The 72,089-nt window shown below is 36.5% G+C and overlaps 3 protein-coding genes across 3 annotated transcripts in view; all 3 read right to left on the reverse strand.

Annotated features, from left to right (window-relative positions):
- The window catches only part of LOC135079557 (uncharacterized), an 8,301-nt gene extending 4,610 nt beyond the window's left edge, over nucleotides 1-3,691 (reverse strand). The window contains exons 1-3 of the mRNA XM_063974209.1: nucleotides 3,680-3,691; nucleotides 3,155-3,344; nucleotides 1-439 (exon numbers count right to left, since the gene is read on the reverse strand). The exon at nucleotides 1-439 is cut by the window's left edge and continues 1,579 nt beyond it. Of these exons, the coding sequence (XP_063830279.1) occupies nucleotides 1-439; nucleotides 3,155-3,344; nucleotides 3,680-3,691 (641 nt within the window). The remainder of the gene's footprint in view (nucleotides 440-3,154; nucleotides 3,345-3,679) is intronic.
- Nucleotides 3,692-10,414: 6,723 nt separating this feature from the next.
- On the reverse strand, nucleotides 10,415-16,212 carry LOC135079418 (uncharacterized). The gene has a single exon (XM_063974077.1). It carries the CDS (start codon nucleotides 16,073-16,075, stop codon nucleotides 14,825-14,827), a length of 1,251 nt encoding a protein of 416 aa, XP_063830147.1. The 5' UTR covers nucleotides 16,076-16,212; the 3' UTR covers nucleotides 10,415-14,824.
- Nucleotides 16,213-23,247: 7,035 nt separating this feature from the next.
- LOC135079419 (uncharacterized) lies at nucleotides 23,248-25,875 on the reverse strand. The gene has a single exon (XM_063974078.1). It carries the CDS (start codon nucleotides 25,785-25,787, stop codon nucleotides 24,537-24,539), a length of 1,251 nt encoding a protein of 416 aa, XP_063830148.1. The 5' UTR covers nucleotides 25,788-25,875; the 3' UTR covers nucleotides 23,248-24,536.
- Nucleotides 25,876-72,089: the final 46,214 nt, after the last annotated feature.

A 72,089-nucleotide genomic window follows, 5' to 3' on the forward strand; every position in this document is an offset into this window, starting at 1 on the left:
TCCTCATTTGTGAGAGGTGATGCTTGAGGAACACTGTCCACCTCCCAGAAACGCTGTACGATCGAGGCTAACTCGCTGTCAGCCTTCGAAGAGACTTGTACCAAAGATGAGGTTACAAGTGGCGTTCTACCTAACAGAAGCCAACCAAAGACCGAATTAATTGCGAGTGGCTGATTTGAATTATCGCCCTTTATACGCTGAGAAAGAAGCGACTCAGCAAAAACGTCTGCGCCGAGCAAAACATCGATAGGGCCAGGGATGTCAAAACCTGGATCGGCTAACGGTAACGCATTAATGTGAGTCCAACCCGACGTGTTGAGTTTAGCTAAAGGTTGCTCACCACAGATGTGGGTTATAACGTGCATATCTAAATCGAATAACGGGCGATTATTTGACGCAACCGAACAGCGAACAATGCTGGTGACGTCAGCTGCTACACCTCCCAAACCGTTTATATTAGTTGTACATGAAACTGGATTAAGTTTCAAGAAACCAACTGCCTTTTGGGTAATAAAATTGTTTTGGCTACCGGTATCGAATAGTGCGCGAATAGAATGATAATTACCGTCCGAGTCTTGTATTTGTATTATCGCCGTAGCCAACAATACAGTCGTATTTAAGTTATTTATTGAAGGTTTTGAATTTTCTCCTTTAACAAACAGAGAAACCGATTGAGAGTCAGTGGAGCCTTTATCAACACCAGGTTTGTCCGTGCGCTCCCTATGCAATAACGTGTGATGTTTATGTTTACATTTTAAACAGCGAAAAATAGATCTACAATCCCTTAATTGATGGGACGACTTGAGACAGTTGTAACACAATTTCGCCTCTGTTGTGTATGACATACGGTCGTCTACGGATTTAGCGAGAAACGATTTACAACGTGTTATTGAATGACAATCAGAACACAATGTGCACTTCAAAACCGGTTTGTTATTATTTTCAGACGTTTCACTTTGACTCCGGTTAGAGTTATTCGTTAATAAAGTATGAGTCACATTGGCGCGCTTTGAATAATTATTAAAAGTCGGTTTTGATGTTAAACGTGTATCTTTGGCCGAGGTAATAGGTTTTGAACTATCAGAAAAATGACTATCACGCAATAATGATTCACACTTTGAATGTAAAAAGTCCTTTAGTTGTAAATACTCAGGAATCTCCGTGTTGACGTATTTTTCTTCGAATTCACGACGCAGTTTTGAGTCTAATTTAGATAAAATGTGATAAACGAGGATAAAGTCCCAATTATGAACAGGAAGATCTTGTTTACGTAAGATGCTTAAGTTTTCGTCAATGCAATCTAACGATCGACGAAACTCAGTTGCATTATTAAATTTGAAAGAAACGTTTAAAATATCTTTCCAGCAGGTGAAAGATAATTCACGTTTATGTTGATAACGGGCGACTAAGGCCGCGTACGCATCCGAGTAATAATCACCTGTTATAGGAAATTTGCGAATAAGCAGTAGTGGATCGTCGGTTAATGTTGACACTAAATATTGAAATTTCTCCACATCGGTAAGGGAATGACAGTCATGGATCAACGCATTAAACGTATTGAAATATTCAGGCCATAATTTTATATTACCTGAAAAGGTAGGTAATTGAATTTTAGGTAACTTTATATGAGATCTAGATGATGAAGACTCTGCCTTAGAGTGACTTCTCATGACGTTTGCTTCTGCCTTTTGCAATTGTTTTGCTATTGACATAACTTTGAAGTAAGCATCATCAAAACGCGTTCGAATGTCGTCATCGTCACACTGTTCATCATCATCACTAGACGAGTTCAACAATTCAAGTATTGAATAGTGTGCGAGTTCAAAGTCTGACCTTATATTTTCAACGTCATCGCAATAAGAAAGAAAAAGATCGCATAAACTATCATCTGATTCGGTTTGTGTTGAAATACCGACCTCTAATGCCTTCAACATACGGTTCAAAGCGATAGTACGCTTACGACGTAATGACGGTAAATCGTGTATCGTATACTCTGAACTAGGTTTCGATTTAGATTTGCTAACTTGGCTAAGTCTGCGAGTAGGACGCTTCGGTTTGTAAGACATGATTACAAGTTTAGCTACTTGTATCAACAACAAAATTAAATACGTGTGATTTACTACCAAACCACGTCAAATAGAAAGCTCGAATTAAAATAAAACGATTACGCTTCGAGCGAGTGAAGCGTACCGATAAGAACGTAAACAACTGCAGTGTAGGTATCTGCAAGTCGCAACAGCTGGCGTATTTTACGTCACAACTTGTAGGTATTTCGCTTCACGCAGGTGAAGGAACCGACTAAAGAAACGTTTGAAAGACGAATAAATATCGATTAATTGGAGTGTGAAACGAATAATTGTCGATATTACAGCCGAATAAATTATACTAAAACACTTTGCTTAAGTATGATCTGTAATATAAACAAACGAGTAACACTTGTGTTGTTGTCACAGCCGAATAAATTATAAATACAAGACAAAGTTTATGTTTGTACCTATGATCCGCGACAAAACAACAAGTGGGTATCAGAATACGAAATAAACTGAAACACGAATAAGCGAGTGCATAAATTAATGTTGCAAATAAACGAATAAAACTGACAACAGATTGTTTGTTGACAGCTGTTGAGTGAGTTACAAAGGAACGAATGAAATGAACCATACAATTTGACGTCTGAGTGAGTGAAACGTTAACGTAACGAGTGAATATTTTAAATGGAACGAATGAACTCAAAGTACAAAATGGACGAATAATTTTATGGAATGCGCTAGAAGTTTTCACTACCCGAAAATATTAATAAAATTGCAAGTTCACGATTTCGATGATATAATGTTAGAAATGTATTGCAAATTGAACCTAATGTCTTGAGAAACGTTACGAATTATTATTTGTATGATTTTACGGTAAATATTAGGTAGAAATATTACGGAAAATTCCCAAAAAATACCAGCTATGTTTACGGGTCGGATTTTAGATATCAAAATTAGATCAGGAGCCACCTGTCCCGGGTTTCGGCACCATAAAGATGTGCAGTCAATGGCCCTGCCGGAACAGGCCGATTGCAGCACTCTGGGTCAGAACCCCTGAAAGGAGCCCTGCCAACAAATTTACGAATCGCGGTTCGCTCGCCCACCACCAATAAACAACCACTTACCGGTGGGAGCAGGCTTTTCTTCCACGTACGAGTGGACAGGGTGGTTTCTTCTGATCCTCTTTTGAAATCTAGCGAGTGCGGTCTGCAGCCACGCGGTTTTCACGCGCAGGTCGGATCCCAGCTGGTAGTCTTCGGATTCAGGTGCAAACGATGGGGCACAGAGATAATTCACCCAGAACACACCACAACACTTCTCAGACGGAAATACAGTCAAAATATAGCGAAATTGAAAATATTTGCAACAGCAATTTTAAACGCTGCAGCTCGCGACGAGGACGGCCATCACACTCGTATTTTCAGCCAATCAGGATCGACTCCCATCGATATGCTCGTAGGAATCGAGCGTTGCTATTGGTTGATTAGAACGAGCGAAACGAATGAAGTTTTAAACGAATGTTGGCGCGGCATGATTTGAAATAGTTACGTTTACTGTACAATGTCAGAATAATGTAACGTACAACAATCCAGTGTTCCGAATGTGTAGAGCTTACAATGAAATTAGCAAGGATCTAGATGTTTTCTCACTTTCTCGTGCATCTTTTCTTAAATTGTGTAGGTGCAAATTGTAAATTAACATGCATGTATTTATTAGAATTACTGTATCACTTAAATCAAAGCTAGACTAAAACGAATGTTGTGTTCAGCTACAATCGGAGTGCAAATTAATTGTTAATCTTTGTTCAATGTACTTTATTTTTAAGCCATGATTTGCAATCTGTTGCTGTACCTTAATAAATAAAATAAAATAAATAAAAAATTACTTTAACCACTTTTGTACTTGAACCACCACCATATAATACGCAACTCTATGACATAAACTGTAGCTTTATACATATACCGTTTCCAATATTTGCTCAACGTCAAATTGTTTCCAATGTTTACAACTGCGGTCGCAAAATGAGAAACGTAATCTACTCGAATCTTGATTCGTGCGGTTATACAACGTTGAGCCGAATGAGGTCGAAGAATTGCCAAAGATTTATGAAGTTTTGTGCCAATCAAAGGATGTTATGATTCGTTTGATTTTGAACAATCTAATAGAATAAACCAAAAAAGAAGAAGCTACCAATAGCTTTAAAATATACATAACCTAGGTATATAGTAAACAGCCTGAAAGATTTTAATAAATGAACGCCCCTGGGTCTGCGGGTGTCTATGGGCGAAGGTAATCACTTACCATCAGGTGATCCGTCTGCTCGTTTGCCTCCTATCACATAAAAAAAACCCACAAAATCTCCACCTAAAACATCTAATTGCAATTGGAGTAAGTAAACCGCTAGCACCAGTTGCAAGTGCATTTCAGTACCACTGATATAAAGAAAAACAAAGTTAGTTTAATTTTATTGAGATAAAAAATATCATGCAACTAGGTACTTAGGGTTTCACAAGCTAACACGTACGAGTAAGAAAAAAAACATCAAAATACATCATTTAAAGAACCAATTATTTGATTTGATTGAGTAAAAAACAAGAAAAGTTATTTCCTAAAAGTTCATTTTCGTTCATTACATATTCAAAACTGCCCTGTTTTTTCCGGGTCCCCTAAACATGTTGATGTTTGCCATCAACTATCCGAATAAATATGGCGACGTTTATGTCCCACACAAACGCATAAAAAGATATGCACCGACAAGTGACCGTCACCATAAATAAAACCTCTCTATTTTTTATAGCGTCTCAGAAAACATGGAATAACTTCTTGGCGGAAAAGTGAAACGTCATATTTACCAGTTTAATTTTCTACAATTTGTTTACTTGACTATTATTGTGGATTTTAACCATTAAGTCTGAGTTGCACCATCTAACTTTAACGGTAACTTTGACGATAATCGGTGCTTTTTGTATGGAGTTTGACAGATTTTTGACATTTGTTAAAATTAAAGTAAGATGGTGCAACCCAGTCTTAGTGTTCGTGAACGTGCATAAGTGTAGGCAAATAAATGAAACAAAACTGTGCAACATCAGTTTTCAAGTTCTCTCGACAAGTCCGCGTCATTTTCCAGTGAAGTGCTACATCTTTACTTACTGAAACTCAAGGAAAGAGGAGCTATCACTCTTTATCTTGAACTAAATATTATTTATAATTAATTGAAATAACACAAGGTGGACCGACGACATCATAAAGATAGCAGGAAGACGCTGGATGCAGGTCGCTACCATCCGGGCAGCATGGAAATCATTGGGAGAGGCCTATGTTCAGCAGTGGACGTCCTATGGCTGAGATGATGATGATGATGTTGATAATGAAATATAATTTACTTGACACTGGCTAAATGTGCAAATCGCAAAACACCAAAAAATGGATTTAATATCGCTGGAATTGTGCAGACACCGCCATTTTAATATTTCATTGCCTTTCAGACATGAACAGAGGTAAGGAATAGAATTATATTGTAATCCGATATAAAACCACGATATTTTGAGGTTCGTTCTTATTAAAGTGACAGAGGCATCTTGATTCAGGTTTGAAGTCTCTTTCGTAATCTTTATTATACTTTGGTGTGTAAGATGATGTTGCTTCATTAAGATTTTGCATGGCTTTTTACTCGTGGCTATATGAAACCGATACATCTCTATTCAGATTTGAAGTCTCTTTGTGGCTTTATTATGCCTTGGTATAACTTTGTCTAAATATGATGTTTCTTCATGAAACCTTTGCATGAGCTTTTTATCTTAATTAAAGGGCGTCGTCTATAATTAAGTCTTAATACTTTTTAAGGAATATGGCCCTAATAGCATTCGGAATTTAGATTTGCCTTAGCTAATTACGGATCTAAGTACGAGTATAAGCTTCGGTTTGAACGCAATGCTAAAATCTTTATACTACATTCGTAATAAACTCGTACAGGTTATAGGTACTATTAGAGGCCGGTATATCTATTCTCATAAGTAAAACACTGGATACTGATCTTTCAGATTATATTGCCTTATTTTAAAGTACAATTTTATTCATCACTAAGCACAAAAGCGCGGGGAGTCGTCACCTCGCGTCCCTCTATTCTAACGTTTGATTAGCTCACTGGCTATAACGATACCGTTATTATAACGTTTTAGATTTTTCACAATTATTATTAACAGTGCAAATAAAAACATCTCCAGCAAACTTTGGCACGTACCAAAGTTTATTTACTCATTGCGCAAAAATATTTGATTACTCAGGCCCCTACCTGTTTGCTTAAAACATTTGAATATTTCATTTGAAATGTTTGAAATTCATATTTTGTATCATACTAAGCTGACTAACCAAAATGTAAATGTAATAAATGGAAACCACTTTTTCCCATGGAGCGAGGGCTTTGTTCTTTGAATAAAATTTATTTCGGGAAATTCTGGATTATTTGTTATACTTAAGCTAAAAGGGGAAACATACACATGTCGGGGATTTCAATGTGTGTGTATTTATGGGCGGAAGTGGGCTTACTAATAGGACAACATTTAATGTATTTAGTCATAATTTTAATAATTTTTGTCCTTTTTTTCACATAGACTATACTTATTTGTTGTTTTTTATGGTGTGTTTATTTGTCTAGTTTTTATTGTTAGATTTAAAATTTGCTGGTCATACTCAAGTCACTTTTTTGTGAAACGTAATAAAAAGCACAATATTTGGAGGCAATGACTGTGTAACCCCATCGGCCGTCAGTTCTGCGTACTATGTGCGTATATTGACTATAGACTTTCGTTTTCAGGCACTGAGGTATTTTGGACGAAAAGATGTTACGTAGTTTCGCGAACGCTGTCCAGCCAAGGTGGAGGTTCTGGAGTGGAGGCCGCGTACCGGAAAACGCAGCGTCTAACGTCCACCCACAAGGTGAACCGACGAATGATAAAGGTAGCAGAAAAATATTAAATTGAAGTTTATTTCTTTGATCGCTACACATTGTTAACTAATTCGTATAAAAGTCATCGTTTTAGAGCTATTTTCGCAATACAGTTCAGTAACATTTTCAGGCTTGACCGCTTCTTTCTGAAATGATCCTGAAATTTAAATTCACCACGACGTTACGCAGAATTGCAGCGACCCGACAGTCAAATTGAATTTTGCAGCGGGTGCTGAAGATCTCTATAAATATATTAAAACTCTAGAAAGATTCAATATTTTATTTAATATTTCACAAAATATGAATGTACCTACTTATGAGGTGTAGTTACTAAGTGAGGAAAACATTCAACGACAATTTTTTTATCCACAACGAGGACGCTCTTGGCCTGTATCTCACCTGATGGTGAGTGACGATCAGGCCGAAGGTGAAAGCGAGCTTCACCCGGAATCCTTAACCACGGAGGAACCGGCTATCTTACCTCAAACTGCCGAAACACAACAATGCTGTTAACATTGTTGTTATGGCGACAGACTTAGGTAAGATGGTGGTAACTTAGGTATTAACCCTTAGGTCACGCAGAGAGCTGTTAATCTAACTTAATGAGAATACAAAATAATAACTTTCAACAGAACCTATTTGAAAAGTCATATTCGTTTAATTTGCGGTCTCGAATATTCTATAAAACGACCCATATTAAATCGGATTTAAATTTCGCCAAGTACATTTTTAAAGCCATCATAAAGTTTTGATATCCAGCGGTAAGTGGCTTCTACAAAGTTTACTCTCACACCTAGCTTGGAGTCTGGCCAAAACCGAGGTGCTGGTGATATTAATACCTCGAACTTTGAATGGACACCAAAAAGAAAGGGTTTGGGAATGAGTTAATGGACGATTTTGAGGGTTTGGAAAAATATTTGGCTGGAATTTGGAGTTCTAATATTGGGTGTTTTGGTACAAAACTAGAGGTGTATTCTCTAATTAGATTATAATAATTACTACAATATCCTCAAGCACTTTACATGGCACTGTCTAGTTCCAAACGAAACAAGCGTAATGTATTATAATACGGATAAGTATGATACCTACATAGATATAATTTATTTTAACAGAAACACACATAGGATATAAAGAGCATAATACTTTGAAAGTTTACAATTTGATCAACTCTTATAACATTTTTATGATGTTTATTTAAACCTAAGGGCCGAGTTGCACCATCTTACTTAAACATTAACAAACGCCAAAAATCTGCCAAACTCTATACAAAAACACCGGTTATTGTTATAGTTACGGTTAAAAAAGGCTGGTACAACTCAGCCTAAAACTGTACAAAAGTTCCTAACCTACGTAGAAAAGATTAAAAACATGCTGTAATGTTGTACCCATGTAAAAACTGTCTGTCTGTATGTAATTCATCGCCTAGCTATGAGAATTTAATCCTTAGTCTACGCTGATTCAGCTTGACTAAGTTATTCTATCAGACGTCGCTTCTGTTTGTAATCTGACTTCATAATCGAATCTGACACTCAGAAATCAATTCAGAGGTGGTTTGTCGTTGGAATAATTTGATTTCTATTCAGAGATATGACTTGACTTACTATTGGCATGACTTTATAATGTAAATACCTACTATCTACTATCTACTGTAGGTACATGCGACATTTTCTATCACGTAGAAAAATAATAAGAATGCTGGGGAATGAAGATGATTAGGTGCTTATTTTTATGGTAATTTTAAACAATTAACAACTGTCTATAGATCTTTTAATGGTTAGCCTGCCAGGCTACGTTTGCTACTGCTGTGAGTTTGACTCAATGAAAGTAAAAAGATCATGGATTTTTACCCAGCAACGGAATTTAAAACAAAACCCCCATAAAAACATCATACTTTTATTTGAAAAGCACTTTTACACAATTTCATACCCATCTATTTGCTTTTACGATATCTAAGTAATTATAAAATAAGCTCTGTTTAGTTAGGCCTAGGTAATTGATATGATATGGTTGGAATGTAGACGTTATAGACCAGGTACATTTTTGACATACGAACGCGCCAAAATTTTTAAAACTCATAAAAATTCATAAAACGCAAGTAGGCTTATTAAAAAGCACTTTTACACGTCCCAGTATTAACCCTACCACTGCTTTAGGACAATTAATTAAGACTTCTCTACAAAACGATAATTATCTTTCCATCTTCAAAATTAAAGTCAGAGGTGATAAACTGAATAATAAAAGAGACAAGCGCAAATTTCGCAGAACAGCAATTAAAATAAACAATTACAAACTAATAAAATTTCACAAAACATAAAACTACGCACTTGGCTTGGCTTGACAGTACTTGGCGTGATGCCAAGTTATTATACCGCAGTACGAAGCGCGCCTTGCGATTGGCAGCAGTGTAGTGCGTTGACCTTTGCGGTTGTTACTACTTGATTTAACGTCAAATCGAGCAAAAGTTCGGGGTGGTAATTATTATACCACAACGGTCTACGATGACCTTTGGCTTGCAAGTGGTTAAGTTATTGAACTTGTATAAATGTTCAGGCACAGAAATGTTCAAATAACCAAAGAAACTTACCTAGTCAGATTTCGGGAGCGGGGTGGAAGCTTTTTAAAAAGGATTATATTTAATTAAACTAAGTGATCACGTCCTCGCCGAGTTGGAGGCGATTTAATAATGATTTAATATTGTGGCCGATCGCAGTCGTCCAGTACGGTGTTTACAATTTAGTTCTGCTGACACATCTCTTATGTGAATAACAATTCTACGAATGCTTACACTGTAGAGTGGAAAGTGATGACTTATCTTGTTTAGTCTAGAGCAGAGGGAGCTGACGGATGCATAACTCCTCCCTCCCTAAGTGAGAAATTATCGGAAGTTTCATTTTTATGAGTATTCCGATAATTTCGTTTACATAAAATTTTTACATGTTTGCGGAAGGCAATTAACACAATTAACATAAAAAGAATCAAAACTAATACAAATGTAAAGTATGTAAAATAAGAAGTGTCTGTTTCATTTTTACTAGCACTGATTGCTGCACTGTGTTTCAGGGCGTACGACATGTATTTGATTTCGTCCAAATTGATTCCATGCATATTGAGTGCGCGTGCACCGGATAGCGTTGCGTTTACAGGTAGCTCGGGTAGGTGAATCACCGGTACGTGTTCTACGATGTCTGATGAAATGTAGAGTCGATGGTGGATCTGCAGGCCATGGATTTCCAGGTCACAGGGCTCATCGATGGTGATGATGTACGTGCCGAAGACTGACTGCTTACTGACTTCTGTCGCAATGTTTGGTCAGCGTGCCTTTCAGTCTGCTGTACAGAATCCAGTTGTTCGCGTTGAGCTGCTGGAGTTTTACTTCTTCCAGCTGGATCTGGTGCTGCTTGCAGGAGGTAAGGTCCTTACTGAACCTCATCAACTGTTCCACGCAGGTAGGCTCGTTATGTAGAGCCTGGTTGTCCGTAGAGCACAGGAAGCGATCGCCGGCGGCAAGCGGGCGACACGGTGTTACGATCGGTAAGTATTTCAAACCCTTCGCCAAAAGGTAAGGAAATTTGGGGAAAATGGAAAGCGTAACGTTTTGGGATTCTTGGAATATAGGAAGTGAGTATATCTTATAATAATTGTAAGTATAATTATCTATCAATGGTATTTCTAAAATAAATGTTATCTGATCCTGTTTCATATAAGATTTTACACAAATAGTTTCTTCTAAATTTAACAAATTACTTTCCGTAGGCTGGTAAACTAAATTGGCAGAGTTTGAAATTAACTTTAAATGATACAATAATTCTGTAGAGTTTACAATTGCTTGGTGTAAAATGGATACTCTACTTAATGCTAATGCTGTTTCTATTTCACTTAATCTTATAAATATTGTACGGAAACTACTTATGAATATGTTATACACTCCTAGTATGTATGTAGAAAAAGTCCAATCGTTTTGTGTGGACGTTATGTTTTGCAATAGGCTTTCAACTCGTTTCAAGCGTTCATCAATAATAATAGAGTTGTTATTTATTTGCTCTGAAATATTTATGAAACTGTCGAACATTTTTGAGACCAGGGTAATTTTCTTAGATATTATCTTTAGTTGAAGGGCCAGCGCCTGCGTCCCTATCATTAGCAGAAAGCATCACCTGCGGAGGGCGTTTTATGTTTTTAATAGGCACTTTGGTAGTCCTATCACCTACTTTAATTGGTAAGATGTTTCGCTTGGCTTTGCCTACAACCTTTGCTTTTACATAACGTGGTTTGTCTTTGCTTTTACGCTTATTTACGTCTTTTGCAAATATTATGTTTCCTTCGGAAAACTCTATATCTGTTTCACCACCTTTCTTTTCCCTAATGGTTTCCTTTTTGGCTGTCGTTTTCTGAGCTATGTATTTATATAAGTGCTTTGTACGTTTCGCATGATCTTGAACTAATTGCTGATAATATTGCTTTTCGAAATTGATTCTAAATGGACTGTCTGAATCTGTATGACCAAAAACTACCTCAAATGGTGTTAACTCAGTTACAGAGTGGATGGTGTGGTTATATGCCATTACTGAATATGTCATAACTGATGCGGCATCTGTACATCGTCTTTCGTATTTAGCCAATCTATAGATCTCTATAATTGTCGAGTGAAAGCGTTCGATAAGTCCCATAGAATTAGGGTTATTTGGGGTTCCGATGTGAAGTTCAACTTTATGTAAATTTAGAAATTCTTTCATGAGTTCGTTATTAAATTCGGTTCCTGGATCTGAGCTTATACGTTTTGGAATTCCGTAGAATGAGAAATATTTCATAAGTGCTCTAGTAACGTCTGATGTTGATTTGCTAGGTATCTCTATTGCTTGTCCTAATTTGCTGAAGGCGTCAATTAGGGTTAAATATGTGATTCCTTCAATACTGAAGAGATCAATGAAAATTTCCTGAAATGGGGAATCTTGAGTTTTAGTTAATTGTAAAAATGGTTTTATGGGTTTCCTATCGTATTTCATTTTACGGCAGGCTTCGCAAGCGTTAATGATTGCGGAAACTGTTTGTTGCATGTTAGGCCAAAAATGATTTCTACGAATTCTAATCAATGTTTCCTTAATACCACGGTGGCATGTTTTTCCTTCATGGTATTGGATAACTATTGCTTTTTGTTCACCCTCGTCTTCTATGTAATTTACCCGTTCTGTACACTCGTAAAACTGAACTACATCTTTCTTAAAAAGTTTAATAATTACGTCTGTGAAAATTCGTCTAAGTTGATCTGATTCAAAATAAATGAAATACTTTGTTTTAGGTTTGATATATTCTTTTAAAAACTGTTTTACTAATTCTGCATTATTATCAGGTAAATGTACTTCAAGAACTTTTTGTTTATCGCGCGAAAGGTTTTTGACTGAAAGTTCATTATCGAATCGTTCAAAGACTAATATTTGATTAGGTTTGTTATCGATTGCTTCGTTTAAGATTGGGATGCCTTGTGATTCGGTATCCTTTGCGGAATGAATAGTTTGTGAGTTATTTGATTGTTCATCGACACAGTCTGAATTATTTGACGACGGAATCGGATATTCTGAACCTAATTGTCTACTTCCTTCTGAGGATGTAGAGTCGGAAATTACTATTGTACTTCCTGATGATAATTTTTCTATTTTCTTTACTACTTTATCAACATGTTTTTGAATACGTTTTTCCTTTTTGCTAACATTTACTTTCATGGACTGATTATCTGAATCGAGAGCATTTACTTTTATGCGGGATAACGCGTCTGCGTTTGTGTTTTGTTTCCCGTTTTTGTACACGATATCGAAATCGTAATCCTGTAAGCGTAAACGCCATCGAGTTAATTTGCTGTTTGGATCCTTTAGCGAGTTAAGCCATGCCAAAGGTCTGTGATCTGTGTAAATGACAAATTTACGACCATAGAGATAAGGTCTGAAGTGTTTTACAGCCCATACAATAGCAAGTAATTCGCGTTCGATTGTACTGTATCGAGCTTCAGTATCACTAAGTGTGCGGCTAGCATACGCTATGGGTTTATCTTTGCCTACTTGTCCTTGTGAGAGTACTGCGCCCAATGCTACATTCGATGCGTCTGTTGTTAATATGAATTGCTTGTCATAGTCTGGGTATTGTAATAATGGGGCATGTGTAAGTAATTCCTTACATTTGTTAAATGCGTCTGTATATTCCTGATTTATTACGATTTTATTTCGTTTCTTTAAACATGACGTTAATGGTTTTGTAATTTTAGCAAAGTCTTTAATAAAGCGCCTGTAATATCCTACAAGTCCTAAAAAGCTCTTTATTTCTGTGGTCGTTTTCGGAATTGGGTAATTTAATACAGCGTCAATTTTATCATCATTAGGTTTAAGACCGTTTTTCGTGATGGTGTGTCCTAGGTAAAGCACTTCCTTACGAAGGAACTCGGATTTATCAAGTTGAATTTTAAGGTTTGTGGCTCTAAGTCTGTCGAAAATTGATTTTAGATGTTCCAGGTGTTGATCTAAGCTGCTGGAATACACAATTATGTCATCAAGGTAAACCATGCAATGGAGTCCTTGTAGACCTCTAAGTATATTATCCATAGTTCTTTGGAATGTTGCCGGAGCTGTTTTAAGTCCAAAGGGCATTCTGAGAAACTCATAATGACCGTTTTGTGTGCTGAAGGCAGTTTTTTGTCTGTCGGATTTTTCTACCTCAATCTGATGATATCCGCTAGCTAAATCAATCGTACTGAAGTAAACGCTTTTTCCTAATTTATCAAATAAGTCATTAATGTTTGGTAATGGGTATTTGTCGTCGATCGTTATGTCGTTCAAACGTCTGTAGTCGATAACCATTCTGTATTTTGTTTCACCAGATGCGTCCATTTTTTTTGGCACTAGGTGAACTGGTGCACTCCAAGGAGAGTGGGATTCCTGGATTACATTGTCTTTTAACATTTTTTCTACTTGTTTAGTAATTTCAGCTTGCTGGGCTGGGGCCTGTCTGTATGGCTTTACGTGGATTGGATCCTCATTTTTTGTCCTTATCTGATGTTTAATTTTGTTTGTGAATGTTAATGGAAGTTGATCGCAATAAAATATGTCTTTATATTTATGACAAAGGCTGTAAATTTTTTCACGCTCTTCGTCGTTTGTGTGGTCTAATCGTAACTTTACCAAATTCTCTTCAAGCAAATTGTCAATTTCGATGTCATTCATGTTTTGTGTCGTGTTAACTTGAATGTCAGTCAATTCGAATTTATTAACTTTAAATGGGCAAGTGATTTTATAACTGATTGGTCTGTCTAAAGTGTTTTGAATAATCGTGGATGCGTATCCGTTGCGACAGTTAACGATTGCACTAGGCATTCTAACGCCGTCTGTAAATTCTCTGTAATTTAGAATAGCGTCACCTGAATATTGGTCAACAGGTAACTTTACGCGTTTTTCTGAACGTGGAGGTAAATTAATAACGTAATTAAGGTTGTTATTAATTATCGGAATACATGTTGTTTTAGTCCTAAGGACCCTGTTTTTCAAATCAATTAATGCTTCTAATTGTTCTAACAAATCATTTCCAATAAGACCATCGTATCTTTTGTCTACATCATACAAATAAAATTTGTGGTGTTTGTCACTGTTAAATGTTGGTAAAAGGGGGATTTCCATAGTTTCATCGTGAATACTCGACGAGTGTGTACTCACAACTTGGAACGGTTCATTTCTTATGAATTCACTGAAATACTGATAGCCAATACGCGGACTGAAGAACGAACGCATGCTGCCAGTGTCGATCATCATGCGAGCATCCAGTTCCGGTAGGTAAATATATGGTAATGTTAATTCCGGATCGCAATTAATGTTTATCTGTTCGGTTCTTTGATGGAGGCTGTTTCGTGAAAATCCTGTTGGAATTCAGTTTCCTGGGTTTCCTCGGGAGTTTCCTCGAAATCAGGGTAATACTGTTCGCTGTACATGTTATTATATTCGTCTATAGGGTATTCACAATAATATTGATCGTAATACGACTGTTCTGCTTCGTCGTAGTTCAGATCATTTAAGTTTGTTTCATTTACGTTGTTTGGTTTTGTAGCCGTACGCATAGACACGTCGGTCAGCTGCATACGTGGCGGCTGGACTTGTTGGGCTTGCTGAGCACCGAACTGTGGCTTATAGCCGAATTGAGGCGGTTTGTAACCGAATTGCTGAGGAGGATGTCTATAGCCAAACTGCTGGGGCGGTCTGTATCCGAACTGCTGTGGAGGCCTGTAGCCGAACTGCTGCGGCGGCCTGAAACCTGGTTGATGCGGAGGCTTGAAATAGCCGAATTGTTGTAAAGGTTTATTTCCATATTGCTGGAAGGGTTTGTAGCCTTGATTAGGCGGAAGGCCAAATTTAAATTGTGGAGGAATTATCGGTTTGAAAGCATTAGAGCTGACAAAATGAGGCTGATTGCCTGAAAATTTCTGTTGAGTTGGCGTAAACGAATTGTTAGGTTTGGGTTGCGAATGCATTTTGCTTCGCATGTTATATTGGTCCATAAAGTTTACTTCCTCGAGCACAATCGAGAGGGCGGCTTCCAAAGTGGACGGTGCCTTTAGTCTCACAATGCGCACAAGGTTTTCTGGTAAATTATAGAGAAACACGTTTAACGCGGTGTTGTTGTATATGGTGATTTTGGCGTGACGGATTGACTCGTCTGCTATGGTGTTTACTTTGGATATAAGCATTGACCTGGTTGATTGCACGCGGTTGCAAAAGTCTGTGTATGATTCATTCGATCTGATTTTTAATGATTCTAATTCAATATTAATGCATGCCTCACTACGCGGGTCTCCAAAATGTTGTGTCAGAATTTCCTTAAGTTCCGACCAGTTTGTTAAATTTTCTTGTTCTGATAACAGTGCTGCTGCATTTTCTGTAAGGCGGCTAGTGATAGCGTGGTACACGTATAAATCTTGCTCAACCCCACCTCTATATCTCGATATAACATACTCACATTTTTTAAGGAACAAATTTAGATGTTTTTTGTCACCATTAAAAAATGGAATTAATCTGAGCATTTCGTTGGGTATTGGCGTGATTTGTACGGATTCGATTTGTGGTGAAGCCATTTTACTGAATTTAAATTTAGTTAATTAATATGCGCCAGTCAGAATTTGTAACAGTACTTTACACAATATTCACAATTAAAATACACGTAGTGATTACCGTGTAAAACACACAATAAAATACACAATAAAATACACAGTAAAAATACACAGTAAAAATAAGAGTAGTTCTTAATTTAATTGTTCAATTTCGAGAGACAATTAACTTAACAACTTTAATAATTTTTACTTTACACAATAAACTTATTTAATTTAATTCAATATTCAATTTATTTACTTTATTTCACTTTATTTACTTTATTTCAATTTATTTACTTTATTTCAATTTATTTTCTTTACTTTGTTTCAATATTTAATTCACTTAAATCTAAACGAAAAGTGTTAACGATAAAGTTTTATGACGAAAACACAAAATGCGATACCCTGGGAGAAGTTCTATCCCGGAGTAGCAATATTTCCCTACGATTTAAAAAGCATGAAAAATACACAGAGGATAAGGAGTGGAAGGATTGGCGAAAAGTTCTACTCACCAACCGACCGTTCTCTGCATACTCGTTCCACCCGTACTTCGATGACAAATTTATTTGGTTCGGCGGATTTATTAGTTTCCCGTAGTATCACGAATTTAAACGGCGGATTTTGACACCAATCGCGTAAACTTTAGGAAAACTTGCAGCAATAAATCCGAACGGCTGCGCCAGTCAGATTTCGGGAGCGGGGTGGAAGCTTTTTAAAAAGGATTATATTTAATTAAACTAAGTGATCACGTCCTCGCCGAGTTGGAGGCGATTTAATAATGATTTAATATTGTGGCCGATCGCAGTCGTCCAGTACGGTGTTTACAATTTAGTTCTGCTGACACATCTCTTATGTGAATAACAATTCTACGAATGCTTACACTGTAGAGTGGAAAGTGATGACTTATCTTGTTTAGTCTAGAGCAGAGGGAGCTGACGGATGCATAACTACCTACTACTACTACTAAACTCTATAATTTGTTAGTTTAGTCTTTGTTATGCCTTTTAATTAGATATAATAGGGTTACTTAAATAAAGTCACACTGAAGACATTCTATTTAAGGCACTTTGAAGAACACATAGAAAAAAATCATTTGCTGAAAATTCTGAAAACATATTATTTTACTTTACCGCCGAAATAAGTCGTCGACTTTTAACAAGTTGTCAAAAACTCAAAAGTCATAAAAAGTACCTACAAGTCGCCGACATGTTTCTTTTGAAATAAAACCACCGGTATGGTATATAGAGTCCTTAACTCAATTCAATCGGTAACTTCTCACTGTATGTAGGTATCTACCATCGGTTCCCACTCGTATTTGTTTTAAAACATATTGCGTGCTTTTATTAGCACACGACAAATTTCGGGCAACTTATCCACATTGTAATATAGCAGAGACAAGTGACGTTAAAACCACAAACCAATTGGAAATTCCAATTCACGAATACCAGCGCGAGACGTGTTGCGCGCGCGATGTCACGTCCCTATCCGTAGCGTTCGGATGGATTCGGATATACAGGCTGTGACAAATACAATGGAAAACACTTTAACGGATTATTTAAAGCCTTTTCTTACTAATTTAAAAGGTTTTCATTGCAAAACGGTTACCCATCATTTTTATTCATCAAGGGTTTTTATTGGCGGTCAAGCTGTAGATCCTGGCTACACAGAAGTAGCAGCGGTGGGAATGAGAGGTGTGAATAGTCCCAAAACCATCATCATCTCGTCTGTTTATACAAAGACGTCCATTGTTGGACTAAGGTCTCCTCCAAGGATTTCCACAGTCCGCATCAAGATGCTTCCCGTGACCGTCGCCAGATCGTCGGTCCATCGAGTGGAAGGCTTGCCCACTCACATTGTGTTTGGTGGTCTGCGGTCGGTACTCGAGAACTTTTCTGCCCCAAGGGACATAAGATCTACGAGCTAAATAAAAATCCTATAGTGTATAAATAATCCTATAGTGTTCAACATTGACTTACAACTATAAAAAAATGGTTAAACACAAACCTACTCACACTAAACATTAAAAAAAGTAATTTTATTTGCTTCACACCTAATAAACGCACACAACCGGAAGAAAACTTTCAAGTCAAACTACATATTTGTGACAGTTCCCAACAAAACACATGTACATGTCTTTGTATTGAGAGAGTTTCCACTACTAGATATCTAGGCGTTATTATAGATTCTCATCTGTCCTGGCATTCACACTTGGACATGCTAATGAATCGAATAAGAAAACTTACATGGATTTTTAAGAAGCTTAGGCATGTCACAACTAAGGACCTCATAAATAAAATCTATATAGCTCTAGCTCAATCAGTTTTTTGCTATGGAATCTCAGTTTGGGGGGGCTCAACCAAAACGAAACTTCTGGAGGTAGAAAGAACGCAAAGACGGTTACTTAAAGTAATGTACTCTCTGCCTTTCAGACATTCTACTGAAGAACTTTATAAACACGGAGATCTCCTTTCTATAAGAAAACTATATATATTAACTGCCATATTAAAAATACATAAAAGTATATACTATGACCCTAAAATTAATAACAAAAGAAGAAAGGACAAAGCTGCTCCTACTATTCCTTCCAAAACAGCCTTTGCTAGCAGGCAATTTACTAGACAAGCTGGTTTCTTGTACAATAAAATTAACAAAATACTGAGCATTTATCCGCTTACATCTCACTCTTGTAAAGAGAAACTTACACTCTGGTTAAAATCGCTTAGCTATTTGGATACCGAAACACTTTTAAAAAAATAATATATAAAATTTATCAAATTTATATCTGAAAGTTAAAAAAGGCATATACAAACGTAAAATCACTCTCTATCATAACTTAACATAATACAACATAAACACACACACACACACACACACACACACCATATTTTCTAATTTTCTATACCTTCTTAATAACCATTTTGTTTTTTTTTTTGTTTGTTAAACTTACCCAAAACTAGCATTGTCTGAATGGGCGGTGACTACCTGATACAGGTATACTTTTACTTACTAGGTATGTCACCACAATTTTTGTAAAAGTTGGTTTGTTAACGAATAAAACATTTTTGATTTTGATTTTGATTTTTGATTGACATAACAAAAACGTTAACGATAAAAAAATCCTAAGAATAACGACATCTCATTCGGGATGTTGATCCAAGTTTACTTTGAGTTTACCAGAATCCCTTCCACCCTGTAGGTACGGGTGCACGGATATTTTATACGTAGATATCCGTCGCGCCAGAATTTCCATTAAAACGATATTTACACAGCTCTCAGCTACGTGAGCCATCGGACCGCGTTCGGATAATATCAGCAAGGAAATAGTTTTTGCCCCAATTTTGTGTAAGACGCATTTTCAGTATTTTGCGAGCACGGAAATTTGGTCCGACAAGTTTGGGAGATGGTAATTTTCATGAATATTTTTAGCTTCTTATTCAATAAAAAGTTTTGACAAACACCCCCGTTCTTTCTCAGACTGTACTTACTTCGTAGATAAAACTGTTTCTTAAGTATTTGAATACATTAATTATTTAAAAATGTATGAGTTGTGCACATATTTTTAAACTAGCTATAACCAGCCAAGTGCTTTAACAGCTATGAGTTGAGAACATTTATTTTGTTTTAAAGGAAAATTAGTAATTATAAAAACTAATTAAATCCCGTTAACCCCTCGTGGTATATTAAATATGCTTGAGATACGAGTGGGTATACCACAATCGACTGGCGGAGGGAATCAAACCCGCGTTCCTCGGATCACGATTCGGTCCAGTCCAACACCTGCACCGTTCGCTATTTAATTGTCACTTGCACGCGCTATTGCTGTATTTAACCCTAAAACAACAAAAATACCTTTCCCATCAGCTATAAATATCTACAGCAAACCATTCAAACTTGTTTAAGTACATCATTAAGTATACGACCTACTAGCTAATAACCCTTCGAACTAGCTATGGGGTACCATCAATCTGCAACGCATCATTACACCCAAACTATCCGAATTCGATGAGTGTGTCTCGAACTCAATTAAAACTATGGTGATCTTCGGTTCGGGGAGGCAATAGCTATCAAAACCGATGACATTAAGGCCTGTAGAGGTTAAATAGAGCGGGTTCCGATGTGACCGCAGTAGTGCGTCGGACGGTTAGAGATGTGGAAGCGATATCTGGCAATACGCATGTAGTTGGATAGTTTGGTAAGGGTATTTAACCGTCAAACGAACAAGTTCAACTTTAATAGTAAGACACGGGTCTTAACGCGACGTTTATTAATGAGTTACTATATGTACTCACGGCTTGACGTTTCGGCTGCATACATAATGTAACTCATTAATAAACGTCGCGTTAAGACCTGTGTCTTACTATTTAAGTTGAAATGGAACGCGAAAGTTCAAAATCTTATAGAGCAAGTTCAAGTTTTTCATTGTTTTTGGAACTTGATACAGTCATTACGCGTTGCTCAGAATAGCTCAGAAGTCTGCTGTCCAAGAAGTTCAGTTCAGTTCAGAACAGTCACCCGGCGAGTGAAGCATCGCGAGTTCGCACCTTAGACAGTTCGAGTTCTTCAAGTATAAATTTGAGATGAAAGTAGTCTAAAGATAATATTTGGACTAAATAAAAATACTTTCTTTCAAAATTCATTATTTTACTTATCTGTTAGGTAAAAGTGTCAGTCAATTTTAACGAAAAAGCTCCTTCCTGTAAAAAAATAAGGTATTATTTTTAAGCATTTTCCTGTCTAAAGGAAGACAAAATTGAGAAGTAAATAGGCCTATTAATTACGACTAAAGTGACACGTAAAGGTAGTCAGATTTCGGGAGCGGGGTGGAAGCTTTTTAAAAAGGATTATATTTAATTAAACTAAGTGATCACGTCCTCGCCGAGTTGGAGGCGATTTAATAATGATTTAATATTGTGGCCGATCGCAGTCGTCCAGTACGGTGTTTACAATTTAGTTCTGCTGACACATCTCTTATGTGAATAACAATTCTACGAATGCTTACACTGTAGAGCGGAAAGTGATGACTTATCTTGTTTAGTCTAGAGCAGAGGGAGCTGACGGATGCATAACTCCTCCCTCCCTAAGTGAGAAATTATCGGAAGTTTCATTTTTATGAGTATTCCGATAATTTCGTTTACATAAAATTTCTACTTGTTTGCGGAAGGCAATTAACACAATTAACATAAAAAGAATCAAAACTAATACAAATGTAAAGTATGTAAAATAAGAAGTGTCTGTTTCATTTTCACTAGCACTGATTGCTGCACTATGTTTCAGGGCGTACGACATGTATTTGATTTCATCCAAATTGATTCCATGCATATTGAGTGCGCGTGCACCGGATAGCGTTGCGTTTACAGGTAGCTCGGGTAGGTGAATCACCGGTACGTGTTCTACGATGTCTGATGAAATGTAGAGTCGATGGTGGATCTGCAGGCCATGGATTTCCAGGTCACAGGGCTCATCGATGGTGATGATGTACGTGCCGAAGACTGACTGCTTACTGACTTCTGTCGCAATGTTTGGTCAGCGTGCCTTTCAGTCTGCTGTACAGAATCCAGTTGTTCGCGTTGAGCTGCTGGAGTTTTACTTCTTCCAGCTGGATCTGGTGCTGCTTGCAGGAGGTAAGGTCCTTACTGAACCTCATCAACTGTTCCACGCAGGTAGGCTCGTTATGTAGAGCCTGGTTGTCCGTAGAGCACAGGAAGCGATCGCCGGCGGCAAGCGGGCGACACGGTGTTACGATCGGTAAGTATTTCAAACCCTTCGCCAAAAGGTAAGGAAATTTGGGGAAAATGGAAAGCGTAACGTTTTGGGATTCTTGGAATATAGGAAGTGAGTATATCTTATAATAATTGTAAGTATAATTATCTATCAATGGTATTTCTAAAATAAATGTTATCTGATCCTGTTTCATATAAGATTTTACACAAATAGTTTCTTCTAAATTTAACAAATTACTTTCCGTAGGCTGGTAAACTAAATTGGCAGAGTTTGAAATTAACTTTAAATGATACAATAATTCTGTAGAGTTTACAATTGCTTGGTGTAAAATGGATACTCTACTTAATGCTAATGCTGTTTCTATTTCACTTAATCTTATAAATATTGTACGGAAACTACTTATGAATATGTTATACACTCCTAGTATGTATGTAGAAAAAGTCCAATCGTTTTGTGTGGACGTTATGTTTTGCAATAGGCTTTCAACTCGTTTCAAGCGTTCATCAATAATAATAGAGTTGTTATTTATTTGCTCTGAAATATTTATGAAACTGTCGAACATTTTTGAGACCAGGGTAATTTTCTTAGATATTATCTTTAGTTGAAGGGCCAGCGCCTGCGTCCCTATCATTAGCAGAAAGCATCACCTGCGGAGGGCGTTTTATGTTTTTAATAGGCACTTTGGTAGTCCTATCACCTACTTTAATTGGTAAGATGTTTCGCTTGGCTTTGCCTACAACCTTTGCTTTTACATAACGTGGTTTGTCTTTGCTTTTACGCTTATTTACGTCTTTTGCAAATATTATGTTTCCTTCGGAAAACTCTATATCTGTTTCACCACCTTTCTTTTCCCTAATGGTTTCCTTTTTGGCTGTCGTTTTCTGAGCTATGTATTTATATAAGTGCTTTGTACGTTTCGCATGATCTTGAACTAATTGCTGATAATATTGCTTTTCGAAATTGATTCTAAATGGACTATCTGAATCTGTATGACCAAAAACTACCTCAAATGGTGTTAACTCAGTTACAGAGTGGATGGTGTGGTTATATGCCATTACTGAATATGTCATAACTGATGCGGCATCTGTACATCGTCTTTCGTATTTAGCCAATCTATAGATCTCTATAATTGTCGAGTGAAAGCGTTCGATAAGTCCCATAGAATTAGGGTTATTTGGGGTTCCGATGTGAAGTTCAACTTTATGTAAATTTAGAAATTCTTTCATGAGTTCGTTATTAAATTCGGTTCCTGGATCTGAGCTTATACGTTTTGGAATTCCGTAGAATGAGAAATATTTCATAAGTGCTCTAGTAACGTCTGATGTTGATTTGCTAGGTATCTCTATTGCTTGTCCTAATTTGCTGAAGGCGTCAATTAGGGTTAAATATGTGATTCCTTCAATACTGAAGAGATCAATGAAAATTTCTTGAAATGGGGAATCTTGAGTTTTAGTTAATTGCAAAAATGGTTTTATGGGTTTCCTATCGTATTTCATTTTACGGCAGGCTTCGCAAGCGTTAATGATTGCGGAAACTGTTTGTTGCATGTTAGGCCAAAAATGATTTCTACGAATTCTAATCAATGTTTCCTTAATACCACGGTGGCATGTTTTTCCTTCATGGTATTGGATAACTATTGCTTTTTGTTCACCCTCGTCTTCTATGTAATTTACCCGTTCTGTACACTCGTAAAACTGAACTACATCTTTCTTAAAAAGTTTAATAATTACGTCTGTGAAAATTCGTCTAAGTTGATCTGATTCAAAATAAATGAAATACTTTGTTTTAGGTTTGATATATTCTTTTAAAAACTGTTTTACTAATTCTGCATTATTATCAGGTAAATGTACTTCAAGAACCTTTTGTTTATCGCGCGAAAGGTTTTTGACTGAAAGTTCATTATCGAATCGTTCAAAGACTAATATTTGATTAGGTTTGTTATCGATTGCTTCGTTTAAGATTGGGATGCCTTGTGATTCGGTATCCTTTGCGGAATGAATAGTTTGTGAGTTATTTGATTGTTCATCGACACAGTCTGAATTATTTGAAGACGGAATCGGATATTCTGAACCTAATTGTCTACTTCCTTCTGAGGATGTAGAGTCGGAAATTACTATTGTACTTCCTGATGATAATTTTTCTATTTTCTTTACTACTTTATCAACATGTTTTTGAATACGTTTTTCCTTTTTGCTAACATTTACTTTCATGGACTGATTATCTGAATCGAGAGCATTTACTTTTATGCGGGATAACGCGTCTGCGTTTGCGTTTTGTTTACTGATTGATTCATTACGGTAATTAGCGGTTACACTAGGCATTCTAACGTTGTCTGTGAATTTTTTGTAATTTAAAATGATTGGAATGCATGCAGTTTTAGTTTTGAGGACTCTATTTTTAATGTCGATTAATGCTTCCAATTGTTGTAATAAATCTTGTCCAATTACACCATCGTACCATTTGTGTACGTCATATAAATAAAATTTGTGGTATTTTCTGCATTTAAAAGTTGGAAAAAGGGGAATTTCTATGGTTTTGTTGTGCGTACTTGACGCGTGTGTACTCACAACTTGGAACGGTTCATTTCTTATGAATTCACTGAAATACTGATAGCCAATACGCGGACTGAAGAACGAACGCATGCTGCCAGTGTCGATCATCATGCGAGCATCCAGTTCCGGTAGGTAAATATATGGTAATGTTAATTCCGGATCGCAATTAATGTTTATCTGTTCGGTTCTTTGATGGAGGCTGTTTCGTGAAAATCCTGTTGGAATTCAGTTTCCTGGGTTTCCTCGGGAGTTTCCTCGAAATCAGGGTAATACTGTTCGCTGTACATGTTATTATATTCGTCTATAGGGTATTCACAATAATATTGATCGTAATACGACTGTTCTGCTTCGTCGTAGTTCAGATCATTTAAGTTTGTTTCATTTACGTTGTTTGGTTTTGTAGCCGTACGCATAGACACGTCGGTCAGCTGCATACGTGGCGGCTGGACTTGTTGGGCTTGCTGAGCACCGAACTGTGGCTTATAGCCGAATTGAGGCGGTTTGTAACCGAATTGCTGAGGAGGATGTCTATAGCCAAACTGCTGGGGCGGTCTATATCCGAACTGCTGTGGAGGCCTGTAGCCGAACTGCTGCGGCGGCCTGAAACCTGGTTGATGCGGAGGCTTGAAATAGCCGAATTGTTGTAAAGGTTTATTTCCATATTGCTGGAAGGGTTTGTAGCCTTGATTAGGCGGAAGGCCAAATTTAAATTGTGGAGGAATTATCGGTTTGAAAGCATTAGAGCTGACAAAATGAGGCTGATTGCCTGAAAATTTCTGTTGAGTTGGCGTAAACGAATTGTTAGGTTTGGGTTGCGAATGCATTTTGCTTCGCATGTTATATTGGTCCATAAAGTTTACTTCCTCGAGCACAATCGAGAGGGCGGCTTCCAAAGTGGACGGTGCCTTTAGTCTCACAATGCGCACAAGGTTTTCTGGTAAATTATAGAGAAACACGTTTAACGCGGTGTTGTTGTATATGGTGATTTTGGCGTGACGGATTGACTCGTCTGCTATGGTGTTTACTTTGGATATAAGCATTGACCTGGTTGATTGCACGCGGTTGCAAAAGTCTGTGTATGATTCATTCGATCTGATTTTTAGTGATTCTAATTCGATATTAATGCATGCCTCACTACGCGGGTCTCCAAAATGTTGTGTCAGAATTTCCTTAAGTTCCGACCAGTTTGTTAAATTTTCTTGTTCTGATAACAGTGCTGCTGCATTTTCTGTAAGGCGGCTAGTTATAGCGTGGTACACGTATAAATCTTGCTCAACCCCACCTCTATATCTCGATATAACATACTCACATTTTTTAAGGAACAAATTTAGGTGTTTTTTGTCACCATTAAAAAATGGAATTAATCTGAGCATCTCGTTGGGTATTGGCGTGATTTGTACGGATTCGATTTGTGGTGAAGCCATTTTTACTGAATTTAAATTTATTAATTGATATGCGCCAGTCAGAATTTGTAACAGTACTTTACACAATATTCACAATTAAAATACACGTAATCACAATAAAACACACAATAAAATACACAATAAAAATACACAGTAAAAATAAGAGTGGTTCTTAATTTAATTGTTCAATTTCGAGAGACAATTAACTTAACAACTTTAATAATTTTTACTTTACACAATAAACTTATTTAATTTAATTCAATATTCAATTTATTTACTTTATTTCACTTTATTTCAATTTATTTACTTTATTTCAATTTATTTACTTTATTTTAATTTATTTTCTTTACTTTGTTTCAATATTTAATTCACTTAAATCTAAACGAAAAGTGTTAACGATAAAGTTTTATGACGAAAACACAAAATGCGATACCCTGGGAGAAGTTCTATCCCGGAGTAGCAATATTTCCCTACGATTTAAAAAGCATGAAAAATACACAGAGGATAAGGAGTGGAAGGATTGGCGAAAAGTTCTACTCACCAACCGACCGTTCTCTGCATACTCGTTCCACCCGTACTTCGATGACAAATTTATTTGGTTCGGCGGATTTATTAGTTTCCCGTAGTATCACGAATTTAAACGGCGGATTTTGACACCAATCGCGTAAACTTTAGGAAAACTTGCAGCAATAAATCCGAACGGCTGCGCCAGTCAGATTTCGGGAGCGGGGTGGAAGCTTTTTAAAAAGGATTATATTTAATTAAACTAAGTGATCACGTCCTCGCCGAGTTGGAGGCGATTTAATAATGATTTAATATTGTGGCCGATCGCAGTCGTCCAGTACGGTGTTTACAATTTAGTTCTGCTGACACATCTCTTATGTGAATAACAATTCTACGAATGCTTACACTGTAGAGCGGAAAGTGATGACTTATCTTGTTTAGTCTAGAGCAGAGGGAGCTGACGGATGCATAACTAGGTATTCATTATTTAGTACCCGTTTTAGATAAATAGTATTTTTGAAATTACTACCTAAAGTAATTGACGTTTTTTTAGTTTTTACGACAAAAATCTAGTTATTGGGCTACTTTTTTGAGCTACCAAAAAGCCAAGTTATGACGTCAATCTTTGACTTACTTTAATAATAGTTATTTAATTTTTAGCATTAAGAGTTGCATCTCAAACTAATTTGAAAATTATAAATAACTTGAAAAAATCGAACTGCCTTAGGCGGGAATTGAAGCCACGACCTTTCGCTTGCGACTGCTCTTCCAACTGAGCTACTTAGACACTGAATGAACCCGTCGAAATTTTCAAGTGTATTATGCTGTTACGGCCAATGTTGGGTATACCTACCCTTAAACCTTAAGTAGGTCCTGGGTTCAATTTCCGCCTTAGGCAGTTATATTTTTTTAAGTTATTTATAATTTTCAAATTACTTTAATAATGTTTTCTGATGCACAAAAATAACATTTAGCATACATGATGCGGGCTACTTTGATCTGACCGCTATCCGCTGGATGCATGGCAAATCCTTTGACCTTAGGCCACGTGCACACGTTGTATTTGCAGTTTCAACTAACATATAGCGTATGACGGCGTTGCCAGCTTGCGGTCATCGGTTCCAGTTAATACGCGCGGGATTCTCGGAAACGTACCGGTTAGTATCGGAATCCAGTTATTAGTAGAGACAGACCGTATTCCCGGTGAAGTGCAGACTGGTAATGACCTACAGTAAACAAACTGTGCACTGTTAATAGGGAATGAAATTCCAGGAAGGTTTCGGATTAAATCACTCGAAGTGTAATTAATACTCGTAGTCTGTCCTGTTACTGACATTTTTTCTGGGAAACAGCGACATTATTAATGTATCTAATATTACTCAAAGGTGACTGACTGACTGACGTAGTGATCTATCAACGCACAGCCCAAACCACTGGATGGATCGGGCTGAAATTTGCATGCAGGTAGATGTTATGACGTAGGCATCCGCTAAGAAAGTATTTTACGAAACTCCACCCCTAAGGGGGTAAAACGGGATCCACGCGTACGAAGTCACGGGCGGCCGCTAGTGTATAGATATAGTGACTTTACTCGTAGTAAGCCTATCTTAATTTCAAAGTAAGTAGGTGTGTTAGAGATACTGAGATAGATTTTCATCATACATACTGTATTTACAAAATTGACAGTTTATTGGCACGAGCTACGAGCACACTAGTACCTCCTTAAACTGCATTTTAAATATCAAACAATTCACAAAATATTAGACTAAATAGGATTTTATTTACAAAATATTTAATACCAGTAAGGTTTCAAAAGTGTAACATGAAATTAATTACGCAAACAAAAAGTTTGTCCTGTAAACTTAATGATCTATTCAACGAAGCTTTCAGGACCTCGGAGCTTCATTTGGACCAGAAGTTCAGTTCACTGCACAAGTGTACAGTGTACAGTAATTCAGTTTTCAGAATTAATGCTCCACAAACACTTGCGTTTCTAAATGAGTTTGCATCCCTAACGATGTTGGGAAAGAAAGGGGAAATAGCAATTGAAGGACATATTCTGTTTTTGTAAGTTCTCCACGAAATTTTGGCAGGTTTAAAGATTTGAAAGGGTTTTTGAAAGCTTTAAAGGATTCTGATTATGAGACGTCTACATTATATTTGTAATCAAATGTAAAATATCTTATTATAATTTACTTGTACTTAATGCAATTCCAAAGCACTTTGACAGCGATGGTTTACCTTACTTTAGTAAAGTTTTAATCAACATCAACTTGAAATTAAAATACTGCACGACGTTAAAGTTTGAAGTAAGTGCCATATTAAATCGCTGAATATTCCGTGCAGTATCTTTGTTTTCAGGTTTTTGCCAGCACAAAGCTGATTTACGGTGGCAAAAAACAGTAATTACTCGATGGCTTTGCATAAAATTGATTTTATTACCCATCTACAGACTCCAGCATCATTTCCCTTCCTTGATTATTCTTTTGAATAAGACCACTTTGATCACAAGTCTTAGAGACTGTTTAATAGTCAATTAACGAGCTATTTTGGGCAGGCTTAGTCTTAGATCCGTTAAGCTTTTACTTTGCACCTACATTATTGCGTTAGTTGCTCTGGATGCTGTATAAAGGTTTTTAAAGCCTTTAAAAACAGAATCTGTAATTAAAAATGGTAATTAAGTGTTTTTGAAATGTGTGCAAAATTTCTTCTAAGAGAAAGGCAAGTTTGATCCAAGATGATTTATTAAATTCTACTGTTTCATCTTCTAATTAATGCAAAGGAGAAATAAGAAATATTGATTTCATAATTCACAATGGCTTATAAGACAAAAATGCAGATTTTTCGTTGTAGCCATTTTGTAACAGGTAGCTGTACCTAAGCTTACAGCAAAAAAATAGTACAACCCCTACTAAATAGATATAATTAAATTCTTTCTCGTCTGTTAATTTTTTTCATTCAATTCAATGCAATTAATAAGATGGCTCTTAATGCAATGGTGTCCCGAAATTACAACGCACCCGAAGAAACCGAAAAATGAGACCAAGCTTCAAATACAAATAAACGGAATTAAGTGCACGTCTGTCGACTGGCAATTATTCTCTGTCACTGTAAACACGCCGTTATTTTTCGTTATTCGTAATTTGGCTGCCATATTGCGAACTCATAAATTATTGGACCGCATTCCCATTCATTGATGCGCACGACATCGCGCGTTTAGCGATAAACGGGATGCCTTTGGTAATATGGTTTATGGTTTTTCCAATTGCAATTTAGATGGGTTATTTGCTTAAAATATTGTTATGTAACCTTATTCTACTGTGAGGGATATATTTAAGAAAGATCTGGATAACAAACGATAATAAAGTAAACAATATTTTGGGACACTAGAACATGGCTGTAGTTAAGTATTTTTAGGATAGTAAGGTTGATTCCAAAATTATACGAGTATATATGGGAGAGGCCTATGTTCACTGTTCAGCAGTGGGCGTCCTGTGGCTGAAATTATGATGATGATGTAATAATCAGGCCTGTTCATCTCCGCGAGTTTGCATCGAAAACAAAACACGCGCGACTACCCCTCCTGAGATACCTAATCGACAGGACAATCACGAGCGAGTATTGACGCACGCACGACGCACGTGTATTCTTCACCCATTGCATTGTAAAGATAAACAATATTATATAAAAACGGTGGTGTAATTAATAATGTGCAGTAATTTAAGTGCCTGAATAATAATAGAAACACAAAACATAATTTCATGCTTATTCATGTATTTCCTCCGCCATTTTCCGCAGTTTGGCTCCTCACGTCACACATCATTTTACCGAAGGCCCTATGACTTCGGCGCAGTACCGATCACTGACGTTTGTCAACAAAATGGTGCTCGACTCTTGAGACAAGCTAAATTACACCATATTGTTAACGACATTGAGCATACATTTTTTTAAATACCTTCGCGAAGAAAATGTTCTGTACGTAGTAGGTACTTATTATTATTCTGTGGTATAATGCACATTATGAATGGAAATAATAGAGTAACAAAAACATCAATCCACAATGACACTGTTTCTGACATTACACGAATATCAATAACATTTTTATATCTACCCGATCCGCAATTCGCAAATTGAAAGCTTTGCTTTAGCCCCATAAAGTGCAGCAAGCACTTTTGAAATGGATTTTTCCAAAGTTACAATAAAGGAACAAATTCCAATCTGGTTGCCTGAAACTGTATTGATTGTCCTTCGGCGTCCATTGTTGAGGCTTCATTCGACATAGGTCGGGAATGGACAATAGGCTTGCTTGCAATGGACTTTCGAGGAAGTCAACTTTCATTTATGTGTTAGGTTAGGTTAGGTTGAGTTGCACCATCTTACTTTAACTTGGACAAACGTCAAAGAGCTGTCAAACTCTATACAAAAACACCCGTTATCGTTAAAGTTACGGTTATTTACAGTTTGATGGTGCAACTCAGCCTTAGAATAGGAAATTCAAGATCTCTAGTTGATTCATCAATCATTGCATCGTCTATAAAAAAAATATAAAAAAAGAAAAGTGAGAAAAGGGAGTGAGAATCAGGGCTCACTTTCAGTCTTTTTTTTATCTCACAAATCTTAAAATTATGGAAAGAGGGGTTGCATACTTTTTCATTTCCTCACAAATCATTCTAGAAATAAAAAGTGAGTGCTGTGTTAAAGTTTAGACAAGTGATAATGCTGAAATTTTAAGTCAGTTTACTTGAAGACCATCATTAATATTATCAGCAATAATAGTTACATTACTGCCGAACAGAAAAATTTCCCAATGTCAAAATGTTTTTTTTTTGCATTTACGAGGTTCTCTATACGTAAGTTTATTCCATTGGTAACATCAACATAGAGCCTTATGACAAAAAAAAAAGAAAAACACTTGCTTTCCGCTATTTACCCGACTGCGTCAGGAGATTTATTTTCGATTTATGTTCTTAATCTCAGGTGTGTACGTAGAAAATGTAACCATGTAGTTTTACTACCGGTATTGTTGTATTTGGCATTTATAAACAGAAATCGTTCCAACTAGCCAATATCAAATGTTTGCGGATCACACAAACATCTCGAAGTGTTTGCTGAGTTGTCAATGTTTCTGTTCTCTGGTGGAAGGATAGTTTTGTTGTGAATGCAAACAAAGTATGTTGGTATTGGAATGTGTTGGCCGAATAGTAATTAAAATGTTTAGAAATCCATAGAAATTTGTTTATTGAAAGCAATCGAAATAAGAGGCTAGTTTCTTAAAAAATACTTTTACACGTATTTTTTTAGTGGCAATTTAAACAAGTAATTACGAAGTTTGCCTCCTATCACATAAAAAAAAAAAAAAAAAAAAAAAAAAAAAATGATGCGTTAAAGTTTTGCGTGACGTCACAAAGTGCTACACTATACACTCATTGACGTCACAGGCCTCGGTTCTTCTGAACTTTGACGCGCTTTATCTCTTTTAATTTTCATTATTTTGAAAAACTGAAAAATACGTGTCGAGTATTTTTTGATAAGTTACCTAACTGATGGATTAATCCAAACTCTTGCTTTTTTACCCGGGAAACAACTAGATACTATAAAAAGATACTTTTTACCCGGTAAACAACTAATACTGAAGAGAACTGAGGTAACGCAAGTCATGTTGGGTTAATGACGTTCTAATATTAATATCAAACTAATGTTACAGATGATGATATAACAAACAAGGCAGGGAAAAGTTGGATGCACATAGCCAGCGATAGGGTAAGGTGGAAAATGATGGAGGAGGCTTTCTTTTACCCAAGAGGGGCCACAAATAAAGGAAATACGGTTTAATTAAATAACATTGTAATGATAATAATTAAATGTTAGAGAAATGTACAATTTGTAAGTTTGTAGAAAGCACTCGTAATCCTGGGAACTACGGAACCAGTTGAAAGGTTACATTATAATCCTTTATAAGCGGGCGAAGCCGTGAGTCAAAGCTAGTTACAAATCAGGCAATTACACATAGAAAGGCCCAGCTGCATCTGCATATCGATAAAAACAAATGAAAACTGTTTTATTCGAATCATAAAATTAAAAAACTGTATGCGCAAGTTGCCTATTAAAATTAGCTCCCTCTTATCTAGGTCTTGTACTTTAAGTAACTAAAATAAACCAAAGCCCCTCATTCCTAAGACTGATATTGCAGTGCTGCTCAATCCCTACAGAGTGAGTACCATAAATATTGATGTCCTCCCGATGATTACTTCGAATATTGGATATTGCATGAGCAGGATTTGCCATAACAATAATAATAATCGTTGTCTTGGAGCATCTTTATTCATATCACGACTTCGCCAACACATACAGTGTTGGGAGTTGTATTTTAACCGACTTCAAAAAAGGAGGAGGTTATAATGTTCGACTGTATGTATCTCTTCTAGGATTCATTTTAAAAATTGGACCAAGATTGAGCACTTTAGTAAAGAAATTCGCATATGGCAATCGGAGGAAAGGGATTTCACTTTTTTTGAACCAAATTATATTATTTTAACCTCAAATTTGTAACAATCTTCTTGTGATTTCAATTATTTATAAGATTATTTTATTAATTAAAGAACAAACGAATAATTGTATCAACGATTGATCTTTTGTTAACTTAGAACTCTTCACTCAAATCATACTTACTTAATCACTTAAAATTATTAAGATTAGAAAATGTGGTATTGACTTTATTTCAAAGAGTTTTCCCAAAATCAATATAATAATAATTAATTAACACATGTAACCCGTCGTCCTTGGTTAGCTGATCAATTAATATTAATTGGCTACATGGTGTTTGATTAGCAATGCGAATACTTGATTGACTTATTAGAATAGAACAGAATAGTTTTTTATTTGAAAGAAAGACATACAAGCAGGAAAAACATAGGTACACAATGAAGGAGATACACAAATTAATGTACAGATAGCTGCTTGTGCCCCTCTGACAAAAAGTCACCCGCTCAGATAATTAATTATTGTTTATTTGTTCTAATAAATCGTTACCTAAGGTTTATGGGAATTGAAGCTATGGTCTGGAGGGACTTCCACCCCCAAGGTAGACCGATGACCTTATAAAAGTTGCTGGAAGCGAGTGCCTTCCAGCAATGCAAGCCGCTGCTAACCAGCCAATCAGGAAATCATTAAAAGAGGCCCTTGTTCAGCAGTGGACGTCCTGTGGCTGAAATGATGATGATGATCACTGAAAGATTTAAGCCTCAAACTTTCTCTTTCCCTATTTCTCTTAGTAATTCGATTTTATAGAAAAAGGCAACTTAATATGCTTCCAAGCGAATTTATTATCAACGGATGCTCACGATCAAGCAGAGACATTAACCTTAATCACACTGAATCCCTTTAAAGCTAGATCCCAAATGGTTTGCTTAAAACGCATATTTCCTGACTAGAACTAATGTGCCTATTTGTCAGCGTAAGGCTTTGCGTGTGTGGAATAACGGAGTCAGCTTAAGGACGTAGCACACTTATCAACCCAGAAAGGGCTCGTATAGGTTCGGCCAAACCAACGTGATCAGCCTGCGTGCTCGATGCCGATGACGATGGCGATCAATGCGTTTAAGTATGATCACCATAGCCATCGTGCATACCGGCTGCACGCGTTGTGTTGGTCGAACCTTAACCGTATCAACTCGAAGCGGTCAGTATTCTTTGTATGGAACTCCATACTGTAAAAAAATACGCGGATGACAGCTCGCGAAATGCGTCACGGTGTTGATCCCTTTCCGAGTTGATAAGTCTGCTATGACCTTTATCCTGCACGAGTGAGATGAAGTGGGTGAGAGAGAGACGGAAATACTGCGTGAGATGACCTGACGTTTTGGGGACAAGAATCTACATTGTAACGGATAATAGGGTAATTGACACCACCAATCAATAATTGAGGTACCTAATTTATAAAATTGACAAAACGAGACTCTCCCATAGATTGGCATATTGGCATAGATTTTCTAGGGTATCATTTCGAAGCAACCAAAAATCTTATTTTACAGTTTGAAGACCAGAATGAAGTGTGTTTTAAAAAAAAAAAATAATAATAATAAATAGTATTTATTTTCTCATCACAAACATTACAATGACACAAGTTTTTAAGCACATTACAATTCAAAAACAAAGTTGTTTGTGTGAGACTGATGCCTGTGATAGGTATTTGCATACCTGTAGTAGCTACAGGTCAACGTTGTACCTACTTTGTAATTGGATTATCTATATTTTTGGTGATATGTGCCAAAGCAACAAAAATGCTTTTGAAAATAAATATTATAAATGAAAATTTTCTTAAGGTTTTGTTAAAGCTTTTTCATAACAACTTATTTATTTTCATTCAGAGCTCTACATTACCGACGTAACATTACATTATACAGTAATATTCGTCATCAAAAGAGCAAATTACTCGGTGACAATCTCAAGTGATGGCAGTGAACGGCACTAATTACTTGTGCTAATTGAGATAAACTATTAACAGTGAGGTAAATTGTACATGTGGCAATTATGTTAGGATACCGAACGATACGATGGAACTCTACTAGCAATTAAGTCTTATTAACTTGTTTTATAATTTAAGCGTTTCTTCACTAGTTGGGATAGTGACTTTGTCTACGTGGAAATCTTTTTTGAAAAAGTCAAAGTCAACATTTATTTATTTATTTAGACAAATAAATAGTTCTTACAAATCGTCATTTTGCTCTTAAGGAGCCTCTACATGTCTCATAATCTTTTTACCCTTTGGAAAAATTATGTACTATCGGCCACAGTTCCAGCTCGTTCTATCGCAAAGAATCACCATTTGATGAGAGCGAGAGAAAGAATGGAAATGGGTAGCTGAAACTGTGGCCTATAGTACAGTGTGGAAAAAATTGTTACAGTCAGCGTCGAATAGTTCGTGTCATCAAACGTAGAAAAAAGTTGACAACACAACCTTATTCCAGTAACAAAGACGTGTTGCGAACTTTTTGGCTACTTTGGGTAACACGAACTTTTTGACGCTGACTGTACCAACACACAGTAAGATTAACCAAATAGGACTAAACACTAACATCGCAAAATGTATTTTTTGGATCCTATTCTTCAGTTTTTTTTTTTCAAAATTATAAAGATACCCAATAGGCTTCACCACATTAGCATTTAGGTTTTACAATTCAAGAAGATCAATGTGGACCCAGTTAAGGCACAGCAACCTTTGGAAGGAGGCAGAACGATCTCAGTAATTTATATCGATTGAATTTAACTTTAATTTAATTTAAGATAGGTACTTAGATCCTTTCCAGAATTTGATAGATATTGAAAATATTTTATTAATATCATTGTACTAGGTAGAAGTGTGAAAAATGTTATCCACCCAAACACATTAATTTGTCTAACTAAAAAATTAAAATTAATTTTCAATCTAGCACACAAAGTCGTGTGCGACAAATCGCACAATGCAATACAAAACTCTCAAGTCGCTTTGAATTACTTTAAAAATAAAAGGTGTTGACGCTTAGCGTGAACGAGCCGGTGACAAACAACTTGACGTCACGTAAGTCAGTAATTCCACAAAGAAATTGCTGCGACGGGTCTCAACCCGTTGTACTTCAAGGGGGAGCAGTAGACCCTCTGAACATGGTCAAAATAAAAAAAATCAATCAAAATGAAAAATATTTTATTCAATTTTGACCACTGGTGGCACTTACTAGGGCACTATTTAAGTTGTGAGCCTCGACAACATAACGTGTTGTTAGACGACATCTGATACTTTTAATGAAAAGTTTGACATTTTTGACTACAACCTTACTCAAAACTTTTTATCATTTGAGCACGTTTTGTATAATTAACATTGAATTGAAAATTATCTTGAATAAAAGAACATGGAATTGACTTGCGGAAATTTTCGCGCGAAGATTTATTATGACTTTCGACGTGGTTAATCAATACAAAACTGAAGCGGTCGGCTAAATTTCACATTTGGTGATAAAGATCTATCCTTTACCATTGTAAAACCCTAGTTTAAGAAGTATAATATTGTATGTCATTGGCTTACCAGTGAACTTTGCGAAAGTCGTCCAAAATGACTAATAGTGGCGGAAAACATTGATGTTGTCAGAAAAATGGAAGAGAAACCTCGTCATGTGATATATCGTAGGATTGAGATAATCCTAGGCATTAATTCCACTAGCAGTAATAAAATATTGTATGACCATATTATACATTAATACGTTTTTTTCTCGCTGGATGTCACAAAATTTTTCAAACGCTCAATAGGACGCTTGTGTCGTTTAGTCCTTGGAAATGTTTGATAAATACGTTTAAAAAGCTTTAAAAGCCGTTTTTAAAATTGTGACAGTTGACGAATTAAGGATCTATGCATAATGATCCTGAAAATAAACAGCTATCGACTATGGAGGTGTTTTAAGATGAACCAACTCCAACAAAAGTCCCATGCGCTCGGAACACTTTGAAACTTACGGTCGCCTATTTTTCCGACATATCCGATTATATGACAGAAACGTAACTAGAGAAATTTAGAATGGTTAATTTTTAATAGTAAACAGCCACTTTTTTTTCAAAAGTCTTCAGTTTAATAAGGGAAACTGACCAGCACAGTCGAATCGCCATTCGTGACGAAAATGTGAGCTTTTACACGTCTCGTCAAACAACTGACTATTTGAACACACAAAATATGAAATAAACAGGTCCAATGCTACAAAATTCTTGCTTGGAATCTAAAGACTTCTTTTGGTACCCATATATTAAAATTAAATGCGTGAACAGCGATTTATGTAGCCAGAAGCAACTGTCGATGCGGTCAAAAACCATGCTTTGGAGGTGCCTCAAGCTGAGTGGAAAAAATGCTATGAAAAGTGTTTCGGACACATTAAAAAGTACATAAATCATGAAAGACAATACCAATAAACGCAATTAATACCATTTTAATAATAAACTACTTTGTTTTCATAGTTAGGCTCACAACTTAAATAGTGTCCCACGTACTAGCCATTATACTAGTCGGCCGTTTGGTGTAATGGTTCGAAACGGACTACTATTCCGGAGGTAGCGGGTACCTACCTCGATTCCCGCACAGTGCAAACATTTGTGTGCATGAACATATTTGTTTGTATTGGACTGGGTGTTTTCTATGTATTAAGTATGTATTTACAAAAAAAAGTATAAAATTATGTTTATATCCGTTGTGTAGTACCCATAGTATAAGCTTTGCTTAGTTTGGGACTAGAAGCGCAGTGTAAAATGTCCAATAGGATATTTATTATTATAATTATTTACTACTTATCAACGTCAAAATACAGTAATAAAAAAGGCAGCCCTTAAGGAGCATGTTCACATGCATAGATGTTGACAACACAAATGCATTGCCAAACTTTGTTTTAGACTTTTTACTTTTGATGTAGTTAGGTAAAGTAGGTAGGTACACCAATATAGTTTTTAGAGCTAAAACAGATTGTTATTTTAAATAATTGTGCCTTGAAATCTTGGTTTCTTAAACCTACTTCAAAAAGAAAGAGGTTCTTATGGTTTTTGCTGTCACAAAGCCAATTTCTTCTATTTTTTATGGGTAATAATTACGTGGATTACTTGGACAATTTGGACATACATTGTAGTTCGTCTCCAAACGTGCTGAACTGCTGATACCAAAATAATGATCAACATTGTCTAACGTATCTTTAATACACTGGCGACTTTGTTAACAAATCTTGTTATTTTGTTTGTAACGGCCCTTCTGTGTATTATTTGCGAATTAAGCGATGGGTTCCCGATTTCAGCTTTTATTTACGACAAGGTTGGTTTTCGTGTAATGCGAACGTGTGTGCGTTTTAATACGTATTCTCACATTTCCGCAGGTAACGATAGAATTTGTGAGATGTGAGAAATCAGGTTATTACATTCGTTGTCGGATTGCGTTCTTTTATAAAGACATTTCAAAAATACTTTTGAAACAATATTATTGTTATCTCTTCCTCTTCTTCTTCTTCTGTTCGTATTTGTGTGTCTTTTGTATGCAAATTGAAAAAAACTATGTATTAAATGTTTAAAATTTTTGGTTTTAATATTTTTGAGCTTCAGAATTGCCGTCACAAAAAATGAAGCCACGTAATTTTATCTATTGCAGTATCTATCAGTATATCGCTTATCATAATTCATAAAGTCAATTTCTAAGATAATATGCATACGAATTATAACATGTTTAGTTAATCCGTCGTAAAACTCCACTACTAAAGTCAACTGAAATTATTGTCATTGTCATTTCCAAAACGCTCTCTCCATTCAGAAATTTAATAGGCTTTTGTAAACTCGAATATAGGTCAAGCAGAAGGTCACCAGGTTATCTTATTACCGTCTAATGCGCTGTTCCATCTAATATTCCATTACGGCCCAGTTGACGCAGCGAGATGACTACTGTCATTATGTCTACAAGGAACCAGGTATTTAGGTTAATTTCTAGCGTGTATGCTTAGCGGAGCGCGTTAATATTGATGGTGGAGTCTTCAGAGAGTAGGTGCTTTGAAAGGTTTCGTGATAACTATCTTCTTGGAGGAGGCCTTTGTCCAGCAGTGGACGTCATTCGGCTGAAACGAACGAACTATCTTCTACAATTTTATTCTTAGGTTTATTTATCTGTAATTATGTCTATAAGGAACCAGGTATTTAGGTTAATTTCTGGCGTGTATGCTTAGCGGAGCGCGTTAATATTGATGGTGGAGTTTTCAGTGTACTTTGAAAGGTTTCGTGATAATACTGCCTTTTAGAATTCTTTTAAAAAGCTTAGGTTCTATTTTCGTATTTTGTAAGTCTATGAAGTTCCTTGATTTGTAAATGATGGAATGAAATTATTTGCAATTCTGATAAAAAGCTCCTGATATCAAAATAAGGCAATAATGATCTTAAGTGTTCATCCTATGCTTTATACCTATAAATATCTAATAGTAATCACAAATAAACTTTAATGTCAGAATTAATCTAAATTTAAGTTTAACAACGGCTCCTGCACTGGGTTCGCATCTAGAGCTATCCTTATAACTAAAGATTTTAAATAAAAAGAAATACAGAAATTGCACCATTTCAGAGATTTTACAGAAATGAAATTGCAAGCACAATTACAATCAAGAAACTTATAATTAACAGTACAAATCGACAAACAGCTTCAATTAGCGTACTAGCAGAAGAACGAAAAGCAAAAATGAACATAACAGAAACATATTGCCGATTGCATAGCGTCCTTCGAATCAGCATAGCCAGGGATGGCGAACCAATGGCACGCTTGTCACGTGACACAATATTTTGGGCACGCCACCAGTCGCAAAGTTCACTATGATTTATGAAATAAAACGAATGATTTACGAACGAAAGTTTTTTATGTAAACTGGCTGAGCCAGCGAACTTTGTACAGCAATAAAAATTGTATTGTAAGAATCTAATGACGAAAGATTTTATCAAATCGGTCCAATCATTTCGGAGACTTATTCAATACAAACAATTTAATTTTTCCTTTTTATAATATTAGTGTAGATATTTTTTTTGCAATAGATATAAATTAGAATTAAAATATTAATGTGACGGCAATTCTATGGCTTCTTGTTATTTTTTAGATAAAATGGAATATTGAAACATAAGTAAAGGTTCGCCACCCCTGGCGTAAGCCTTCCGCAGTAAATGAACTATAAACCGATATTCCTAGTTACATTCCCATATGCCAAGCTGAAATAGACTCTATGAAGGTTGAAATTAAGTCTGCCAGTAAAAGCAAACATGAATTTAGCTTATTGGTCTCTGAAAATGGTTTGTTTGGAAAATACGCTCATGCAAATTCAATTTTGGATGGCGTTTTTGCGTTGACGTTTTTGTTGGTATGATATTTGAAGTAACGTGTGGAAATGTTATTATATTAATTAATAGGCTTAATTGGAAAATAGTGTCGGGAATTATGTAACGAGGGAAATAATAATGTTTAACATACGAGTAATACGTTTTGAACGTGTCTCTCCGCAGGCGAACATTGATTTGATAATTTTGTAGCTCACATAATATTATTTTATACCATTAGATGAATGAATCCCTACAACTTATATTTGATAATGAGGCTAAAAATTAAAGAAGTGAAGAAACTATTTCACAGGTCCAATTAGCTATTTTAATATTTCAGCAAAATGTATACAATGCGGGTGTCTATGGGCGACGGTAATCACTTACCATCAGGTGATCCGTCTGCTCGTTTGCCTCCTATCACATAAAAAAAAAAAAAAAAAACAATACCCACATTGATGTTATCTAATAATCTCTTAAACTTTTTAGACTAAAATCTTAGACGGCGATCATTTATTTTCCCCTAAAATTGGCGGCCATTGAAGTGGCAAAGAAATCAGAAATGGAATTAAATCGATCCCCTTAATTACTGGCTCCTTTATGCCCAAACACTTCCTCGGGCAAACATCTTAGCCAATTTCCTTGAAGAACACTGTTTGCCACAAACACGTTGCTAGCATCTACACCATTTTAAAAAGACCCCCATCGCCCCCCTTTCCTATAGTAGAAACAGACGATTGAGGAGAAATGGAGTCAAAATTTACAGGTCAAGATTAAACGGGCGGTGTCATGTCGGGGTTTACAGCTGAATCTAATATTCCATTATAAGGAAACAGGGCTGCTACAAGACCCATAATGAAGTGTACATAATGACAAGTTCACACTATCGGTGTTTATTTACTATGTAGGTACTACTATTAAACAGATTTTTATTAGGTACCTACGATAATTACGTAGATTTTTTGTTGCATGTTAAGTCGGTGACTGCCGAGACACTCGACACTAAGAAATTTTATTTTTTGGGGCTCACCGGTGAGCCACGTGGCGTCCAACAAGCAACGATCACTATAATTAAGGCTGAGTTGTAACTATGACGATAACCGGTGCTTTTTGTATGGAATTTGACAGATTTTTGACCTTTGTCAAAGTAAAATAAGATGGTGCAACCCAGCCTAAGTTAGTAAAATTATCTTACTCTCACAGGAGACATAATAACAGTATTAAGATAACGTCTAAAGCCAGGGGCGTGCAATCTATGGGCAATAAGGCGGCGCTTATCAGGCAAATGATGTTTAGTTCTAAAACCTGTGGTTTGAATTTCCAGCTACTCTACCTCAAATGCTTGAAACCTACCGCTGAGGCACAAAATAATAATCATAGTACTAGCACAGAATAATAATAAGTACTACGTACAGAAGTTTTACTTCGCGAAGGTATTTAAAAAAATGTATGCTCAATGTCATTAACAATAAGGTGTGATTTAGCTTGTCTCAAGAGTCAAGCACCATTTTGTTGACAAACGTCAGTGATCGGCACTGCGCCGAAGCTATAGGGCTGACTTCGGTAAAATGATGTGACGTGAGGTGCCAAACTGCGGAAAATGGTGGAGGACATACATGATTTAGCATGAATTATCATGAATAATATTAACTTCTTATTTACCTCTCAGTGTCTTGAGGCAACTTAAAAAAGTACATTCTGTGTTTTTATTATTATTTAGGCAGTTAAATACTGCACAGTATTTAGTACACCATTTTCTTTATTTTCTTCCATCATACACAAGAATACGCGTGCGTGAGTCAATGTTCGCTCGTATGTGAGGCCTTGTCGAATAGTATCCTGTAGGTGGGCCATCGTGCGTGTTTTGTTTTCGATGTAAACTCGCAGAGATGAACGGGCCTGGTACTAGATATAAGTGTGGTTCGAGCCCAGTCAAATACGTGTAAAATAATCTTTATTATTATTTAAACCATAAATGGCCCAGTGGTAGAAAATGTTAATATTGGAACATAAGAGTATGGGATACAGATAAGAATGAGCGGAAAATATGGATTGACGATAAGAAATCGATGTGACGACAACATCAAGCCTGTAGACATGACGGTAAAGAAATATTTACCATGGTGTCTAAGATTTAAAGAATAAAACGCTTAACTGAGATTCAAAGAAGAACAAAATTTCTTGTAAAGTAGCTCATAAGATTTTGTTGCAAAATGGTAATAATTATGGTGCCTTAATGTTAGTCCTTAATGTGACAACGCCACTCTTGTGGCGGAGTTTTGGGCTGACACTGTGTAGGTTTGTTGTCGACACGAAAAGAAGAAGAATGTTAGTCTTTGATGTATTTTGTGTGTTTTACCGGTAATACATACATAGTAAGAAAAAATTGTATTTCAAGTTGTGACAAACACAGTGACGATAATTATTATGGGAGTCACATTGACTATGTCAATCTCTAATATTAATATGTGATACATTTTGATTAATTTAATTCAGGTATATACGCCTCAATATATTGATTTAATACTCGCTCCAGGTGAAAGCTAAATCCTGGAAGTCAAAGACGCAATACCCCTGAAAGGGTTAATGCTAAATAATCATTTCCCAGAAAACCCATTTCCAATACAGCTGATCGTTCATATTTTGGAAACTTTATACATTTATGAACTTGCCCTTAGGCGCCCAAGGTAACTTTTTGTTTCATAGCCCCGCAGCGATTATTTCTGTTTCAAGCCGAGTCGAGGAATTGCGAACTGTGCGGAGATTGTTCCGAAGGAACCCAATGTTCTGTATAAGCGAAAGTAAAGACGTATTTGCTGACGCAAACAGCAGGGTAAATATTTAATTTTGTTTATTAAGCCTTTTTAAAGCGTCAAATTGAATGCTGTACTCAGGGAAACCTGTTTAGGAAATTCTAAAGAAGTTTGTGTCGCAAAGGTCGTGTTTCGCTTCCATTTGTTATAGGAAACGACAGACTAAATTTCTGAAACGGTCTCAAGAGTTTAATCATAGTAAATTGGTGAACTCTGATTCGCTAAGGAAAATTTCCAGGTATTATTAGAGGGTTATATTATGCTTACTACCACCGCCACTGTGTTTAACGACTCAATAAAGAGAATCTAAAGCTGTATAGCGGGGGTTTATAAATGTGTAAGTCTGGCGGAAAATTTGAAAGTAGGGCGTTCCTTGTGGACACTTTTGTCGTTGTAGTATTTTTGTGTCCTCTTTTGATGCCAGTTTCATCAAATAATCGAATTCAAATTCATATTTTTGTTTATCACAAGTCATTCATACTAAATGTACGTCTAAAGTCTTTCTCCAATACATTAAACGCTACGGCTCACTCTATAACAGTAAATTCAGTTGATGCTATCCTATAAAGGGGCTTGGTGGCTAACGCTCGTAAATACGGGCGCTGCACATTCATAACCCGGCAGGACACATAGCGGGTAATATCTCACTTGTATGATAGTGATAGTAGGATGAGGAGTTGATAAGATGTGATCCTATTGCATCTGTTCGCATCTAATTGTGTAAACAACGACGTAAACACTGTGACATTTACGTACTTGTAAAGGACAACTTTTCACCAAAATTTACTATGTCTGATAATGTGCTGTCGAAAATTATTGATGCTAGGTGCATTGAGAATTATGACAATTTTGTAAAATTTTATGAAGCTTTTGTAGTTTTATTTCATAAGACTTGATAACTTTCTTAAGACAATTGAGAACTCTTTCTAGGTTCCTTTGAAACAAAAACTATAAATATGCTTCTTATAACCTTACAATAAGTCTCTCCATGATGAAAGACATTTTTTCTTCCTATCTTGTGTAGAAAATGTAGGGGCACTTACCTGTAACAAAGGAAAAAACAGATTTAATATCATGACAACTTGACACAAACACTATGACTAAGTTAACACTTATTCAACAAGGCAAAATGTTCATCAAACATTGTACATCTACTCGTACTACACATAGTTATTTCATTTCGTTTTCTTTTCGTTCGTTCAGCCAAATGACGTCCACTGCTGGACAAAGGCCTAAAGCGTTTCCACCGTAGCGAGGGATGTTTGTGTTTACAAAGAACCAATAGAATCGCTCCATCGAGGTAAATGGAGCGATTCTATTGGTTCTTTATTGGTGGAAGCAATGTTTTATAGTTAACCATGAATACAATATCATAAAACCTTATCATTCAGAATATTCTTACCAAAATATTACTTGGCAATTTTAATTAAAACCTGATGAAAAACGTGATAATTATCTCAAAGGCTTATCCGCTGACAACTTCATAAAAGAGTGCAGTTACTATTAATCATTCGTTTATCATTCAGTAAACAAGTATAGCGCTGAGTCAGCGTGTCCTAACAGCCGAAGGATTAGCGGGGCTTTTAATAAAGCGCTTTATGCTGTAAAGAGCGAAAATAGCTTTGGAAGCTTTGTAGTACAAGCTTTTGCCCGCGACTGTCGATGTGACGCCTGTGCAAAAACAGCGATAAAAATTATAATTCTGTTGTTCTTTGGGTTTCAAACCGTCTCTATACCAAATTAGACCTAAATCAGTTTAATAGTTTACGCGTGAAAGAGGAACAAACATCAGTCTGTCCTTTCATTCATCCTCACAAACTTTATCATTAAAATATTAGTAGGATTCCTTCAGATGTTAAATATGCAAAAAGCGTTAAAAAAACATGGAATTTGGACTTAAATAGGTTCTTTTAGTTTCTAAACTCAGATCGTGTCATTTCAAACCCCATTTTAAAGTTATAATTAACTTGTCAAAAGTATTTCTGCGGTCCACTAGTTCGATTGATTTTTGCCCTCACTTCAACGCACACGATTTTCAGTCTTCCTTCCTTCTAATAGAGGCGTTTACTGTTTTATTGACGTTGCTGTAAGGGATCCTGAATGGGCAATTGTCTATCTGCCCACCTGTCTAGGTAGTGCTGATTGCAAACGAGCCTCCGACAACCGCAGAGTAAACACAGTGCAGATGGTTAGTTCACATTCAAAGCGATTAGTAAAGGACGATTTCTGCCTTTTGTGTCGTGTATTGCAACTTTGTAAGGATCTATAGCTTCGTAGTGAGAATAGAGTAACTAAAATACCTAGTGCTGAGGAATTGTAATGTAAGTTTTAAACTTTATTACACACCGAATAACGTCATGTAACACAAGCCGCTACCAATTGATCAACATGGAAAGCATTGGAGGAGGCCTATGTTCAGCAGTGGACGTCCTATGGCCGAAATGATGATGATTATAAACGTCATATAATTCTTTTTGTGCCAATATTCTTGTTGTAAATTAATTTAACAAAGGTGTAAAAGTAGAAGTTGCTATTTTTGAAATTAATTAATTGCCATTTTCTAATATTGCACGAACAAAAAAGAAAGTTACTTTCAAAGCACTGTAATTAGAAATATAGAAGCAACATATCCCAAATTACCGCAATAATTCAAAAAGAGCTCATCTTTAAAAAGCTTCGCGAGTGGGTAATTTCGTATAATTTTTTTGTTCTCGTCAAAAATTTTCATTTCATTTATGGCCAAGTGGAGCCCGCAAATTACTTGAGATTTTCCTTTTTTGGCTTTTTGTAAAATTGCCTACGTCCACTTAACGATATTAAAAGCGGAGACAAAGCGAGCGGCTGTACTAATCGTGGATACTCTTTGGCATTATATTTCACCCTCATAACTTTTACATGGAACACTTTCTCTTCACTTATATTGATTAGACGCAAAGTTACGTAAAGATAAAAAGTATCGAAAGATTAATTAAAACAAGCTTGAAAGACATACCGTCTACATCCGAAAAAGTATTAAACGATTTAAAAGTTTATTATGAATTTTTAGAGGCAGGTAACGTACAAATTCTTTGATACTTCTTTGTTGAAAATACCTGTTATCTTATACCAGAAACTTAACTAAAGAGTAATTAAAGTTATGTGGACAAGGTATTTTGCGCGGTATACACACTCTAGGTTACACGTTACGTCTCAATTTTATACATATCTACACTCTATGTATCAAGCAAAAAATCAGACCATGAAAATTACCCAGCGTGGATTTATATTTCAAATAATTTCCCGAATACAACTAAAAAGGTAATTCAATACACCACAATTGATTCTAAACAGAATCCGCGCACATAAAAACTGGGGCGATACATCGAACAAAACCTTTCAATTTATTAAAAGCAAAGCAAACAGCGTGATGGATCGGCAAAATTGGAAATAGGTAGAAATAAACAGCGGTATTTACGGCGCCGTTTCAATAGCTAAATCTGTTCCAATCGACGAAGCTTTGATAGAGTGTCGGGGTCTTATTACAGTGATTAAATTCCGATAGTCTTTACAAATCAATTTCAATATTGAATCGTTTAATTGAAAGATGTATAGAAAAAGAAGCATTCAATAAAGAGGGATATAAATTTAATTTTGCCTAAGTCCGCGGAGGATGGAGGGCAAATTGTATTTGTTTACATTGAGCAAAATAATTTCGTTTTCTGCGGCTCCGAGTACGTGGTATTTGTTTTTCAGAAAGTAGTTGCGCATTTTCTGTACTTCTCGGAACTGTACAAATGATTTAGACTTAGTAGATAATACGAGTACAACCAATTAGCATTATTTATATCCAAGAAAATCTGCTCGCCTCGCCCTACTACTTTATTAGTTTAGTGTAGCTAGATAATTTAAAGTACAATTACTATAGATGTTTTAGAGTACCTACAATTACGTCCATCTGAATTAGAAAATTCTTATTAACTCAATATAAAGAAGGAAAGAAAGATGGATCAGAAAAATAAAACTACAATAAGATATTTAATACATGAAAAAAAGAAGTGTAAAAATAGTAATTACAACAGAAATTGAATTATCGTTCCCAAAGCCTAATAATGATCGAGAAATAATACACTTACAATCTATTATTGCCGAGTTTAATAATAATCAGGTAACAGAAATGAAAGCAAAAACGACACACCCCTTAATAACTGCCGATACAAATGACGTTAGCGTTGATCAAGAAGCACTGATGAACAAAAATGATCGCAAAAACGAAATAAGCGGGGAAAGAGCAGAAATAAGGATAATATTACACAATGGTGTAGACGAGGAAAAAACATCAAAGTGAGGACATTAGCGCAGTCGGTTTATCTACAGCTTTCATACAGCGTTTGATATTTATCAAAGAGAGATGTAAAGTAAACAAATCCCCGGTAAAACATTTCGGCTCGTGTAAGAAAGATGTTTTGAATGTTTCCACCGAATTTTGAAACATTTGGAGGATTTGAAATATTCGGAATTCAGGTATGTTTTTTTCCCAAAATTATTCCATTAATTCTCTTCGGGAAATTCTTTGAACTCAGTTAGTAAATTGGCTTATGTAGACAGATTTTGTTTTTAAAATACCTTTACATGCAATTACCGGCTTAGTAGACGAATGATCGATTCTTTAGACAAAATTAATAATCACGATAAAATAAAATTTAATGAAACCATGGTATCAATCACGACTATACCATAATTTGACACAATATAGAATAATCGTAATAAGTAATAGAAATTTAACGAAGAACATTGTTAACGAAGATATGAATACTACTAATCAAAGTACAGACGCAGATGTAAATTCCAAGACTGAGCATAAATTGAGTGTCCTGTTCGAGATAAACGTATGCAGGATTGAAATAGCTGGGCAGAGAACAATCGCTTTGCTATGACAGCGACGTCACGGGTGAACGTACATTTTAGAGAGATGGGGGCGAAGCAAATGCACACGGACTGCTTTGGAAATTCAAAGGGAATGCTGGCGATGGGAAAGTCTAATTATTCGATTCGTTGAGAATATTGTATTACTGTCAGTGGCTGTTATTGGAAATGCCTACTGATTTGATAATTAATTGGGTAAAACTTGAAATCCTGAAAGGTTGCTTACAACTACAACTGTGTCTAACTGTAGGCCAAAGATTTTCTTCCCCCAGATCTCTCCAATGAAGGGAATATTTATATTATAGTAGTCCACTTAGTCATTAATTTTTAAGTAACATTGGATAATCAGAAAATCGTCTTTCAGAAGATAAGTCACTCGATTTTTTTTTATTTTGACTATTTAATATTTCATCAGTTTTCTGATCTTGGTTAGTCATTTTAAGGTTGAAAATAGAAGTCAAGGCTTACAACTCGTATTTAATTATGATTTAGTAAGGATTGCACCGTTCAATGTTCAATAATAGCCGACCATGCCCGCATACACATTGTCAGATGTCCTGTGTTAGAAATCGAAGCTCCATCGATAACCATGATTGTGAATTCCGATGTTCGATTCAAAATCGAATGGAACATTGCACGAAGATAATCGCACTGTTTTCCAGTTGCATGAATTGGCAGAATAGGTAGTTCCATTTTGTGAGCTAATAGGCATATTTTATAAACATTTTTAGAGCGATGCAATTTTCATAATAAATTGAAATATTGATTGTTTTTATGTATAAATAGAGAGACTTTTAAAAATCAAAGTTTTTTCACATTTGATAACAAATGGAAATGACCGAGTAGTTATAATGATGGAGTCAAAAAATCTTGGGTGCCAATCCAATCTAACAGAATAGCTTAATTTTAAAACAATAAAGTACGAACAATGCCTTCCATCACAAGCGTTCTGTTAGTCGAAACCAGTCGCCCTACACTTTAATGAAAAAATGCAAATATAAAAAAAATGTACACAAAAAAGTCGCTCTGTCCCTCTAAACTTTAAAATAACCCGTTTGTCATGCAAAATCGTGCCAACATACTGATAGTTGATAGGGCTGCTACTTTTTGCAATTAAAAAGCCGTGGGGCAGGACAAAGGTGAATTTACATTTTTATACACAACGGCTGGAAATGACGCGAGTTGTTCGGTCTTTTTTGTGACGGTCATGGGACATAATGAACGTTATGATGAGGATTTCGGGTCCAGTTGTATACTCGATGTGACACAAGTTGAGAGTGTTTTGTTTTACATTTGCGTAATATGTTTGGACATTACAATTTACTTTTATTCAGTAGGTATGTAAGTACGCGTATTAGTTTCTGACTTGAGCTCAATTCTTTAGCACTGAAGCATCGAGAAAATATTGAAATGCCTTTTACGATACATGGAATCTCATTCCTTCCAAGAATAAATTTAAGCCTCATAAACTTTTTGTATTTTTAAAATTTATGGAATCCTTTAGATGAGACATCATTTCACTCTATTTGCTATTCCGCACGAAACTATTACATTTTCTGTTAAATAAATATCATAAAAGATTTAACGATACAAGTAGGTATTTCATAAATTATGTGCTTCAATTTAAAGTCGGAATGAATCGAAACTTTCCATTCAAAAAACAAAAGGGCACCTCACACAGTTCAGTTACATTCCGCGCCTCGAACGCATTCAAACGTCTTCAAGTAAGATTTTCCAGCCGATATCGTTTGACAGAAAATTATTGTGTGCCCTTAAAATGTAACATACTTGCCTCGCATCTTCTGTGTCATAAATATAAGGGTGGTTGACATTATCTTTTACCGTTACGCCGGTCTCTGTATTAGGGAAATAAGTCTCCTTTTATGTCGCATAGAAAGGAAATTTAACAGCAATAACCTCTTAAATAAATTCGCGGACAGAGTTATTGCAAATAGAAAATTTATCGGGAGGTATCAAATTTATATGATGACAAGACGAGCGAGTAAGCAACAGACATTCGATTCGATTCTCATTTATGGTAACTTAAAGAGCAATGAAACGTTTATGGTACTGATGACCCTGTTGAAGTATTTTATTTTTCGTTTAGGCAAAATGCCTATAAGAATTTTGTTGAATTTTTTTTCGCGTATAAAACTAGTAAAGATACTAGTGTGAATGAGGGATTTAAAAAATAAAAGGCCACCAAATTCCCAAAAACTTTTGACTTATTGTTTTATTAATATTACTGGTTACTAGTTCCTTAGCTATAAATAGCTAATATTAGAACAAATCCAATTAAACTATCACACTACAACACTAAAGTAATCCATCTTAATATTGATTAGTAGTCAAATTATACCGCTGAAGCAGCACATGGGTCTAATTTATGGCCCAGATTATGTAAGTGGACATGAATATTGTAATTGAAAACTGGTTGACAGTATGGCTAGAGAAATAGATACAAATAAATAAGATATAGTAATAAAAGTGATATAATCTAAACAAATAAATCTACCAATAAAGTGCTATAAAAACAAAGTAAATAAAAAGTTTCTATATGTAAAAGTATGTAAATGAATCATTGTAGGTAACTATGTCTACGGTAAAATATCAGTGACACGAGCCAAAATTTAAAAAACTCCAAATTCTAATTAAATTCGAATTCAAATTTTAAAATGTTCATTCGCGTAATTGGACAACTATCTACAAAGTCACCACAAATTCCAGCTTTTTTATTCCTAAACGCCGCATCCAATTTCGTGTCCGATACGGCGAGCCCAACAAAATAATTTGCGAATTCCAGCGAATCAGGTCCGAATTCAAGTCTACTCGAGTCGGCATATCACTTATCCCGGCTATCCGAGTTCTACTCCTCCTCCTAAATCCCCCGAATTTAAAGCATCGGGCTCTGGACCGTACAATTTATTTTAACTAAGGCAACCCGCCAACTTTGCCCGAATTTGCATATTTTCATCATATTTACCGTGGTCACTAAGCGAATTAACATTACTTAATGATTTTATTATATTTGCAGAGGACAACCGTCCGCTTTTACATATTAATGGAATTTTTTAACTTGTCAAAGTTAACCTGGAGCTTGTTAACATGTTGTTAAGTTTAATAGTGGGGTGACATCTAATTCGGGAGCGTGTTTGTGTGCATAATTTAACTTCCTGCCTTTCATGTTTTAGAATACTAATAAGTTTATCCCATAAAATATGTCATAATATTCCTTAATGAATAGACTTTATGATTCAGCTTAGTTACTCGTCACTTGAGATAGGAAAAACGACAGTTCAGAAAGAATGAGTTGTAAAAAGTATTTTCGTTGCTAGTACCTACGTCATTCTCATGTTTACTTTAGAAAAATATCACCTTTAAACAGCAAAATAAAACATGACAAACCATCTCCATTCCAAACATTCTTGTTCAATAAAGTAGCAAATATAAAAGGTGCTTGTGTAAACTTGTCACTTGGGTTGGCACAGTGACTTTGGACGGCGGCAGCATTATAAAAAGATGTCGCAATGCGCATACCGTGACACCAAGTACACTGGGACTTGAGTTTCATTCGGTTTCTAAAGGAATGTACACATTGGCCAACGTGTCTTCAGAAAATGGGGGATAGCACGTCGCATTTCCGCGTGAATATACACAGAATAGTGCAGAATGCTTGCAGATTTCAGCGCAATTCGATGTCCGAAGTGCCCCCATGTATCGCTCTGTGTGAATTCACCAATTTAAACCTGGCCTTATGCTCCCCTCCTATTGAGAACGCCGTGGAATTTTCATCTAGTACAAGCTTTGCTTAGTTTGGGGCTAGCGGCGCAGTGTAAAATGTCCAAGGATATTTATTTATTTATTATTTATTATCTACAGCTGACATCATATAAATCGTCACTGAAATGTAAAAGATATTCGAGCATCCGTAACAATACAAAAATATTCGGAGGCTTCCTGGCACGCTGTTCAAATATTCTAAATAAGGCCTTCGACTGTGTAAGCAATATCTTATTGCAAGAGAAATGTTATAAAACTCTCGTAATAGAAATTCCTTTTATTTTTTGTGTTTAAATAGTTTAGTTTGTTTCAAAACTAATCTATTTATTAAAATACATTATCTATCTAGTATAATGGGAAAAACTTCTCCATAACTTTTAGGATTCGTCCCCACGGCAGAGTTCTCTGGCTCTGGATTGTCGTTTGAAATTCGAATTCCAATTTTAGTACGGATCGTTTTTACGGGACACTGCAAACGTTTATATTAAAACACGAATACTACTAAACGGGATCCTGTAAAAAACGGGATGTCTCAGTGGGAACAAGCCCATAAACATTGAAAATATTATAAAAGAAATACGAACTAAAATAAAAAGTATATAATAATGAAAACGTGATAGTAATCAATATCTTAAACGATACGGCTAATGATTCTTCGGAAGTTGAAGTAACCCTACTGTGGAAAGTTCGAACGTTTGCAAACTTCCAACCGTTTCATTTGTTGATAAAATAGGAAAGTATTTATAGAGTTAGCAAATAGGGGAATACTTGGGATTCTGCATTTTGTGGAACAAAAACTAGTTTCACTATTTTCATGGGCTAATAAAGCTGGTAGTGCTTTTGTTCGATCGTTTTGTGTTAGTTTTATTTAACCAAGTTTGCGCGTTTAGTGAAAATGATATTAATGCGATATACTCGTACGAGTATTAGAAAAAGCAATATTTGTTTAACATAAATAAAACAATACACGGACATCTACATTAATAAGAGAGGATAGAAAAAAAATGATGTCTCTTATATCGTATTAAGTACACAACCCTGTCATACATTAATATACAGAATGTCCCAAAAATTGTGCCAAAGAGTGTACTTTAATATTCATCATCATAATCATCATCTCAGCCATAGGACGTCCACTGCTGAACATAGGCCTCCCCCAATGCTTTCCATGTTGCCCGGTTGGTAATGGTCTGCTTTACTTTAATACTACCCTGTATTTTTTAAAAGCAGATATTAGACATTTTATCACAATCTGGAGAATAACTTTGAAGAAAATCTTTAGTTTAGATCCCTACTTGTTTTGTTAGTTCATGATACATTTTGTTATCCATTTTTTCTTTCTGAAGAAACTCTTGTTCATTATAAACAAAGAGAGACAAGCTTTCAGGCCATAATCGGCTTTTCTTACAATGGGAATCCGCAGAAACAAACCACAATTTATTTTCGATGAATACAAACCTAGAGTTCTTTACAGAATGAAATCTTGTCTTGGTTACAAAAAAGTGTACTAAATTAAGCACTGTGACAATGCTAAGAGATTAACTATTTGATGAGTAAGAAATAAGGATACATTTTGCTAGTCTTATAAATTCATTAAAAATGCTAATCTCTGTAAGATCTTGTACTCAAAATACGAACGATTTTATTATTTAAAAATCAGTCTGCTCTTCCTTTGTAGGTACAGTTGATGATACCAGAAAACGCAGCGTGTGACGTCCACCCACAAGGTGGATCGACGACCTAATAAATGTAGCAGGAAGGCGCTGGATGCAGGCCGCTACCGACCGGTCATTATGGAAATCATTGGGGGAGCCCTATGTTCAGCAGTGGACGTCTTTTGGCTGAAATGATGATGATGCTTTTACTTTTCCGGTACTTTTGTCAAAGAATGCATGTAAAAGTAAGTAGTAGTAGCATATAAAAGCCTTCGATTTGTTTTAAATCATCTAGATTATAGAACTGGCACTGCACCGTTTGAGCATAGATCAAATGGGCGCAAGTCGGCAAGTTTCCCGCGAAAAAGGCGATTCTATCGGCGAATCGGCTTAGTGCCAACGCCACGAACATAACGCCAGCGTAGTTTATTGTGGCGACAGATGGCGGTGCGAGCGGGCAACGTTGGACTAAACGGATTTTAGAATTTCTGTTTTATTCTGCACTGCGAAATGGGGGGATTTTTGCACGTCTTTTAACGATGTCTGGAGTAAATGCAGAAGCTATTTGGGGTAGGGATTCGTTGGTAAGATTTTATTGTTCTAAGAGTTCAAGGAAGGAATGAACTTTTCTTTTTTTTCCTTTTTTAAGTCTTTGCACAAAAGTTTTGCTCTAGATTTGATACATTACACAACATACCAATAATGTAAGTAGAGGAATGTTAAATCTAGGTCAAGAATTTTGAACTTTCTGTGTGAAATACTAAGGTACAAAGTCAATTAAAAGAAGATTTAGTTTGTGGCAGATGTGTATTGGTCGACTTAAAAGTACCTACCGAATACCTACATTGAATTGTGGCATTTAGTACTGGTATTGAAACTTTATAATTTATTATTATTGGTTCTAAGGTACCGTTCTGTTCAATAAATAAATTGCTAAGTTCTAGATTTCAAAGCTACAAATTGTATTCAAGTTTTTTCCTAATATCAGTCCCTGAAAGAACCGCACAGGAAGTGTTTTATTGAAATTTTATTCCATTTAAGCGCTTTTTCATGTCAACTGCCAATGAATCGCATCAGCTCTTGCTCTAGTACTTAAGCACGGAATTGGCATTCAATTGACGTTTTATAGACCTCTGTTTATAACGTTTCGAAAGACGCAATCAAATATAAAACTTGTCAACAGTAAGTTAGGTCTTTATTTCATTTGAGGAACAGCTTTCAAAAGAGTCGAGTAACGTGAAGTACTTAATTATGAAATTCTAAATAGAATTCTAGCCGCTTGGTTCTGGCAGAGAAGAATAAGGCTCGGCGCAAATGGGCCACCGACCACAGCTACCGGTGGCCAGCGACGGCGACTTAACACACTTTTTGTGGCGAGTCGCGGACACTACTGTAGCGAATGGCCGCCGTCGGATACGTATGCGGCGCGTCTATACAAAATATATTAAAAAGTGTGCTAAGTCGCCGTCCCTGGTCACCGGTAGCTGTGGTCGGTGGCCCATTTGCGCCGACACTAAAACAACTCCATTTTTCCCATAGATTTTCTAACAGGCGATTAAGGGAGAAATGTGCGAACATCAGGTTTTTCCCACCCGTCTGGCCATCGTAGGGAGTGTAGGGCAAATCCTATATTAGCCTCTGATAATTAGAGTCTTCATACTGCAGGAAAGACTGACAATGATGATGTAACTACAATCTGAGTATTCCAAACTACGATATTGATTTGTTTAGATTGCCACAACTTTGGACCTTAAAACTGTTCTAACAAGATGTATTATTGTAATGCTTCATGTCGGAATAAACCCAATAATGTTTCCATTCCAATTTCATGGATTGGATGTACCATAACCAGAGCTAGTGCGGTCACTCGTCGCCAGATGGCGCCTCGGACGTGCGGCTGAACGGTGGTTAATAAATGTACTGTATCCCAACAATATATTCGAACATATTATTCAAAATGTTATGCTCTACGAGTATATTGTAGACCACATAAATGAACATAAAGAAGGAGAAAATCAGTTTTCAAAAAGGATTGAAATCAAAATTGTATCTACAACAATTCCGAATGGGTTTTTTAATGTTTTGCACGCAAAAAAAAAGTATTCGCAATAAAATCGGTTTTCAATCGGTTGCTGTCTCATTGCGACTGTTTTCATGTAATTTATAGAAATATCTTTTCATACAAAAAATATGTATATGATTTGTCGTTGTAAAAGTATAGTTTAGAAAATTAATATGGTTTAGTTTTATACGACTTGCAAAGACAGTTCCGTCTTACTCTAACAATTAATACCCATTTTCTCCCGAAAAAGTTAACCACTTGGGTCACTAACGAAGACGAAATGCACTCGCTGTCTCAGTTTCTTTGCGTGCATTTTGTTGTCAACCGGAAATGAAAATTAAGTTTATAACTTCTTTATCCAGTGCACTTAATGTTTTACAAAAGGTATAAGTAGCTCAAAACTCGCTTAAACAAGCATAGAATGAGGCTTTTGATTGGTTGAACACAGAACAGAATTTATGATTCTTCTTCTTCTTGTCGTGTCGACAACAGTTACAAACCTATACAGTGTCAGCCCAAACCTCCGCCACAAGAGTGGCGTCGTCAGTAGTATTCATTAAATCTTCCTGCGGTGCAGTTGTTTGGGCACGCAGGGCACGACAACATGATCATGAGATCAATATTGAGTTTTGAGTGTTGCTTAATAAGGACCTCATTGAAGCCTATCATGGACTTAGCTGAAGTTTCCTTTTTAATTTAATTGGTGCTTGAATTAGAATGCCGTTTTCGAATATGAACCATAGACCCGGTTTCTCCATTGAGATTTCCAGTTTAAGCATGCTCATCTTCTACTAAAAGATGAATTAAGTATGAAAAATTAGACTTGACTAGAAGAAGAGCACGCTCAAGCAAAGCTTTTTTCTAAGTTTTTTCCATTATTTCATGTTCATAAACAAACAGTTTGTTTTCCCATCACAGATTTATGTCTGGAATCCAAAGAGTCGGTATAATTTAATTGGAAGTTCGTAGTTATGGCACCAGCGCAGATATGAAGTTAGTTCTAACCGCTCGGCTGGAAAGATTTGCTAGTTGCTAAGCGACAGAACAAGAATCAATACAGTGAATCGGGCATATTCATAACTTTGTTTGCTTCTCGTCTGATTAGAATACGGCGGAGAGAGACAACAGATAATTATTAATATTGCACTGAGTCTGAGGCTTTAATGAATGTCTAGTATTTACCTATTTGTTTGTAAGAAATCTTTATTCGTTAGTAACTCCTTTCAAAAAGTACCACACGTGTTGAATTGAACACTAGATAGGTACTATACTAAATGTCACTATAAACAAGTGTTCAACACGCGTGTATTTTTTATTATTAAGGGGTTTAATTTGTTATGACTTTAGTAGTATCAACAAGCTGAATATAATCCTACTTACTTAGGCTCAAAAATATACATATTGAAAGAACAACAACTCTCAATTTATGTTTATTATCATTCCCATCCACATTGTACTCTAAATATACAGGCATTGTAGCTATTTTCCTTCAACATTCGCTTCAAAAATTCCCACCTCCACCGCAAATTCCAATCAAATTCAAATTAACCAAACCCAAAGGCGTAGACACTGTGACAATCGTCAAAAATGGCGGCCCCATTTAGCTTTATGCCCCTAATTTGGCCCACTTGCTCAGAGAGGCCGAAAAAAGTACATTTCCTTCTCTTTTGTTACCCACTGAATTTCTGAAAAAACGTTGATGTCTAGGGTGCTGGTTGGTGGAAACATACAGGGTAATTTTGTAAAGGAAGTGCGTCGTTTTTATTACAAGGTATGATAATAGAGACTGAGTTTCTTCCCCATTTCTGCCCAAAATTAGCCGATAGTTGTCCCGAAGCTATAGGGCGGCAAGCTACAATTTGCACTGAAATTAATTAATTTTTCTTACTAAAATTTAGGCCCCTTTTTAGTAAGAAAAAGTATTGCAAAGCAAGTGTTGTGAATTATATGTATTATTTGCAGTCTTTTTTGTCGTGTTATGTTATGAAATGAATATTTTTTCCTTTCATGGTAAATAGTTTCCCGTATACACCCACCGGAATATTGGTTGAATTTTCTCATGTTGAAAGCACGTCATGGATCGTGAGAAGTCTTCATTACAGACACCGGCCCTTAGTGTTGTGGAAAAATAGTGTTAGTGCACATACACATGCATGTAATAGTGCGGAACGTAAAGTGTAACGTAAGCGGATTAAAATGCCTATATGATACACAATGAACACATCTTACACGTCGCTAGACACCAGTATCAAACAGCGGTAGCGCCATTTCTTCGGGACTATAATGACAATTTAGAAGGTATTTTTGTGTGTCTGACACAGGTAAATTAGTCCCAGAGCTTCAAAGTTCAACAGAATCCAGATTCCAACTTTTTACTACGAGGCAAGATGATATTATTTATCTAATAGAGTACGCGTGCAAGACAGAGAGGGTTGAGCCCACGAAAGAACGTTTCTACAAAGGTTTTGTACATATGGTTATTTTGACTCACTGAACTTGCGCCTTTACATAATCACACTCAAAATGCGCTCCGCTTACATCTCCGCTTTGGCTCCGCTTGTGCGTAAATACGTAAGTTGGGTGATAAATAGGCTTCCCTGACGCGAACTGTAGACGTTCGTGCTTCCGTACTGCGAAGGTTAAATATGAATTATGGTGAAACTACCACTATTCTTAACATGGGAGCTCTGTGACGGAACAAAGCGCACTTTATTACAATTAGTTTTGTATGAACTATTCTCTTTTTACAAGCTTTATATTGACTTCACTTGTTAGTATGTGTGGGACAAATCTTGCAACTGAATTTAAGACCACTTCTCCTCAACCGATTGAGCTGAAATTTGGCATACTTATGTAAGTACGATGACAATGAAATATTATGGTACTATTGAGCTGGTCTGATGATGGAGTCAGGAGGTGGCCATAGGAACTCCTAAACGAAACGGCGGAACCTCATCGAGTTTGGGTTCGTTGGATTTGTCTTTTCGAGCACTTTAGTGCTAGATCATCTCCAGGGTTCTGAGATTGAGATACAACTAAAAAGTGTAAAATAAAATTATAATAAAAAAAAAACTTTTTTAAAAACAAGCTTTATTCTGAAATGCAGTTGTACTAAAATGAAAAAAATAATTGTATGCTAGGTTTCAATTAATAATTTCGAAAGCTTGTAGCGCAAACAGAAAAAAGAGGAATAAATTCCATGCGCGATACAAGCTTTCGAAATTATTAATTGAAACCTAGCATACAATTATTTTTTTCATTTTAGTACAACTGCATTTCAGAATAAAGCTTGTTTTTAAAAAAGTTTTTTTTTTATTATAATTTTTTAACTTTTTATTAGCGCTTTACTGAGTCAGCTCCTGTGGTAAGGGAGCAGCACTTACAAGCTTTATATTGACTTCACTTGTTAGTATGTGTGGGACAAATCTTGCAACTGAATTTAAGACCACTTCTCCTCAACCGATTGAGCTGAAATTTGGCATACTTATGTAAGTACGATGACAATGAAATATTATGGTACTATTGAGCTGGTCTGATGATGGAGTCAGGAGGTGGCCATAGGAACTCCTAAACGAAACGGCGGAACCTCATCGAGTTTGGGTTCGTTGGATTTGTCTTTTCGAGCACTTTAGTGCTAGATCATCTCCAGGGTTCTGAGATTGAGATACAACTAAAAAGTGTAAAATAAAATTATAATAAAAAAAAAACTTTTTTAAAAACAAGCTTTATTCTGAAATGCAGTTGTACTAAAATGAAAAAAATAATTGTATGCTAGGTTTCAATTAATAATTTCGAAAGCTTGTAGCGCAAACAGAAAAAAGAGGAATAAATTCCATGCGCGATACAAGCTTTCGAAATTATTAATTGAAACCTAGCATACAATTATTTTTTTCATTTTAGTACAACTGCATTTCAGAATAAAGCTTGTTTTTAAAAAAGTTTTTTTTTTATTATAATTTTTTAACTTTTTATTAGCGCTTTACTGAGTCAGCTCCTGTGGTAAGGGAGCAGCACAGGAGGGGTGACATTGACATATTAAGACGTGACAGAGAATACAAATCTGAAGATTTGAAGTCTCGCTGACAGTTGGTCGTCACAAAAACACTCAGACTCAGGCAATGACACAGTTGAGTGCTAAACCTCTACCCAAACTCTATTCAGTTATTACAACACTAAATATAAAATAAGGGGCAATAGAATGAACGGTCCTTTCCACAATGAACGGTCCTGCACTGCCCGCATCCAGGCTCTTCCCGCGACCTTTACTAGATCGTTACACCTAGTAGGAGGCCTGCCCACACTACGTCTTCCAGCCCGTGGTCGCCACTCGAGAACCTTTCTGCCCCAACGGCCATTCACGGCATCGTTCGTTCGTTCGTTTCAGCCAAATGACGTCCACTGCTGGACAAAGGCCTCCCCTAAGGTTTTCCACAATGAACGGTCCTGCTGCTGGGCTGGAAGTCGTAGCGTGGGCAGGCCTCCTACTAGGTGGACCGACGATCTGGTAAAGGTCGCGGGAAGAGCCTGGATTCACGGCATAATTTAACTAAACTATTTCATAGCATGCTGGCAAATTAGCGGCAGCAAATTATACCCTATCTAATAAGCCTGTTTGAAAACAATGATGCCAATTAATTAGGTAATCCGATAAACATACAGTGGAACCGCTAAAACGATGTTCACGCGGAATTATTTGGTATTGGAACTTTAATAAAATTGGTTATAAATGTAGAGAGAATGTGAAAATTTTCCGCAATAGTAAAGTGTTTTAATTGAGGGATTTATTAATGACTAGCGGCTGCCCGCGACTTCATACGCGTGGATCCCGTTTTACCCCCTTATGGGTGGGGTTTCGTAAAATCCTTTCTTAGCGGATACCTACGTCATAAAATCTACCTGCATGCCAAATTTCAGCCCGATCCGTCCAGTGGTTTGGGCTGTGCGTTGGTTTTTTTTTTATGTGACAGGAGCCAGTAATTTTAGTCAGTCAGTCACCTTTCAGTTATATAACTATACTATCGTTCGTTAATTAAAGACACGCGATGTCCACTGGCAAAGGCATTCCACAGCGACTGGTTTTGCGCTACCTGCATCCAGGTGCTTACCGCGACCTTTACTACAGATTAGAGATGAAACGGATAGTTGTTTGGCCGGATACCGGATACCGGATATCCGGCCAGCTGCTAGGCCGGATAGCCGGATATCCGGCGGCCGTATAGTTGACCCATTGTCTCGTTGCATGTCGTGACGAGTTTAGCGCCGCACAAGTGCTTCGAAGGCGATCAGTGGGTATTAGTAGACTAGACTAGTCACACTTTTCGAAAATCGATCCGTCCGAATAGAATGTCAGATTTTGCCACTTGTCTAGGGGGAAGATCAACGGGCGATTTCGGTTGCTATCGTGCGTGATTGAATAGCGAAAATTAAATTAGTTTACTTGTTGCGTAATCTGACTGAACTGCATGCATCATGTCATCAAACCATCAGTGAAAAAAAGATCGCCTTTTTTATTTGGCAATAATTTCGACACTAACAGATATTTACTATTTATGTAGGTATTCGTCATTAGAGTGAATAGCCCAGAAAGAGAAATTAGTTTTTTGAAAGACCTTAATATGGCTTTTGTAACTTTTTGGACTTTAAACAAAAACCGTCATTATTATAAGCCATTTTATTGATATTTACCTCAAAGATTAATGTATTTCATTTTATTAATAGAAAATTGTCGTAGTTTTTTAATATCCGGTATCCGGCCGGATAGTGAGTTACTATCCGGTATCCGGCCGGATAGTGAGTTACTATCCGGTATCCGGCCGGATAGTAAATTTAGGCCGGATATCCGGCCTACCGGATAGTTACCGGATATCCGTTTCATCTCTACTACAGATCATTGGTCCACCAAGTGGGACCTTTGCCTAAAGAAATAATGACTATAAAACCGAAGCCACATTTTGCCAGAGTTAAAAAAAAGCTCCGCTACAAATTTAGTCACGATTCAAGGTCATAGCTGACTTATCAACTCGGAAAGGGATCGACACCGTATCGCCTTTCGCGAGCTGTCGTCGCCTTCCGCGATGTTAACTGCGAGTTACGGTGCAGATAGTTCATACAAAAAATACTGACCGCCTCGAGTTGATACGGTTACGATCCCTTTCGGGGTTGATAAGTGTGATATATCCTTTAGTCGGTTCAAAATATTGAACAAAGTATATCAGTAGAGATATGTAACAATATTTCAGAAGCAAATAGCAACTACAAATAAGATTGCTGGTATCTCCTACCATTTCCAAAACAAACAGCTGTTCCTAAACACCTCAAAATGACTGCTAACACCCCACAGTCGCATTCGAACTAACAGATAGTGCGAACAAACAGCATAACCGATCCGAACCGGTCGTAACCGGTTATAACCCTTTTATCGCCCGTCAAACAGCGGCCATGTTTACTGAATCGATTATGGGTAATATCCGATGCTCTCGCACGAATAATTGTTATCACTGATTCGATTTAATGGGAAGTAGTTAATTGTTTTCGGGAATCGAATCGGAGATTTGGGATGTGACGATTCGATAATCGTAACGTGTTGTTGAGTTCAGTGAGCAAATCGGAATTGATTGACGGAATATTATGTGTTTCCGTAATACAAATTAATTATATAGATATCCAAGGCTTATTCCCACGGAGATATTTATATTACCGTTTTCTGCAGAAACTGTTTTTTGCTGGATTCCGTCTAGTAGTAGGTAAACGTGTTTTAATATTAACGTTCATACGAATATTCCGTTTACAGTGTCCCACAAATAACCGATCCGTTTGAATTGGTAATTCAAATTTCAAAGACATTATACTCGTATGGGTGTTCACACGACAGTCCAGTTTTGCCGGATCCTACATTACTGGATCTTGCACAGCAGGATTGCCATGGGAAAGAAACTCTTATGGCCAAGATGGGGAGAATAGGAAAAGTCCTCTATTTGCCTCTGGTAAAGTAGAGATCTTGCTCCTACAGCGAAGACTAAGGCTGAGTCGCACCACCTAACCTTGACCGTAACTATAACGATAACCAGTGTATTTTATATGGAGTTTGACAAATTTTTGACGATTGTCAAAGTTAAAATAAGATGGTACAACCCAGCCTAAGGCATTGAGTACATAGTAACTAAACTACATAGTAATATTACTTCAATGGCCTAAGGCCTGGTTTAGACACAGCGATAATCGCGCGGTTGCTGGGCAGTTCTCGTACATTTGCATCAAACCGCAACCGCACCGTTACCGCCTCAGTGCTCGCCAATGAGAACCACCCAGAAACCGAGCGGTTATCGCCTGTCTGAACCAAGCCTAAATGACCGAATGAATGATGATGTACAAATAATAAACCTAAGGCTGGGCGCAGACCACCGACTTTTAGTTGGCCGATAGTTGGGCCCGATTTTCATTTGTATGAAGAATTGGCCAATACCAAATCGGTGCAATGTACGCACTTTCATACATGTCCATACTGATTAACAGCCGATCCATACTGATTAGGTACTATAGCCCGACCCAACTATCGGCCAACTAAAAGTCAGTGGTCTGCGCTTAGGCTAATATCTACTAAAAAAATTGTTTGTGTTAGAAAAAAAAAGCGTGCAATCCAAAAATAGAGTTCTAGATTTTATGTAGCTTTTTTATAGCTCGTAAAATATTTAACGCGCTTGAAAACTAAATTCGGCAGCTATCCATTTAAACTCCACCGAATCCTAAGCTTTTTTATTTATATAAGAGCTATAAAGACAATTTCCCTCAAGATCTATGAGGCATTACATGACCCTCACATCTTTATATTGGACCCATACGTCACGATAAACGGGAGCGTTTTCACAAAATAAAAACGTTGCAGAAATATCACATCCACTATTATAAATAAAAGGTGTAATAAATTAAAGTCTACTTTCCCAAACGTTTTATCTTGATAACTAGATGTATCTAAATATGGGACTTTTTAGCATTTTCTGAACACAAACAATAAGTCGTTGTTCATCTGTTCTTTATCTAACGAGTATTTAGTTCAATTATGCAATAAAAAACTACACCTTAAAAGGGTTATTGATTTTTTTTTTCAATATCTTGCCATAGATGAAACAAATACTTGTAGTTTGGATAGTTTATGACCTACGGCAGTAATTCTTAAGTCCATTTTACAATAGGCCTTTCATAAATTTATATAATATGAGGAAAGAATGAGGTTTTTTATTGGTTAAACTTCACTTTTTAGATCAATCACAAGACTGAATGTATAACTGAAATTGAATCGAGTTTGGACGTTCTTTCGTAATACAAAACTTATGCCCGTTTTCACCATCAATCCCTAATTTTTAAGTGACCCCTATAATAACACATATCAGGAATTTTGTTTTCATATGAGTCACTTAAAAATTAGGGATTGATGGTTGTACTGGACAGTCGCTCGGGCGGGCAGAAATAAGAAATACCTTCGGTTTAAAGGTGTATTCTTGCCTAAAAATGCCCAGTCGGCTATCAAAACAAAAGGTATCAAAAAGAATAAAAAAAGTACAAAAACATAGACAAAATATCAAAAAGAGGTTGGTCCACTTATCGGTTCCCAACAATGGTGAAAACAGGCATTGGTGTGAAAAAGTGAGCTAATGAATGACTGGGTTAATTCACCCCCATTTGTGTCATTGTTTGAGCACCACTGTCTTTTTTGTTGCCAGTGGACGTAATCGCCGTTCTGCGCATAAATACGACCCCAACGGAATAGCTCTCATATAAAACTAATATAATGTGCCATTTTTGTACCATTAGCTATATCCGAGGACGTTCATCATGGAAATGTAGCCCAGGCTTTATGCAACGAGAATTATACTATGAAAATGTTGCCATTAAAAAATATAACAAGCTTACGCTTGCATTGTTTGTAGGCTCTTGAGTAATTAATACTGGGCGAATACGTTTTGTGTGTTTTTTTTTGTAATTAAAAGTACAGAGAATGAATATTTAAGAAAACAATTGTGCCTACAATTTTATCGCCCGTATTCACAAACATTACTATGAGGTATGAGTCATTACAGTGTCCGTCGACGCACAAGGTGACACACGAACGAATCACAGAGCTCTATTCGACGCTGTGCGTTCGATTTATGCTTCAGTTAAGCAAGCATCGTTTGTGAATACGGGCGTAAGTATGCCTCCTAAATGACAACTGTTACAAACTTTTAAAAGTATATTTTGGTAAAAATAAATAAATTAACAAATCAACAACGAAGGTTAAAGACGCTGAATTGTAATGGATATGCGCCCACGAGTTTATTTCAACACAAAACCTCCCAAGCACCCTGTGGATTAATCCGTAAAAAAGTGAAAACTCATTTGAAAAATTACTGGCATCATAATTAATCCGCGTTCTTGAATATCACACCCATATAACGTCGTGTATCGTCGATCAACGTCAGAAAGGTGTTAACGGCTTTCCAGAGTTCAATCCAAACAGCCAAGAGCAATGTTAATAATTCACCAGCGCGGCTCTGAGCCAACGCAGTGACACTGACGAGACTGCAGTGCGACTAATTTGATTTCCGTCAAGAAATGCATGCATAAAGTATTTGGTAGTTGCCTCCCAGAGGACGATGAGCGTAGGCATTAACTGTTCGTTGTATACTCTTTGCCGGTTTTGTGTTCTTTTAGATGTGTGATGTGCAATAAATAGTATCTATCTTTGAGTAATATTATTTATTTATTTATTTAAAATCTTTATTGCACAAACAAAATAAATAGCGGTACAACATGCAAACTTAATGCCATGTGGCATATTAGAAGGTACTTTATTTATGCTAATGTACCAGTCGATTTATAGAATAGTTAATGGTATTTATGAAAAATGTTATGTAGGTATCACAATTTCCCTACAATCCTTATTTACCTACAATACCCATTATTGGCACGGACTAAAATGGTTTTGAGGCGCTAGATATAACTATTAGATATGTTTCTGTTGTAATGACATTATTAATTCTTGCTAATTTTTATTATTTTATATCTCATATTAAGAAACGATAACATGAACACCTAACTATATCTATGCCTATTTTACCCAACAGATTACCTCCCGTAACAGCCCGAATACACATAAAATTCTCATTTTCTCCTCATTTCCTCACTAAATTACATAAAGGAAACACGGCATGCAATTTTTGAAAACATAAATTTACATTGTGCTTTACACAAACGAAATATAATAAAAACGGGGAAATCCGGTGGAAAACATTGGAGGAAGCAAGTTGGTGAAAGAAACTAGAAACTCTGTAATACCTTATGAATTATTACTTTCTTCTCATGTGATGTTATTATGAATTATTGCGAACCTCAGTGGAGGGGTTCGAATAGTTGCGAAGTTCAACCCTAAGTTTTAGGAGCATGTATTAGGATAAAACCATTTTCACAATACAGTCGACAACACACTTTTGTTGAAAAAATCGCATCTATAGTCTCTAGGTACAGTCAGCATCAAATAGTTCGTGACACCCAAAATAGTCAAAGAGTTCGCAACACGTCTTTGTTACAATCAGAATAAGGTTGTGTGTGTTGTCAAGTTTTTGGCCATATTGGGTCTCACAAACTGTTTGAGGCTGACTGTACATAAGATGTGACAGTGTTAACTTTGATGTACTAGTAAAAGGAGATAATTGTGTCTATTTATAAATAGACAATGCGCCTGTAGGCCTAAGATGCGCGCCACGATAAGCGGTTATCTCGCCATTTTATCGATTTTGTTTCACAGCGTGCATCTTAGGTCACGATAAACAAGTATCACATAGTTTCAGGAGATAGGTCAATTCCAGCGTAATAGAGTTGTGAATATTAAAAAGAATTCACGAACATCAAATAAAGGTAAACGTCCTATCATAACATTGACCACACTTATCTTAGAAAGCCAATTTCCAAACGGAAAATCAATGGCACCATAAAAAATATATCTGTGACACATTCCGATACAAACGTTCAGTAATTTCGATATATCTGACAGACTCCGTTACCAGAGCAATTCGGCGGCAAAACGTCATGACTTATAGCAGGAAATATATTGACCTATATATCAGTCCCCTTCCGATAGAAGCAGTCACCGAAACTCCAAATATCGTGACCCCCGCACAAATGTTGTACTGCATGCGCTACAATAAGGAGACCTGAAGAATAGGGCGGATAGAACGGCCATGTCAATGAGGGCTATCGTTTTTATACTTTTAACAGTTAGCACCCCTGGCGATTGACAGAACCATACTCTACAGTGGCGCCATCTTGATGAGTGCAAATGCGATAGTCCTCCTTCCACTTTAGGGCTCACCAGTTGGTGCCACTGTCTTCGCTACTAGCAAGTGACAGGACCTTACTCTACAGTGGCGCTAACTGGTGAGCGCTAAAACGATAGCCCTCATTAGATGCGAAGTGTTACTAAGGCTGAGTTGCACCACCTAACTTTGACCGTCTTCTTCTTCTTCCTCGGTCCCTCACTGATGAGGATCGCAACCACAGATAGTTTTCCTCCACAGACTGCGGTCATAAGCTGTGTGGACCGCACGATGCAAACTCCCGCCCACCGTCTTCCTAACCGCGTCCGACCATTTCGTCGGTGCCCTGCCCCGTAACTTTGACCGTAACTATAACGATAACCGGTGTTTTTTGTATGAAGTTTGACAGATTTTTGACGTTTGTCAAAGTTAAAGTAAGATGGGGCAACCTAGCCTAAGTAAGGCTTAATTTAACATCATCAGCAGACCGATAAATCGCACTACGATAAAATCTAATCGAGGACATCGATTTTAGACGATAATTCCAAACTGTGTCATCTAAAATCGATATAAATACGGAGAAGATTATATTCTGTTGCGTATCCTAGTCGGTCTAGTTTTATAGTATCCGCTGCAGGAACACGACCCTCTCTTATTTACCAAATGGCTCTATTGCCAATAGTTTCCAAGCAAACCCTCGGACGGACAGACAGACAGACTGACATAACGAAACTATAAGGGTTCCTAGTCAGGATTACGGAACCCAAAAATACGAACCTTCTCGACTCCAACGTTTAAAGTCGGTTATGGTCTCTAAATTTGTTACTAATAATTATTGGTACTTGAACTGCTTCAGTTACAAAATGATGTTCCTGGCTCATCACGTTTCGCTACGTCAGTGGTGCCAATTTACGCTGGTCTTCTTTTCAAAGCGACCAATGTATAAGAGCTCCGGAAAGACGTGACGTGCCCCCTATTTGTTGGGCTTTGTTGATTGAAAAGAGGGGGGTGGGGGTCTGCCCAAACTGGCTGGTTCGATGCTTGCGGGAAATATATTGGATACATCATCACAATGGCTCGATGCATGAGATTACTTTTAATACATCACGGGATTTATAGCTTTGCTTACTGTTAGGGATTTGGATGTTTTGCGGGAAATATTTTACTGCTAGTGTCAGGCCCATGAGCTGCTTACAGTGCAAATAGGGGTAATATATGCGCCCACCATCATGGTTTAATACTAGTAAGAAGTCAAAATCTACTCATTTTATAACCACCTCTGTGGTCTAGTTAGCCGCCTCTGTGGTCTGGTGGTAAGACCACCTGCTTTAGGCGCAAAGGTTCGATTCCCAGTGGGGGCAGATTTTTCTGTTCACTTTGGTTGGTGGTAGGGCTTGTTCTCTAGCTACCACCACCATCTTACCTAAGTCTGTCGCCATAACAACAATGTTAACAGCATTGTTGTGTTCCGGCAGTTAGAGGTAAGATAGCCAGTTCGTTCGTGGTTGAGGACTCCGGGTGAAGCTCGCTTCCACCTTCGGCCTGATTATTACTTACCATCAGGTGAGATACAGGCCAAGAGCTTTCTCGTTGTGGATAAAAAAAAATTACGAGTACCACAGCTGACATTGCTAAGAGCGTCTTTCAGCCAGACGCGTCAGTCTAGAAATTACTTAATCTAAGACACCCCGCAGACAGACTTTTATTCGGCCGTTAGTTGGGTCGGCTTTCAATTTGTATAAATATAATCAACCGATACCAAATCGGTGTAATGTGCGTATTTCCATACATATTCATACTGATTAACAGAACCAGACCCAACTATCGGTCAACTAAAAATCTGTTGTCAATCTTGAGTACAGTAAGGTGTTCTTAAAATAGTTTGTTCGTCAAAATGTACATAAGACAAGCAAACATTTTACACATAGGTACAATATTCAATTAGAATGGGAAATGATTCTGAACTGCAAGCAAAGGCTTCAAATTAAGCTCCATTGCGTCAACTAGAAATGTTAACACATATTCGAAGAGAAATTCTTGGCCTATATTTTATAACTATCACACTTGAGTAAACACACGTTCGATATCAACAAAACTCATGGACACGTGAAACAACGTGGGTGGATGAAATCAAATGTGTATGACAAGTATCAGAGCGTGTATAGACACGCTGTCATCCACGTGAGTCGTTATTTTCAGACGGACCTTGTCTTAGATACGTTTCGCAATAAACAGAATATTTAGTTTCCAAACTTTCCGAGTAAAATAATGGGCATTAGATCCAATTGAATTTTTTCTTGCAAAATTCTTCTATTTCAGCTGCATAAAATGCCACTGAAACTTTCTTTACGTTGATGCTGTTGATTTAGGTTGTAAAAACGATACTGATTAAAATTCTTTCAATGACGCTCAAAAGGACTATAATCAAATATTAGGAGTAGGTACCATTTTTAATCGTTTACAATATTTAAGACCATTTGGTAATTGACCTTACTCATATTCTTGATTGCCATAGATTTTTTTTATGCAAAACAAGGCAGGTATTTGACCACAATCTCACCTGATGTTAAGTGGAATGCAGTCTAGGATGGTACATATCTGCACTGTAAGTGCCTATTCACTCTCGCCTTGAAAAAGCCCGGATTATAGTCTACTTACTGATGTTTTTTTAACTTTAACTTTAGACTTTCTTCCATTGAATAAAATTAAGAGGTTTTTATTTTACACCGCTCCGAGCCAGTTGGTCTCATAAAAAAGAGATCACCTACGCACCTTTATCGCATTATCTATTCTCCAACACCCACATTTTTCTTACAAATCCTTTTGCCCACCCTACACTTATATTACTAAACGCAAAAATATCGTCCTAACTCCAGTCGTTAAGGAAAACGATAGAAACTAACCACGTAAACACATCACACGCTTGTCGGCACCGCCATGCATGGTTACCTCCATTCACTCTCTTATTTGCAATTTCATTTTGTGGATAAATGTGCGAGTAGAAAGAATGGCGAACGTTTGCGGCGGTTTGGGACGAAATCGATCTTCTAAATAAATTGATAAGAAAATAAAACCTGTATCTCAGACGAGTCATTCGTCCAACTTGTGTATGATGATTTTTAAGTAGCCTGCTGTGACTTACCTGAAACAAATAAAAAACACCAATCAATTCAATGCTAACGAATCAACACAGACACATAAAACAGGTCTATAATTTTCTACTTTCATTCAGTCTATTTTTTTTTACAAAATAGGTATCATCTATTACATCTTGAATCTGTACAAGCTTGAATCTATTCCTAACCCTTCAAGTACTACAAGTAATCAATTATTACCGCGGACCGCTTATGGTTTTATGGGCTTTAATTTACTCGTACATTTTCGTGCTAATTATTCATACGGACAAAATGAGTTGAGTGAGTACTACCTATTTTTTTTTATCCACAACGAGGAAGCTCTTGGCCTGTATCTCAGATGGTAAGCGACGATCAGGCCAAAGGTGAAAGCGAGCTTCACACGGAATTCTCAATCACGGAGGAACTGGCTATCTTACCTCTAACTGCCGGAACACAATAATGCTGTTAACATTGTTGTTATGGCGACAGACTTAAGTAAGATGGTGGTAGCTAGCCAGGCGGACTTAGAACAAGCCCAACCACCAACCAAACCGAACAGAAAAATCTGCCCCCAGTGGGAATCGAACCCGGGACCTCTGCGTCTGAAGCAGGTGGTCGTACCACTAGACCACAGAGGCGGTTTAAAATAAGTAGATACGTTATTTCGAATAAAGATAGTAAAAGCTTAATAATAAAGCCCATAACTTGAACCAAGCGTACAGCTGCGATGGCATTAAATATTAAAGCTATTTTAGTAGCCCAGCTGAAATTAGGTGGACTGTCCACTAGGCTACTCGGAAATTATTTGGTCGGCCACGTACAGCTGTAGATCAAACTAGCGCTAAATGACGAAATTCGACATTGAATTGTGAACTTTATATCTTCAGATTAAGGTTAATTCATCATTTTAGGTGCATATGCTGACCTATGGCGTCCATAATTTTAAACTGTACGCTTTGGTAAAGTCATGTAGCCGATTTCAGCAAAACTGACAATAATAATTTAGATGAAGATCATAGAATACAATTTTGACTTTACCTTTAAGAGGCATTCTTAATAGGATCGCTGTAAAACGTTTAGGATCATAATAATTATTATAACAGGTAATGAAACAACTGTATCATAGATTACTAATAAGTTAATTGTATGTTTTTTTGGTTAGTGGGATCAGGCCGAAGGTGGAAGCGAGCTTCGCCCGGAATCCTCAACCACGGAGGAACTGGCTATCTTACCTTTAACTGCCGGAACACAACAATGCTGTTAACATTGTTGTTATGGCGACAGACTTAGGTAAGATGGTGGTAGCTAGCCAAGCGGACTTAGAACAATCCCTACCATTAACCAAATCGAATAGAAAAATCTGCCCCCACTGGGAATCGAACCCGGGACCTCTGCGTCTGAAACAGGTCGTCTTACCACTAGACTACTACTTAGAAATCGAGTACCTGTAAGTTAAGATACCTAGGCTATTTCTCTAGCCAATGAATGAACTTTCACTTCACTGCATGCAAGATACTTCAAAGTACATTCTCAGAAACAAAATTCTTGGCAATAAAATACATTTCCTACCTTATTTACTATTCTGAAACTTATAGATCTGAATTGTCAAAGACATTTTCTATTTTGATATGCACATATCAATTTTGTGCCGGCATATGGCAGGAACTGCTGGTCAGTCTCCGAATTTTATACAAAGAGACTTGGACGGAATCAAATTGTAATGAAACTCCGTTCGAGTATAGGTAAATTCAAAGTCAGACTGCTTCGCCTCTCTAAATAAATAGTTTTTACTGTTAAAATCAAATCAAAACAAGGATGTAATTTTTAATCAATTGTTTTTAAAAATGAAACTTTAAGTAGGTACATAGGCGAATAACTTCTTTTTGATAACATTTTCTGTTTACACAATATTATTATATGCATGCGGTGTTTGCATCTAGAAGGTTTTACATTATTAATGCCAACTAAGTTTATTTTATGTACGTAACTTTGTAAAACCAGTTTTGCAGACCAAATAAAAAAATAAAAAAATGATTGATTACAGTTATGTCCTACCATTATTTTTATAATATACATAAAGAGTGGACTCTTAAACTTTTAGTTATGTACGGGACGCTAGTCTTTTTGAGTTATCAAAATCTAACACCGTTTTTTCTAATAGACTGTTAAATCTAACATTAAATGTGATGTCAGCAATATGGCGTTTTGCAGAATCCATAATCTCATTAATCGTGAAACAAATAAAACCAAAAAATTAAACAGAACTAACATTGCTAAAATTAAAATTCCACCATCACAAAACGCAATTCGTCTACAAAATTTTAATCATTTTCATTCACGTTAAAATATCCACAAGTTTCCGATTTGAAA

Source organism: Ostrinia nubilalis, chromosome 16 (genome assembly GCF_963855985.1).
Source record: "Ostrinia nubilalis chromosome 16, ilOstNubi1.1, whole genome shotgun sequence".
NCBI classification, from domain to species: Eukaryota; Metazoa; Arthropoda; class Insecta; order Lepidoptera; family Crambidae; genus Ostrinia; species Ostrinia nubilalis.

Coding starts and splice junctions, on each gene's coding strand:
- LOC135079419 (XM_063974078.1), bottom strand. CDS start 25,787: ATGGCTTCACCACAAATCGAATCCGTACAAATCACGCCAATACCCAAC.
- LOC135079418 (XM_063974077.1), bottom strand. CDS start 16,075: ATGGCTTCACCACAAATCGAATCCGTACAAATCACGCCAATACCCAAC.